Consider the following 72,089-nt stretch of genomic DNA (forward strand, 5'->3'; position numbering starts at 1 on the left):
CAATGGATTTTAGTACTATGAAAGAGAAGATCAAGAACAACGAGTACCAGTCCATAGAAGAATTAAAGGTAACTCTTTAAATTTTATTTTGACTACAAAGAGGTATTATCAGTTTCAGTGTATGGATTTATTCAAACTTTTTTTTTTCAGTGTTGTTGAACACTGGTATTTTATGAGAATATGAAGTTGCCAAAAGAATCAGCGTTTCTGCCTGAAAGAATATTTCTTGTTGACTTTTTTTGTGAGCAAGTAAGTTCTGGACGTGAAAGAAAAAACACATTTCCAGTTTCTAAATGTGCATCTCTAAAAGATGTGGATGGATTTTTTTTTTTTTTTTTAATAAATAACTTAGGGCACACATGACTAAGTGAAATGCTGAGACTGAGTACTTCTGTGTGATGGTGGCTAATCACAATACACGAATTTGTTTCATCAGTCCCATGGCAATACTCTTATTTTAAAGCTATAACACAACAGACTTTACTACTGTACACAATTGGATTAATGTTTACAATCCCTCTAGATTACACATCCAAATATAAGCCATACCTTTAAAAGTTGTGAGATATGCAAGCTAATCAAAGTTCCAGAAGGGAACATTTCAGTTTGCCTTCTCTTACCTCTTTGCTGGCTACTCAGGTTTCTTGGCACCAGGCTCTGCGTGCGTGCGTGTGTGTGTGTGTGTGTGTGTGTGTGTGTGTGTGCATGCATGCGTGACCTCTAGTGGATTAGAGGTCTCATTTTGAAGGATCCTAGAGCTCTTAAAAGGTGTGACGTGGGGGGTTGGTTGGTTGGGGTTTTTTTTTAGTTTTTTGGTTTCCTTTCTTCTTCAACAGAAATGTTCTCTAGTTTTGTGCTTGGCTAAATGAGGACTTGAGAAGTGTAGTATGTGTGTAATTAGCAATTGAACTTAGATAATAGTTACCAGTTTTGGCTGTATTCTATTGCATGTTCTTATTGAGAGCTCTGAAACTTAAGAAAATATTCCCTGTTGTTTCAACTGTTTCTGGTTAGTCTGGCAGACAGATCTAGAGAATGTCTTTCTCCCTGCTTTCTGGCTTCTCAACTTTTTCACAAACATCAGCATGTATTTGTACTGGAAGATGTTTGTGCTAAAAGCTGATTTTCATTTTAATTTTATGTCTTTGTAAATACCTGAGACTGTGATAAAGCAGATTTATAGAGGGTCTGCAATAAGTTTTGCAATTACGTTAGTTATTTAAGAAATGAGCTTCAAATAGGCATACTTTTTTTTTCTTAATTGTAACTGCAACTTTGGCAAATTATCAGTAATGACTTTGAATTACAACTTTTCAGTATTTAAATTTAGTGTCATTAATTTCTTTTTTAAGTACTAGTTTCATATAGTGAAGTGAGTAAAGGTGCCTAAATCAAAGAATCACAGAATGGTTGAGGTTGGAAGGAGCCCCTCCTTGCTCAAACGTATGCTGTCTTGTACTTACTGGAGGTACAAAAAACAATATAGGCAAGGAAAACTGGCTTATTGCTAAACCTTATGGTTTCATCTGGTTTTTATCTTGGCAAAATTTAGTCAATATTTAAACACAAGACTTCTTTCTGAGTGACTAGAAAGAGCAATGGGGAAAACTTGAGTTGCCTTACTTTGGTTTCTTGTAATAACTGCTGATTTGTGGGGAAGGAGGTAATTTTAGCTAAAAAAAAATTTGCGTCAACACTAGGAATAGCACTGAACATTTAGAACATTTTCAGGATGTTTATTGGAGTGATAGTTTTGAGACTTCAGAGTCTAATCTACATGCTTATTTCAGAAGATTTCAATCACAATTCTGTTTAAATACATTTCTTAAGTTCATTAAGCAGAAATGTTCTTTGAAGTTATTTTTAACTAATGCTCAAGATACTGCTTATATTGCAACTAGGACTTTAATATAATATATTATAAAAACCTTCACTTTCATTCTGAAATCAGTATTTCTTTACAGGATAACTTCAAATTGATGTGTACTAATGCAATGATTTACAACAAACCAGACACTATTTACTACAAAGCTGCAAAGAAACTACTGCACTCAGGGATGAAGATACTTAGCCAGGTAATAGAAAATTACAAAACAAAGCGTTAAGAAGTATGCTTCTTGCTCTTTGGTGCCTTTTCATTTTACTTTTTGTATATGGATCTCACCAAAACTGTTAAGATTGGTTTAACACTTCCCAAGTGTTTACATATTAGATTTAAATGGTGCGTTGTTTTAAGGATCATGCTTTTAGCACAGCTACCAAGTTACTTATAACTATTTGTACTTAATATTACATTTTCTAAATTGCCTTTATATTTGCTAATATTAGGAAAAAACCACTGAAATAAAATCATCCTGTATGGGTAAGTTAGGAAAAAATTAATTGACATACAAAATAAAAGCATTCCTTTTTTTTTTTTCCCCCTTTAGGAAAGAATTCAGAGCCTGAAACAAAGTATAGAATTCATGGCTGACCTGCAGAAGACCAGGAAGCAGAAAGACAAGATGGAACAGCAGCCAAATGGGGAAGATGAAAATGGTCTTGGGAAAGACAAAGGAGAACCTGTGGATGGTGACACCAAAGTATTCAAAACACCTAACAAAGAACTCAAAAAGTGAAGTATAATCTCAGTAACGATTACACCTTTATACTACTGAAGCAAAATGACCTTTAGGGACCGTTGGAGATGAGTTTATATCTTTCTGGTACTCCATATGCACTAAGACTTGTTCATTTCAAGGGACAACATTTGTATAAAGCATCTTGTCTATCAGAATTAAATATATTTAGAATCACTTTATAGGATACCAGCATTTTCATGGGGGTAACCCTGTACTGCATATCAACTCTATTCCTTCAACTGTTTTCTATTTCAGTGCAGATTTGAAAATACTGCTACTAAAATTCAGAGTAGCTACTATTACATTTTACCAAAAACATCATTGTTAGTTTTGTGGGAGTGAGGATGTAAAATCTTGCAGTATGCCAAGCTAGGACAGCAGCATAGCTAAAGCAGGCTGTATACAAGGAATTCTCTAGTTATTAACATAAACTCACCATTTGTGGACAGGTCTCTTTCACATGTTTTCCCCTGCTATATTAAATATAATCATACTAAATGTTTTTTTAAATTTTTCAGTTGTTTCGTCCACAAAAAACATTTGCATAGTTTGAAATAAAAATATCTCCCACATACCATCCTCTCATACCTAGGCCATTCAGTATCTGTTAAAAGTAAATGCTAGTAACTGAGAGATGTGGATTTTTATACAGAAAGGACAAAGATCTACTTGAAGACAAATTAAGAAACAACAGCTTGGAAAGGGAACAAGAGCAGATTGATCGTATTGTTAGAGAATCCGGAGGAAAGTTAACAAGACGACTTGCAAACAGCCAGGTGAATCTTTGGGTATTTGGAAACTCAATTCATTCTTTCACGAACGAGGCTTACTTAGCATCTTATTTCAGTTGAAACTCAAGGTACATGTTTAGTACAGTTTACACCATTTTACTCAACTGATAATTTGTATAATATCTTAAGCTGAAAAAAAGAAGCATTTCAGTTGAATGCATGCTGAATTTCGTCAGCAAAACAAGTTCTCTTTAAGTTTTTGCTGATCTTAGATAAATTCATAGGAAAAGATGAGTAATGGGAAACTCAAGAATATATCTTAAATCTGACCTGCAGAAAACTCACTAGTTCTGAATCTTAAATCTGACCTGCAGAAAACTCACTAGTTCTGAAACACCCACATGTTTGTTCAAAGAAATACAGTTTGATAAAACTTAGGCCCATTTCATTTTTTATGAAGAATGAATTAAATATTCTATCTCTTAGTCTCTGTAGAAATGTTATTTATCTTAATTCCTTGTGCCTACACCAATAGTGAAGGTATCTGGTAAAAATAAAGAATTTAGAGCAGCAGTCACAAGTTAAAGCAGCAGTCATATTTGAATATGACTTATCTTTACAGATCCCTTTCTGTTTACTACTTAAGTAATTTTATATGGTATTTTTAATAGTTTAAGAACAGTGATTTTTAACTAGTATGTACATTAAAATAGTCTAATCCTCTTTCAGTGTGAATTTGAAAGAAGAAAACCAGATGGTACTACAACTCTAGGCCTTCTTAATCCAGTTGACCTTAATGCAGGTGGTAAGTTGGCATGGTCCAGGTCACAAGCCACTTTCACTTACCTGGTGTTCTGCTTTTTTGCTGGGGCAGATCAGCAAATGCTGTCCAACAACCAAATACTTCTTTGTAATGTGATTAAAAAACAGGGTTTAAAAAGGTGCAGCTGAGGGAGCAGGAACAGAACAATAGTGGGAGCCCTCTATGGTTGTTACTTCTCTTTTTTGTGTCAGCTGTTTGTGAGAGGTGCAGGAGAAAGGAGAAAGCTGTTGCTATATGTTTTGGCTCATTTAATTCCTGGTCTCCCCTTAAGTCTCGTTCACATACAGAATATAGCCTTTGTTGACCCAAAGGGTCACAACCTTCCAGAAGTGGCCACTGGAAACTGTCCAGGTCTCAGTTTACTTTGTCATGTCGATACTGTCTAATACATTGCCACTAGCTAAAAGAAAGCATTGGCTTGAGTGTTTAACTGCCACAGACTATGCCTAGGATAGACAGAAACCAAACTGAAAATTTGATTTATCCCTTCCCCTTATTTATGCAGCAGAAAAATTCAGCAGGAATAAAGTTCTGTCTTTCATAGTAAGTTAGATCCTCTTTGATTACACAGCCTTTGTTAGGGGAGGGCAGGAGGGAGAAAAAGCAACAATCTTCTATACTTAATTAGCATCATTTAAACAAATTCAGATTTAAGACTACATGCAATTTCTAGTACACATTAGGAGATGATAATGCATTTTGAGAGTTGCATCCTCTTTATTCTGAAGTTTCTGGCTAGGAGTGATTGTAATTAATGAGTTTGGACATCTCTCAGGTCATTCAACTATGGCTTCATTGTTTTGTGTTTTATTGTAGAACCAGGTTACTGCCCTGTAAAGCTGGGTATGACAGCAGGAAGACTTCAGTCAGGAGTCAATACATTACAAGGGTTCAAAGAAGATAAAAGAAATAAGGTTACTCCAGGCAAGTGCTGATATTTTCTTTTTTTTTTTTTTTTTTTTTTTTTTTTTTTTTACTGTAAATCCTCTTCCTTACAACACATTCTGTTTATGATCTCATTACCAGCATACAGACAGCTTAGAACCTAGTTTAATAATAAAACATTGTCTGTTACATGTATTTATCGCAAAACTAAACAGCACATCATAAAATTTAGCTTAATTTGTACATACAAAAATGGAAATGTTCTTACTGAAGTGTTCATATATAATGGGAAGTATAGGAACTATATCAGATAAATAAAGTTTTTCTAGCTTAGAGCATAGTGAGCAGTTTGAAAACCTATTAGCAACACTGAACTGAATTTTCATATTGTGTTAAAGCATAAAGTACTGTTAATATAACATTTGTAAATAAAAACACATTTCAAATAGGTTTTAGTAATTTGTTTTAAGCTTGAATATGCTCCTAAAAGTTCCCTTGTTGGGGGACTATTTTACAATGCATTCTTGTTTCCATGTAACGTACATTGGAGATAGTAATTAGCAATGTTGTTACTCGTCAGTGATGTACTTGAATTATGGACCTTATAGTTCCTATGCTCCAACATATGATTCTACATTTGCCAACATCAGCAAAGATGATTCAGACCTAATCTATTCAACATATGGGGAAGACTCTAATCAAGGATCTTTCAGGTAAGTAGGCAACTAGGATGTACGTAACAGCTTTCATGTACAGGAGCTGTTATGTTCAAATCATAGTATTTGCTGCTGAATGATGCCAGGCTTAGTTTGCGTGTGTGTTTTTTTTTTTTTTGTTTTTTTTTTTTTTGTTAAGATGAAGTCCTTAATAAGAAAATGTGCCTGTAATGTGAAGTTAGCCGGGACTGAAGGATTTGCTGCTACTGATTATGTAAAGAATTTAGATTCTAACACTTAGAGTATTTATGACTTGCATTGAAAGGCTGATGTTCAAAACCAGGAAAGCATTGATTGGTCCAAATGTTTATACAAATTGCTTTTCTTCTAATGTTAATGAACCTTTTTACTACCTCGAACAAGAGGCATATTTGTTAATGTCATATTAAGCAAGCCACTGACACTGGCCAAGCCACTATGGTTATAGGAAGAGATGCAAGTCCAGAGATAACAATTACCAATTTATTCTCAAATTGTATAGTGCTAGCAGTGCTGATATTATTCATCACAGCAGAATGATTGGTTTTCATTATTATCCTTGATTATAACACAAACTCAAAGTTAATGAAGTCCTTATGTTTTAAAAGAATCTCAAAAATAGAATACATTATGGTACAAATTCATCTGAAATTTCAATACTTAAGTACAGTGTAAGTAAGTGTTAAAATGCTTGTGAAAGTTTGTTCTGTTTGATTCTGCTGCCTGAGGCAGTATACTTTTAATTGTATTTCAGTCTTTGTTAGGAATCTGAATGGTTTCCTAGACTACAAAGTCATGTATAGCTAAACAAAAGCAAGCCATTTCTATACTTTTTATACGTCAGCATTTTCTAGCTTTACATATTGGTTTGACTTTGCATAACAAAAAATCTTCCCACTGAATGTTTGATTTGAAAGTGGTTACCTTAATTATCTTTTGATCTTCTAGTATTCATGATTTTTTGATGAAATCACAAGATTATCCTTTTGTAATGGCTGATAGTTTGCTTGATGTTCTAACAAAAGGAGGACATTCTAGATCTCTCAGAGAACTAGAAACGGTAAGAGTGAATTCATAAGTTTTCTGATGTTTATTCTTAGTGCAAAACTATAAAGCTGGAGAAAGATGATATGTTGGTTCTTACATGTGGGTCCCTTTTAATTAGCAAAATTTGGCAGTGAAGACTGACTTGTAAATTAGTGAGAAATGAAAATTAACATTACTGTAGCTTGGCAAAATTTTACATCCTTCCTCTCTATCTACTTTCCGATGCACGTTAGTACTGGGTCCTGTTTCATTTCGTAAGAAAACACAGCAATACGCTTGCTCTTTAGAAAATAGGTGATCATGGAAGTTTTGGCTTCCATGAAAAGCTAAGCGTGCATCTACTAGCCACTCTGTCAGAAGAATAAGTAACTATCTTTTTTTTCCTCTGGTAAGTAAGTGCATTGCTTTTGCACTCAAATATGTGCTATGTAAGAATACTAAAGAACTACTTGTTAAATCTTTATGAAATTTTAATATTTAGTGAAAAGGATGGAACAAAATTCACAATCTTAGAATTAGCAGAGAATCTCCACAAGATAATTACAGTTAACTAAAGCTCTAGATTTGAATGTCACATGCATGTGAACTATTGAAAGAAACTGTACAGAGCTTTTTAGTTCATATAGTTCATATATTAGTTAGTTAATACTGGAAATAGTTCCTGGATTAAAGGTTAGCCTTTGGCCTTTGCTTAGCAGTATTAGTTTGTTTATTTTTTTTTCCAGCATCTAATCATCATCTTTCTTCCTTTTCTCACTCCCTACCCCCACAGTAAATAATCTGTGGTGAAATCACTTCAGAAAAACATGGAAACATTTGCAAAGAGAATAAAAGAATGTATGCAATCAAAATGTCTTTCAGTAATCATAGTATCCCTTCTCTGATATCTGTATAATGCTATCTAAAAAATAGCAACATTGTAACTGGGTTTACAGAGCAAGCTTGCTGTGACACTGTGCAACTTACCTCAATTTAAAAAATACAGTATTGAAAGGCTTTGCTTTGAACTTAAGGATAAGATTAATTTTAATGCCTTATTTAAAAATCTTTTCTCAATTCAGCCACTGGAGGAAGCTGAAGGCCCACATGAAAGAAGTGATGGAACAAGAGATGTGAAGGTAAGACTTTATCAGTTAACTACTCTACACAATATGTTTAACTTCTTAACTATGAAACTGTCTACACCTGTAAAGCCTATGAAGCTACATTAAAACTTTGACAAGCTGTGTGTGTATATATATATATATATATATATATATATATATATATATGTATGTATACTTTATGTAAATCGTGACAACTTCTTGCTATTCTGTAGGTATTTTGAGAACCCGAATTTCCAAAAGATGTCTTAAATGAGAGACTGTTTCAAAAGAACAAGAAAATGTTCAAGTATTTTTGTTTGTGACTGTTCAGTTTTTTATTTTATTTTATTTATTTATTTATTTATTTATTTATTTGCTTCTATTATGTGCTACATGTTCTGCTTGGTAGTTGTGGCAGTTTTACTTATTTGAAAATAATGCTTTCTTTTATCATGAACTTGTCAGTATAACATACCACACAATACATGGTGGGTACACAATATCTTTGGGGATTTTTTTTTCAAATAGTTTGTGTCCCTGTAAAAATACTGTATATATCACTGAAGTCATTCCACCCAACGAACTTTCCTCAGTTGGAAAGAGAGGAGTATCATTCTAGTGAAAGGACTGTTCTCTTGAAACCTTCATCTGCTGACAGTGCCCTGGTTGGTTTTGTCTCTTAGCCTCATACATTGTGGAAAAAATCTGGTTTGAGTGAGCTAAAGAAAACATTTAATTAGGACACTTTGGCCAAATGCCCCTATTATTTGAGTATAGAATAGGATAGCAAGCTGAGTAACTGTAGGATAGTAAAAGTTTCACAGAGTGTCTTTCAGCTTTCCAGCTATATGCTAATTTTCTTTCTGTAGAGCAGATTAATTTTAATTAACTTGGTATTTTAATTTACCTAAAGCAATTTTGTTTCAGGACTGGGCTAAGTATTACGTAAATTAGTTGTTGGGTTTGTTTTGTTTTAGATCATGGAAACTGATATGGCTAGCAGATTGGACTCTGCTAACAATGACAGACTTACAGCGCTAAAAGCAGTTACAAACTTTGGCCTGCCCATAGAAGAGTTTGAGTCTGAGGGTGAGTTTTCTTCATACTTGCACTTCTAGTATGGCTGTAGTTGTTTTAATGAAAGATACTTAAAGGTCTTATTCCCTTGACATACTATAATGTAAGTAAATACATTTTTATTAGTTAGGACTCTCTTTTTTTTCCCCCCTCTTTATTAAACAGAGGCTGAAATCTTCCAGAGGAAACTTGATGAAACAACAAAGCTTCTGAGAGCGCTCCAGGATGCTCAAAATGAACGACTAAGTACAAAACCTCCCCCTAATATGATCTGTCTTCTTGGTCCATCTTACAGAGAGATGCACTTAGGTAAACATTACTTTTTCTGATCACTTCTGCAGAATTGATCAAATGTGAATTTTTATTAAAAGGTTACAGTCCCTAAGACAGACAAAGGTTTAACATTTACACTATGCAGTGTTTGGAATCTGCACAGGAGACTAACATTAAATTCAGGTTTTGTATGTAAAGTCAGATGAAGGTTTTAGGCACTGATTGGAAGTATTTCCTCCTTATTAATAGTTTCTCTAGAACTGTTAGAGAGCTTTCTCAATGCCACAAGACATACAGTAGCTGAGTGCCTCTTAATGATTTTTCCACTGTCTTTAAGCAACTCCTCTTCAATATTCCCAAGTTCTTATTGTGAGGCTAGCTTTATTCCAAATTTGATCTAGTTAACAGCCTATTTTATTATGCCACTTAATTGTTGTATCCAGCATACATTAATTATTTGAGGAAAGTGCCTGGTCTCACAGCTCAGTTACGCAGTCTACTTAATGGCAGCTCTCTGCAAAACAGCATCCTCCTCACACAGTCCTGTGTCAACCAGAATTAACTTGTGTAGCATCAACTATAGCATCTGTGGTCTAAAGTAATTAATCAGCTCAATGTGATGGGATGCAATCCCCATTATTGCATAAATGTTACCAAGTCATTACAAATCTAAACTTTTTATTTAACATAAGATTTGATCCAGATTAAGTACTTTTAGCTTCCCACTTGAAGGAAAACTATGACATTTGTAGCAACAGGAATAGCCATCCCAGTTTATATGCAAAACTAAGAATGTGTGCCTGAATCCCCAAAACCAGGTATTACTGAGCTGGCTGCTACATGAGTGCCACCAGATCTCTCCCAGCATTCTTTCTTATTTCTTCTATTCTTACGGCGCCTCTCTTACTGTTCCTAGTGTCTCTTGCACAATCACACACAACAACAGAGAACTTGTGTCACAGCAACATTATTTAGCATTGATGCATTTGTAGTTAAACAATTAAAACTCCATTTACAGGGTCAAGTGCTCATTTGAATGACTCTGTGTGCATATTTGCATATAAACACATCCACTTTTATCTTTTTAGCTGAGAGAGTAACCAATAATCTGAAAGAACTTGCACAACAAGTGACTCCAGGTGATATTGTTAGTACATATGGAATCCGGAAAGCAATGGGAATTTCAGTTCCTGTACCTGATACAGAAGACAGCTGGGTAGATTTAACAGATGGTGAGTATAACAAAATGTATTACAGCATCTGTTCAGCTAAAACTGAACCACATCTGCAAATCATTAAAATGGTTCATGGTAGAAATTGTAGTACTTTAGTTCTAACTTCCAGTTACTCTTCCTTTTCTAAAATTCTGCTTTTGTTGAAAGTTGCTGTGCTTGGTCTCAGTCCAAAATTAATCTTTTGGATGTATGGAACTATGGTTCAGCTACTTTTAAAGTAGTTATTTTACCATTTGATTTAAGTGCAAGATGACATTTTTGCCTTTCCACAGTTCTAAAGGTTGAAGATAAAAGATGAATAAACTAGTAATAGATATAAAGCTAAACAAATTTCTGCAGGTAAAATTATGAAGTAGCATGAATTTATTAATATTGCACAAACTTAATTCAGTACTTGTGTATGTAAAATACCTCATGGTGGAAAAAAAGGTCATACTTAAACATGCTTACCTGTTGTGACCTTGCCCCAAAGCTCAACTTCGTTTTCTAGCATTGCCAAATTTCCAAGCTTGGCAATCCATTAAATTCTAGCTTTTCCATTTAGAGTGAATTCATTTATAAGAGTGATCCTATTCCTCACTGTTGCTAAAAGGACACATCTTTCTCCCCAAAGCTATTGTCTGTGCACTATTCTTCCTTACTTGGGCCAGCTGTAGTATTCTGTAAAGTGACTGCATCAATTCATTTATCTGGCAAAAAAGTAACTGTCCTTCCTAGGTGAAGGAGTCACTTCGATACATGCCAGAACAAAATCTCCCCCTTGTGACAGTGGCTTATTAGACCACCTTAACTATCACAGCGTACACAGATTGTGTTACTTACTTTCTAAAGAGGATACAAGTTTAGCTTCAAGAAAGCTAATTCCCATAACAAATTTACATGCTCTGTGGTTCATAAGTAGTTTCATTTAAGTTGGTGTTTAATTCAAAGAGCAGGATTACTCCAGGAATTTACTTACCTTTTCAAGCAAATATCTCAAGAAATTTTAACCTGAAAATTTCTGTTTTGTAACAGTGTGCAAGAGGTTATTTAATAGAAATAAACCAGATTTTTTTTTCTTGAACTATTGTGTAAAATGCATTTAACAGGACTATGTGTACAAATAGCATGGAACTTTAGGAGAAGTATTATACTGTATGTGCAATTCTTTTGTTGAGGACTATTAGATATGCTAATTGACCTAGCATCTGTTGTAATCTTTCAGACTTCCAGGAACCTAAAAAGACTGTCACCATCACTGAAAATGAATGTGGTCCAGTTATAGTCTGAAGCTTCAGTTAAGTTTACAGGTGTTTGATTGATTGTATTTAAGAACCAGATAAACGTTCAAGTGTACTCACTGAGCATGTGTATATTGTGTGTTAAAGAAACTACTTTTGTTTGTTAAATTTTGAAACCGATGGCAGATAAAATTAAACTTTTTGTATTAGAGTTACTCCTGCTATATAAATCTGCTAAATTATTCTTTCCATATGACTGATTATTTTAAAGCAATTCTGCCGCATTAAGGTTTCCTTGCACTGTCTGGAAAAGTCAAAGCATAAGCGAAAACATGGCTATATAAGAAGGTACAGGGACTCAATGAAAAGTTCCAAAAGTAATGAATGTCGTGTATCCACATCTGTGTAGGAGCAGGGAAATCATTATACCTGAACATGCAAGTTTCCCTTTTTAAAATAGCTGTGTAGTTTTTATGATCATTATGGGGAGAGAAAAAACTTCTTGAGTAAAATTGATGTAACCTGACAAATTAACAGATCAGCTTTGTGAGACTTTGAGTGTAGATGTTTCTTCTATATGAAAAATAGTTACATCTGCTCATAGCATTCTTAAATTTAAGAGGGCAAACTTAAAAATGCATTATGAGAAGAAGGTAAGACTTGACCTAAACCCCTCTTTGCTGCTGGTAGGTTAAAAAAATCCACATTAATGTGCAATATTAAATTGGGTTGAGACACTCACCTAGAAAGCTCTTCTGATTGTTTGGAGGTATTATTAAACACTATCTGAATAATAATTTAATGTTTGCTTATTAGAAAGGATAGCATACTTAGAAAACTCCAATATTAACAGTCAATTCAGGCAAAGCAGGCTAACAATATAGCATTCAGGCATACCGAAGAATTCAAGCAGCATTGCAGTATGTATATGAAGCTAGAGAACCTTGTAGAAACAGGCTTTTCTTTATGCTGCAGTCAATAACTTTCTCACAATCATAATTTTTAGCCTCATTCTGCTATAAGACACAGTGCTATACATAGGTTCTGCTACAGACTTTTTTTTTTTTAAAAAAAAAAAAGTTTACTGATTTCAAGGTTCCAGTATTATGTTGCTCTCTATCTGGAATGATGTGTTACTGGTTCATCTCCATCTGATCAGTAATTTATAATGTGCTTAAGTGACAAACCTGAAATGAAGAGGTAGTTTAAAAGTAGAGCTTAGTAGTGTGTTCCACCCTCTACCCCTATCTTTTAGCCAACATCTTCCTCATGTGTCTCTCCCTTCTTGCCTCTTAAAAGGGCTGTGTAAAAGGGTTTATTTAATTCTGTTTATAAACTTTGGTAATTTTTATTAAAAAAAAATTCATTCTGAAAAGACTGAATGCTCAGCCTGAACTTTTCCCCAATAGTTTCAATTGTCCTAGATTTTTTTTTTTTAATAAAATAGTTATTAGAAATTTTCCAAGAAGTCTTGCTAAGGGCAGCTTATTACTTTGAAATTCACCAGGGAAAGAATTCTGCCATAAATATTTAAGTCATTTTCATAGTACCTGAGAAGACAAGATACAAAGCACTGCCAGCCAAATTATTACTAGCTCAGTCTGTGGCATTTCATTTCCAATCACTTACCTTTGGAATAGCACAGTAGAAGGCCAAAGTAAAAGATGACTCAATTATATTACGGAAAACCAATTGCTGAAACTATTTTTTTTTTTTAGCTTTTGAACATAAGTGTATCATTTTACATATTTTCCATTAAGTGAATTCTCAAAATAATAAAGTTTACTTTGCAAATAAAACAATCTTACTAACTCTAAAAAGGAATTCATGGGAATCTCTCAAACACTTCAATAACTGCAAAACAAACAAATTGCATAAAGTTTTTTATTTAATGGTAAAACAAGTTTGTTCTTTAAAATAGATTGCTAATTCAAGATGTTACTAGCTCTTCAAATTAAATACAGTGCCACTTTTTAGTTCAGGAAAACAGTGATGCTATGAAGAGGATTTTCTAAACAAGATTATTTCTTCAATCTTAATTTTCACAGTTCTCTTGAGAAAGGACTGCTAAAAATTATTTAAATAGTTACCTCTTACACTAAACTGCTATGGTTGAATATAGCTCTCCTATTATGCAATTCCAGTTCTGACAGGAAATTAAAAAGTCATCCTCGGCTATTACCCATTTTCCCTTGGTCTTCCTGACTTTACAAAGATTTTCTAGCCTTTCTCTGAGTATGCCTTACACAATACAATAAAACTTAGTGAGCAGCATAAGTGGATAATGTCCTTTTAAAATTGCAATGAAAAACTACATCATCCAGTTCAAAAGCTTACAGCTCTTTATACCACTTCTATAAATGAGGTTAAATTATGCCCAAGCAAGTTACTAGCCTGACAGGCAATATAATGTAAACAAAAGCATTTCAAAATGCTGTTATGTACACTTAATTTTCTTTCACAGATAACTTACATCTACATTCTACTAGTACTGTGAACAGAAACACTTCAGAGCCAGCTCTATCCATATGCATAATGCACTTTTCAGAATATATTAATGAGGCCCATAGTCACTTTACCTAACAAACAATGTCAAAGACTGCTGAACGGACCATGCATGGTCCTTACAAAACAATAAATAAATATCTCAGAACAAATGCCTGATGAGCACCTGTTACTACAAACATCTAATATACAAGAGTAGCAGAAGCTGTTGGAAAGTTTACTTAACTACAACACTGACCTGATACTGACAAGACACCAAATACGAAACTTCCTTCTTCAACAGAACCTGTGCATGAACCAGACAACTTCAAACTAAGGTTTTCTACCATGATACCTGCTGTTGAAGGCTGTTGCAAACACAGTTTTGACCTACCAAATTGGCAAAGGCTATAATCCTTTGTCACAGTTAGACAATATTTAGATTTGTTCCTGTGTTGAAACATAGTCACTTTTGTCTTCTAAAGAAATTACACAGTAATTAGAAAGCTGCAGTGATGCATACAACTGTTAAACACTTTTCCAGCATGGTTTAGTACTAAACCCCAAAATATTAGTAAATGCTGCTTTGTAGAAAAGTAAGGCTTAGCAAAACAGACGCAGAACTCGTATTACAGCTCACGGTGCTGTTTAGTCATATTCCACGTTGTATGTAAGGGGGAAAAAAAATCATTCCTTAATAGGTATATTTGGGCACAAGATGTTACCCTTACAGGACACTATCACCTTCACCAGCAGAAAGTAGATCAAGTGCAGTAAGTAGAAAATTGCTTATTTAGAAATCAGCAAAAGCCCAGTTACACTAAAAAAAAAAACAAACAAAAAAAAAAAAACACTCCCTACCCTTTACACATTATCTTTACAGTAAGTCAATTTCTGTGATCTCTTACTAATGCTTTGAAGCATCCTTTCAGTATTGAGGCACTGCTAAAACATTCCCATTATGCATGTTTGTCCACACATCCTTTTGTAATCTTCAAAACTGTTTTTTCATAAACTGTATTGCCTTTAAAAGGTATACAGCCAGTGGCTAGTCAAATTGAAGAAACAAAAACAGGAAAAAAAGCCACCTCTTAGGCATTTCTGTATATACAGTATCTGCAACTATTTCTAATACTATCTTACTAGTTCTGCAGTTTCAGAACAATTCAGAACAGATTTTCTTCTTCCATAAATGCCTTTAAGAACGCAGTCAGTTTGCAGAATTCCCATTGGGACGTCAGTGATACAAGCTGTTATCAGAGCCTGTCTAGCCAAGCAGCCAGAGTAAACTGCAAGTGCCCAGTGCACCTCAAGATTAGATACATGTTTTGACAATTAAAGCCAGAACTTTAAAGACCACTTTCCTATGCAACTGTACAAAATCTGCATGCGGCTGCTAAATACAGAAGTACAAAGGAGAATATGTATTACTGTGTAAATACTTTGAACTAGATGAAAGTTATTTCTGAACAACTGCTAGTCAGGAATACATTTGTGGAATACCAGGTACTGCTATGAAGGAGGCTAAACTAATGAAAAAGTGATCCAATACTGTGCAATTATTTTTGCCAGCGAAACTTAGCACAATTATCATACAGTATATTTGAATTCACTTGCATTTCTCTTTCCATTATTGAGCAATCTTCTGCCATGAAATCTGTTCAGCATTAAGAAACAAGAAGTGCAGCGCCCAGAGTATCCTCTCTCATGTCTGCGACAAATACAATACTGTTAGCAGATGTGACAAAGAATGAAGTAGTGGAATGTTTTAACATGGTTATTAATTCTGCAGCACATCCACATAGATTGTTACTGGAGCTGCTGGACTCCCACAGTGCAGGTAAGGAAAGGAACCTAACTGAAAATGCTTCAAGACAATTCCAGGTAAATCCTCAAATTCTTTCAGGAAAAGGCAGTCCTTTTCAGAAAGTGGTTGTGTGCCTTCTAGGAAATTTTCAGAACTTCTTTCAGAAAAAATCTTTCTCCTATTTTGAGCTGTAGATGAAGTATGAATAGCGTATCTATGCGTTTAGAATAATCTCCTTCACATAAGGAGGAAAATTCTAAGTCTTCACAGAAGGGAGGCAGTTCTAAGTCTACTTTGAATAACTTTGTCGTAGCCTCAGTTCAGTCCGATGCCTTGGAATTTGGCTGTCTCAGTGCACACAAAGTAAGTCCTGAGTTCTCCTTTGCCTTTGACATCAATGAGTCCCCTGCATTCACATGAATATCCCAATTCCTGTAGTATTTTACTTGTTTCTTCTGTGACCTTTGGGTGAAAAGAATTTGAAACTCTTGTGAGATTCTATTATTCAATTAAAAAAAAAATCTGTAGCCAATTAGAAAAAAAATCGTAGACATTCCAAGGCTCTTACGTTTACCTGGATTTTCCCAAGCTCCCCTGTACTCTCCATTCTGCTAGCAACATTTACAGTGTTGCCCCAAATATCATATTGAGGTTTCCGAGCACCAATCACACCAGCAATCACTGGGCCATGATTTATTCCTGTATAAATAAAAGCAGGTATCATTACTAAAGTACAAAGTTATATGATATCTAGCTTCATTATTAGCCATAAATCATGAGCTTCAGGAAAAAAAAAAAAAAACCTGCAACACTCTTCTAGCAGTCAGTACTACCATCATTCTATAAATAATAGTACTGAGGCACAGGAGATGACACAACTCATTCATTGTAGAATAGGAAGTCCAAGACCTAGGGCAGAATCTATGACAATGCAAAATTCTTCCTTTTCTACTTTTAATATATAGAAATATACGTTTGTATAGTTACAATACTGTCTTCAGCCAACAGTTAATAGCAAGGTTCCTCCCTCTTCATCCATAACTGTAGTTTTCTCCAAATTCATCCAGCTGGAGTGTTGCTTTTCCTTTTTCCAGTGATTTCTAATCACTAATACTGAAGCCCATTCCTCAAAAAGCCTGGCATTCTTAAAAAGCTTGACTACACAATACTACCTTGAGCTATTCAGCAATTCATAATGATCCAAATACAGTGTTCAGTGTTAGGAAGGGCTCCATAGTGCTCAGCAATTTAGTTAATCTACTTAAACCATCCAACTCATTTTGAATTTTTAGAGAACTGTAGAGTTCACATTCTTCACAAACCGAACTTACCAATACGTAAGCGGAAATTGTTAAAGGAATGTCGGTTGATGCCATCCAGTTTACTCATCAAGGCAATTCCATATTCCACCATAATCCCAATGTGAGCATGCTGTCTCTCCTTATCCTAAGCATATCGTAACACATATTAACGATTGAACACCACCACAGAAGGTTGTGTCAAGCTACTATTGCATAGTGTTTTCCAGACTAATACTACTAATGACTATGTATAGTCATTATATAGTCTAAGTGTATGTTTAAGGATGAGGTCACACAACAGAATTGCACTGTTCAATGAACACTACCATGGATTTACAAAAATACTAAATTCAGTGGAAATGACTAGAAGGCAAGCATGGTATTTAACCTTTATAATCATAAATCTGTGCCTCTCCTTTTGGACTCGATTTATATGCTTTGTATATACAAAACCTGCACGTATCCTAATGCTGACAACAATCCTGCTACAGTGAAAGTAAGCCTGAGCAGAGAAACTGATTTTAATTCTTCTGGGTTATAAAATATTTCAAGTTTAGAGCTAACATGTGGCGCTTTAGAATTCTCTTTTTGTGCCAGTTGTCAGGTATCACAAACAGCTTACTGTCAAATTCTGAGACAGCCTTTTCTTTGGCAGACATTCTTTGCCTGCCTTAGTATTAGAGCTATTCTGTTTTGCATCTAGAAATGTTAGGCTACTGGAATCAAAGATTAAGGATGTAAAAAGTATGCTGAGGTTACAGGTTTAATGTCTGCTGAGAAAAAAAAAAAAGATAATGCATTCAGTAGGAGACACTACACTCTTTACCATCTTTTTCCACATTTCAGAAAGTCGCTCTTGGTAACTCACAGTCTCTTTTCTATGACATTACATTCAGTTACTGTGAAATGCCCATACACACAGGTAGAATACTGGTGGTAGACTTCAGAGAAGACATACCTGGTTACTCTCTTGGCCTGGTGTAACACTGAGACCAGCTGCTGCCATATAAGTGCTTCCAATGGTTTTGATTTTTTCAACACCACTAAATTTAGGTTTTAATAGCAGCTGTTTAAAGGGAAAGAAAGAAGTTGACAAGTTAGTACCACATTTCAGTTTTTAACTAGAAATCTTGTCTACAATGAGCACTAAGCATCTCTAGGAATACTATCATTAATCACATCAAGGTTAGATAAGTAATGAGTATTTGCTCTATCAGCTTAAAGGAGAAATGAAACACATTCTGAAATTCAAGACTTTTTCAAACTATACTACTAATGCATTAGATAATGAAATTATAAACAACTCATCAGTTGGGAATATATTTTACTTCCAGGGCTGAGCTCAGAGTATTAGTTCAGCCTGACACCTTTTCTCCCCACCCCCTCAATGCTCACAGATCTAGCAAAACCTTTTATTTTGTAGTAAATACATAATCCAGTCCATTTTTGCCAAAAAACCAATTACCTCATCAAAATCAGCAATGATTTCATTTAAGAGCCGCAAGCATTCCAGGCCTTCTTTATTGACATCACATTCAGTATAAAATACCTTAAAATCTGGTACTGATGCAAACATGACACAGACACAATCGTAAGATTGATGATACCAGTCCTACAGGAAAATGATGTATTGACAGATCGTCAGCAGTTACCCTCCACCATAGCCACTGAAAACTATCATTTGCTATAACTAATTAAATTATACTTTTTTTTATGAAGTTATCCTATACCTCACTGTAAAGTAATAAAGTTTTATATATATATATATATATATATATATATATATATATATATATTAATCAGAAGTATTAACAAAGGCGATTTGCCTACAGAAAGGCCAAGTTATCTATGTATATCAAAATTCTCATCTATTCTGGACAGAAATTAGCAATACTCATTCTGCTACAGTGCTGGCAGAGTAAGATGGATGTCTTAAAAAGAATCACTATTGATTAACTTTTCCCATGGGGGTTGTAACCAAGAAGATATTATCTGGTCCTTTAACTAACTTCTTTTTAAAAGAAAGCCTATCCGCTCTGGTATAATATGGTCTTTCGAAAGCAGTAAATCCTTCCTAAATAGTTGCAAATTCAAACTCTGTCCCAAAGCTGAACACCTAATTCTTAGAACGGGTTTCAGAGACTGACGATAAAAGCTGACATTTCTTTGGAGGCCATGTGAGTACCAGACTCTTGGATTTGCAAAGTCTTACTATACAAACAAGATGCAGCACGTGTACAGAATATTACAGTCTTCTCTGTGCCTGGTAGCATGATGTCCTGTGTTACAGAAGTCCAATTTACTGTCCTTCATGTAGTAGAGGTGAAACGTACCTCATTTCGTTTTTCACCAATGAAATAGGCAGCGACATGTGCTGGAAGTACATTTTCCAACAGAAGCCTGTTAACATTCTCCATCGTTTCAAACTGTTCGTGTTCTTTTTTAAACTTATTCTTCCACAGACAATCTAGTCGGCAGTAATAGTCAATCTGCAAAAAATCCAAATATGATAAATTAAATCCATACATCATCTCACTGAAAAATATATTACTCAAATTATTCAAAATTGGAATAATAGGAATAAAGATTTTTCAAGACATTTTGAAACTGAATAGTTACAAAAAAAGTGCTTCAAGAATGAAGGTCAGAACAACGCAAAGCGGTCAGCAGGAATGAATGCCATTCAGGTCATTTCAGGTGTTTTTACAACTACGACATTTTAATAATACGGTGATTATTTGGTATTTGGATATGGTGATCTTGAGTTATTGCCTGGATAGAGGATGAAAAATAGCGTATAAATACAGGTGGATCCTGCATACAAGTTCTGCTCCCTGTTTCTGGAGTTCCATTAGAAAGTTACCGCATTCTGACTTTTGGAATGCAAACACTACTGAAAAATATGAGAAAGTTCTTGCCATTTCACAGTAAACATTTCTGCATTGTCTACAACTAAGTACAAAAATAAGATAAAAATACACAATTGAAATTAGCAATACTTCTACATTTTGTTTAAATCCACTTGCAAGCAAGTAAAAATGAGCTAACCTATTGCTTTTTAAATACGTACCTGTTTTGCAAGTAGAATTAGGGTTATGTAAAACAGAACCAGATATAAATTAGTCATTATTCTCGGCTCTTTCATAAAAAACCTGGAAACAAAAAAGCAATACCAAATTACTTGAATCCTTCAAAAAAACCCCACATCACGAAGGGGCAGAGCAGGGAGGGGGTGCCTTCGTTCGGGAATACCACCGCTGGCACTGTCTATTTGTGCCAGGGCTGCCTGCTGAAGGGTCCTGTCCTGGCCATGAGAAGGGATTATCACTCAGCTCAATACATGAACTGCATTTAACATACGGACAAAACGCACCCTGAAACCTTGTTAAGTAGCTATTGTAGTGAGGTGTTCGAGCAAACGTGGAGCCACCTTAGTTGCCGTTGCACTAAGGTGCAACTTTCTGCCCCACACTACCTCCACGGGAACAGAGCCAACAAAACTTTGAACTAGAAAAAATTTTAATTGTAAAAGGGTAGAAGATTAAGAAAAATCTTAATTGATAAAACCAGTCATTAAATCACACCTGCATATAAAATCATACACCTTCATATTAAAAAAGAAAACTGAGAGGCTATTCATATTTCATATCAGCCTCTCTTACTACATCTCTTCATTTTCACTAAATAGAAACTAAATTGCTCATGACGTGAATAGCCTGGGATTAAGAGGCCAAATTAAGAGCTAATCTGATTTTTTTTAAATTCATACTTAGCTCACAGTTAGCCTCTGCAAAATAAGTTTATCGAAATCTTCATCCATAAGAATATGCTGAAAATTTGAAAAACAGACTTGCAAGTGAACAGTATAGTTCTTCCACATAGGATTTATAAAAAAGTTTTTTACAGTTATTGAACTTCAATTAGATCAGAGAACTTACTGTTACTTTTCAAAGTACGTGTAGTTAGTGAAGTAAGTAAATGAGTTAAACAGAATATTGACTAGCAATGTCTGGCAAGCACAGCTTCAGCAGACCTATAACAAGCAGACCTTTACTCCATAGTTTAAGGGAAGATCAATGCTATTAAAAGATTGACATTTTTTCCCCTCTCCTTTTTACAGTCTTCAATGTAAGCTAAGCTTCCAGGTATCTCAGAAGCCATTATCTCATTTCATGGCAACTTTTTTTTTTTTTTTAATTAACTTTTTTTTTCTAAAAATATTTTCTTAACATGATATGGTCTAGTAAGATTTCTGTGTCATTATTTTTATAAAAAGCTTTGTAATGCTTTCTGACTTCTGTGATTTTTCCCATTTCAAAAATCCCAAAATGTACAAAAATCCTACACTTCCTTTAGTGGAACATTATTGTCTATTATAAGAAACTTTGCACTGTACCTGGTATCATTCACAGAGATGCTCATGTGTCTATGCTGAAGGGTATTAAAAATGATGAGGTAAACAGTCACAGCAATGGACAGGAGAAGAACTTTGAGTTCGAAGCTTATTTGGAGGAATACGGAGCAAGCAATGAATGCTAATATGCAGCAGTAAGTATAATACTGTAAAAGAACATTTTAAAGAGCAGTTGCATAATTCAGGCTTTACATACAAGACACTTTCAAACAGTAGCAAATGCTTTTGCTTCATGGCATCATCAAACATAAGAAATTAAAATCATTTACTTATGCAATTAAACCTTTATTAATTGTACTAAGAAGGATTTAATGGCTTCTTTTAGTTTACTGGGTTTTTTTAATTGTTAAAGAGAAGAAAAAGGGAGGATTTAAACAAAAAAAAAAAGCAGGTGCAAACACAAGCAATGCCAGGTAAAAATGAGAGAATGCTGAGAAGGGGACTTATCTTCTGAAGATTGATAATTTAAACAGCTATTTATTTAAAGTTAAAGACTAACTTAAAGCAGCTTCATAGCCCAGTGACTAGGCTGTGAGCCAGGAACTCCAGAATTCCAGTCCCGTATTCGACAGTGCTGCCTGTACAACCTTAGGCAGACAGGACATTCCCATCCACCCCACCAATAGCATGGAAGGGGCAAAAGGACAGAGTTTGCTCTCCCACCTGAGGCACACCTTCCTTACACTGTTAAGAACTTTGATGCTATTAAGCATTATCAAGCAGGGTCATTATCTAATGAAATTAATAAAGTTTCCTAGACAAATCACATTTCAGGCCTGGTGGTTAAGGTCAGCATTCAGCTGACAGCATCAAAACGCAGTTGCTAGAGTGCACTGTGCAGGCAGGACTGCTCTGCTCTCTACAGCCGCAGCAACACGGATAAGGGGCAAAGGTAGCGCATTTGAGTCCACGATTTCCTCAGCTTCTGCCCCTCAAGTGCATAGTTCTCTTCACGCTTCAAACTATCATACTTTTTGGCCCATAACAGTATGGACAGGCATACTACAGAGCTCTGGAAGATTCTTAGATACTGCTAAAATCTCTGCTAAAATCAATGAAACTAGAGAAATTTATAGGGTAACTGGGAATCAGAGCATATAATATAATGAATTGTACCCACTCTGTCATCTACTCAAAGGGTAGGAAACACTCTCCTTTTCAATTAAATCCCTGAAATAGAACAGTTACATGGAGAACACTGGAACAAGTCCACGTGCCATTTAAGCCCTTTCACTCTATCAGGGTACTTCACCAGGACGCCTGTGAGTATCAACAGAACAGTTCTCATCTCTCAAACATGACTATATCATCATCCTGTTCTACTGATCTTTCTCTAAGTTCTAGATCAACTTTTATGTCTGAAATTTCCAAAAGAGTGAGGTGCAAAGCCGTACTTTATTTATCACAGCAACAGCAATTGGAACACTTCAATATCATGAAGAATTTCTATGCTGTCAAATACTTAAAAGCAGATAAAGAATCTGCCAGGCATCAATACTATGCACAGTATTCCAAGACCTGGGTTTTAACTTTGGAGGTGTATGTATTTACTACTTACAGTTTCCTCGACGCAGTGTTCAGTTATATTTCCAAAAGGCTGATTTACAGACATGCAAGAACAGAAAATCACCAGGTGAGTAAAACACACGTTATGTACGTGCAACTTATCATTTGTCATATGGCCTTGAATGACAAGGTCCTCGCATAACCTACTGCACGTTGTTCAAAAACATATCCATAACTGACAGCTGGGCACCAGGGGACACAGGAGCAGCCCAAACATTTGGATGGTCTCAAAACGGAACACCACTTTGAAATTAAAGAGTTAAAAACTAAACTCAGAAATAATCCTTTTGTATGTCAACAGTGAGTGATAAATCTACGTTTAAATAGATGCTAAACATTATTTAGAGGATAATTCCTTTTTTCTCTTTTTCCCCCCTTTTTTATTTTTTAATATATAGGTCTGTTTTTTCCTTATGATACCCAGAGAAAAAACACAGGAGTATGACAAAAATTAAGCTCTTACATACTAACATTGTAAGAAAGGATCAGTATTAGAACTGAAGCTGAATTGTTTTGTATTAGAATAATCTCCTCAGAACACTGGATTTTAAAAGATGCTGAGTAACCAAATCAAGTCAAGGCTTCAGCTGCATCCACAAGTAGTCCAAACTTTTGAAAATCCCTAGAAGATACAGAGTAAAACCATGGCTAATGATAGCAAATATTAGCAAAAGTGCCAAAACTTCCTTGTGGCAGGAGTAAATTTTTGCGTTCAATGATTTAAAAATTCTGTCTTTATAAAAAGATAGATATAAAGGGTGTAAAGACATCAAAATGCTGCCATCACTCAGTATTACACACACCATCCAAGATGAAATCATTCTTGGAAATGAAGACACTACTCTACTCACAGAGGTGGTGGCATACAGGTCATTCGATCCCGTAGAGTTTGCAGGCTTGTTTCCTTCAGTAGTCTATTTTGTTAGCAAGAAAAAAAAAATAGAAACATATAAGCTGGTTAGCATGTAGTAATTTACTTTAAGTTTGTTCTCCATATATCGTACAATGAGTCCTGATCTGGTCACCCTTTCAGTGCTACTGCAATACAGATGTTAAAACATAATTAAGTCCCATATAGCTTTATTATACATACACGCACATGCAACATACAAGAAAAAGTGAAAAATCACTGTGTTCTTTCTTATTTTTTAATTCAGAGGTGAAGTTAACACTATGGCCAAGCTAATCTAACAGCTATTTGGCACAAACGTGTGGTTCTACTATCTCTCCTCAGCTCACAGCTGCTGCTCCCATTCTTCCTCTTGGACTGGCTCTGGCAGTGTACACATGATACCACTGTGAGTCAGTTCAAAGAGCCAAGAAAGCAGAAAAACAGCCCTACAAAAGAATCAATAGTTGTCTGCAGCATAGCTTTCGGAATAAACTTCCCCTGGAATCAGTAGAGCCAGCATGTGGGATAAGATGAGCGTCTCTTTTAGCAGCAGGTAGCCATCAGACAGGTTTAACTGATGGCATGAAATCTCACATAAACTTATTTTAAAAAATTAAAGCAAAAAGAGTTGCCTTGAGCATGCGGAGAGCTCTCCAGAGAGTTCTCTTTTTCAAATGTAGGGACCTACATGCAACACAATACGCAGACTGAAGTTCAATATTAGACTGAGTTTGTGTCTTAGTGAGAAATGGGTCACAATGCCAAGCCTGCAGGATCAAGAGTTGAGTTAACCCTACGCAGTCTAGCAATAATTATACCACAACGGTTTCATTTTCAAATAGGGATACAAGCTTTTCTCCTTCCTCCCCTACTATTATTAGCTAGTGCAGCAAGTAGCACAGTATATTTGATAAAACTTATATCCACTGGAACCAATCATTCAATCCTATAGAAAAAAACTGGAAGACCATCTTAGTGCTAATAGTTATAACCAACAGTAATTAAAAATGCCATCTTGAAATGAAGAGTAGGTGATGTAAAATAGAACTGAAACCTATCATATGAATTTTTATTTTATAAACTGTGAATTTTTCCTTAGAATTCTTGTGTGTGATGTGCATTATCCTCGTGTAAATCAGGTCAGGTGGGAATCAGATATTAAAAAAGCAGCAAAAAGCAGAGTGCTTGATAAAAAGAATACAGTAAGTTGCTCCAACTATGGATGTTACAAGTGCACAGAATGAAGATAATACGATTACTTACCAAATTAAAAATAGCTATAATCAGCAAGGCACCTATGGTGATGATTGCTAAAGGGAGCCTAAGCAAAGGCATTGTTTCCACCTTTTCTGAGATAGCACCAAGATGGTGCAAGAAAGGCCATTGTTCTGAGCAGCACTTCTGTGAAAAAATTTATGAAAGTCTGTGTTATCCTTGCTATTGAAATATGTAGGAAGAAATATTCGTACATATAAAAATATTTTGTCCACTGTACAAGAGAGAGTCAAGACACTTTGTGCCGTGAAGATTCAGAGTGCAACGAATACAAGTGGGGTATTTTTTGTCTCTACATGGCTTGAACCTGGCTCTGCAAGAGAAAGACCTTTCAGTAGCAGTTTTCCTGGGAGACCATCTCTGCTGTGCAATAAGGTGATGGTAGAACCTTCTCAACAGAATTTCAGAATTCACTCTCACCCATGTTCTATCATAACATAGATCTGATGAGCCTTAGGACGTCTCCTTTCCCCCTCCCCTCCCCTGCTCTCAGCTGTTTCTTGGACTGAAGACTTTTTTTATTTTACACAGTTAAACTCTTCTTCACTGTAGACTGTCTATTTATTTATATTTAAACACCAATTGCATACATTTAATAATGCAAAGGAAAAGAAATCCAAATGCAAAATGTCCTAATTGATGTAATGGTGCATTTGGAATTCTAACAGCTATGGAATTGCTGCCAATAAATAATTCACATATTTGTAATTTCCATAGGGCTTTATGAATGATTATAAAAACTAATGCTGCAATCATACTTCTTTTGATTATAATATTGGCTCCATTATACAAAATCACAGGATTTACAACTAAAATTGTTTTTAAGGACAAACATTTAAAAATTCTGAGAAATTTGGCTAAAAAAATGTATATCCACAAAAGCACATGCTAATACCTTCTTCTCCCTTCCTACCCTCTATTCTGGAACGCAAGTAATTCTTACTGTAATTCTTATGTTACTTGTAACATCTTACTTAAGTATTTTCAAACACGTCTATCTGAAATTCAGCATCTAAATCTCTATTTTGGGCAATGAAATGTTCTGGTAACCTGAGGCTCTAAGCTCCTCTACCTCCCCTTAATCTTAATAGCTTTATTTATCATTCTGAAAATATACACTTAGTTGCCAAACTGCACCCATTCACTTTTGAGAACAGGAAATTTTTTTTAAAAAAAAAAAAAAAAAAACAAAACTTACCATCCATTTCTCAGCAAAACACACAAACAAAATAAGTGTAATTACGACTGCGACAACACCAAAGGAAATCCCCAGTTTTGCAGTTCTAAACAGAACAGAGCAGCATTAAACAAAACAGTGTTAAATGAAAATGCATCTCAGACCACACTTCATTAACCTAATACTTGCTGAGAGCATTTCTCCAAAATTAAACAGAATTGTTCTTATAGCATTGTACAAGCACAACATTACAGACACTATTTTTGTTCTGTTGCACAAACACAACTCTAAGAATATTCCATCCCCGTGGTGACTGCCTGCACTATTACCCCATGGGTGAACCATGTGGAAATTGCACTCCAGCAGATAGGAAAAACAAATATGCCATAAACTTCAGGAAGATCAAACAGCTGCTTTCTCAGAGGTATGAGAAGCTGCTGCAAGTTCCTTCAGTGCATCTCTGCAGAATGAGATGATACCGCGATGACTGAGGACATTCTAACCACCTAATCCCACTCTCCTGTTCCTCATTCTCATTCAGTGTGCTTACGCCAATTATTCTTATAAAACAGTATTTCTCACTTAACTGATCCTCCCTGTGGGTGCACCAAGCAGTCACACATGATACTGAGGAAATATTTCTATTTTATTTTCATACTGGTATCTGGGCTCTTAAACCAATAACATGAATACACTATTTCATTTAAGGGTAGACTATAATTAAGAAACATATACTACTTAAGCATAAGTGCTCAAAAACTCCAAAAGACTTAAGAAAAGGTTTCATGCATGAGAGTTAAATCTTATTCACAGCTTAAGTTATAATATAAAATACTAAAACACTGACACTTACTTTGGCATTATAAACATCTGTATCAGAAATATGCAGAGGAACACAAAACTGGCACACGCAAAGTAACTCTTCAGTTTTAGAATAGGAATGGTGCGATACTGAAAAACAGATTAAAATCATTTTAGGATAATTCTGGGGGGGAGTTAATTCTATTTTTTGTGATTACATACATATGCTAATTTACATTGTACCATTAAACCCACATACACAAACTAACAGAGAACAAAAGCAAACAACTATCAAACAAAAATCACGTGAACATTGACTGCCAACAAGAACAGCCCAGTCCAAAGGCTCTATTTCAAGCCCAGAGGGAAATTCGCCACAGAGTAATACGTAAATTAGGACTTAATCAAAATCCTTATAAAAAGAACATATACACAAGTAAATTTGAGATATATGAACCAGTAATTAATTTACTGTGCTGTGACATACTGGACGTAAAGAACAGTGTTATTCAAACAGGAAACGTCCTCTCCCTAACAAATGATGGTGTTACACTTGCAATGAAACAACCACAGAAAGCAAAGGCATTTCATTATGGAGATAGAGATACATTATTTTAAAATGTCTCATTTCTTCTGAAAGAAGTTGTTCATAGTAAGGCTGGCCAAACTCCTACCAACTCCCCTACCGCAAGAATTTAACCGCAGATTAGAGGCGGTCTCCTCCAATCCACAGAGCTGGCGTTATCAAGGGGGACTAACTTAAATGAATCACGAGCTGTTTGCCACCAGCTATCGGAGACCTCTTGGGGTCTGCAGTCATCTCGGGAATCCAGGGCCACAATGGAAATAGAGAGTATTCTTATGCTGCCCTGAAGTGCCGGTCAAAGTCTACTGAAAAGGATTACTTTGCTCTTACCAACCTCTTTTTCAAGTCCGGGTTCTGCAAAAATCAAGGAGAATCCACAGAAGTCATCAGACTTGCCACACCAAGGGCTGCATTCAAAGAGACAGGCAGTTCACAAGATGCACACAACAGACCAACGGAGGACCGAGCGCGAAGCGCTGCCCCGGCGCGCTCCCAGGGCTGCCGCCGCCGCTTTGCACGCTGCCGGCACCTCCGGAAGCGCCTCGTCTCTCACAGCCCAGCAGCTCCTAGCGTGTCCCCTGCTATGTTTCTACTGGAGCTGACGGACAGATCTCAGCTTCCAGAGATGGTAGCATTTGCCGATCACATACAGAACATAACCCAAAGCCTTCTGAGTTTAGTTACATATAACAAAGTATGAAAACAAATGTTAGAGATGGCTACAGCCTCCAAGCCATGCCCCTGAGTAACAGCGGGCACCCATCAGGAATAGCTGCAGCATGGTGCTACCAGCCTTGCTACAGTTTAGATGAAAGAAAGAAAAGTTTTAATCCCAAATTCAGTGTTATATACCTCATGAGGATTTAAACACTGTATTTTAAAATAAAGGAAAGGAGATACACTGCCAACATTAATCTTTTAAATACAAGCACAGTGCCAAGTGCACTGCCTGCAACTAACTGGCCATTTACACTCAGTGAGCCACGCACAAAAGCGATTTCCCCATTACCCTCAGAGAGGGCTGTGGCTTTGCGCCTGGGTCTGCACCCCGCCTCCTGCCAGTCCGGCTAGGGACCTACGGGCCACGCGTGCGAGCTTCCTATCCCTCCTGCACCGTCCACGGCTCCGTATTTTGGGCCGTTGTAACAAAGTGACACCAATCGTCTTGCTGTTTCATACTAACATATCCCACCAAACAGCTATACGAGCCAGCAACTCCTCATTGTGACGATGCAGTAATAATCTCATTATATTCAAATAAAACAGAGAACGAACTACAGTAAGTAAAAAAACGAAAAAAAAAGGACAAAACTAAATCCTGGTAACATTTTATCTTTAAGTAATAAATTTTGCATCTAGACTTAGAAGTGAGACTGTAGATTATTCTTGAAGAAAAGCAAAATCAGAAAGAAGATTAAAACAGTGCATACTTGGTTGAACTGAGGCCCTCAATGGTTGACATCATTTCATCATAAATGTCTTCCTCTATCCTGCCCTTCTGAGATGAGTTCCTAAGAGCAATACAAAGTCCATGTCATAAAGGATATTCAGAAACAAGGAATGGCTCACAGATACGATTCCTGTTTATACGAATCTCTTATATATGTAGCAAATTTTAAGTACAGTGAAATTATTAAACATAATGTTCATCACATTTAAACACAGGTTTTTTGATCAAAGCAGGCATCCTAAAATACATTAAAATCATGACAGGCTATTTCCAAAATCAGAAAAACATTTTAAAATGCTCCTCTTATCAACTGAAGTCAAAAGAATGCCACTACAAACATACATTAAGTATAGCAAAACTCTGACAGAGAAATCAAACAAGCAGTTATGAAGTATAAAGTACACTTTCTAGTGCTGATAATGAAAACATGAAAAAACAAAGATGAAACTATTAATTCCTCAATTTTTCCATCCTGTTTCATAGCTATTTCACTAACTGATGAAAAGACAGGCTTAAGTACTCATAATTCTAGAAAGGTGACAAACTCAGGAATAAAAAGGGAATGGTATTTAAGCCATTTTGGCAACAAATGAGCACAACCAGCTACAAGTAAAGTTAGGCTCAAAATTAGAGTAAGAGATTCTGGATAACCTGTGAAGGGGAGGTATGGGGGTTACTAAGAGTTAAACAATATAATAAAGAGTACAGGCTGGTTAAGTAGCAGAAAACCCGACAGGCTAATGCTGATTTTTCTAAGGCATCACTCCAGGGACGGGGGGGAAATGTCCAGGATGACAGAACAACAGAAATGCCTTCTGCTGCAGGAAGCCTGAGAAAGACTTACAGAGCTAAATATCTACGAGTCCCATATTTTTAGGCTGTTTCCTAAACCAAAGCAGCTGCCAAGCTCCATCAGAGTGTATCTAGGGGAAGATTAGCAATTCCTTTGGCTTCACTGTCTGAATCGCTTCAGGCGGGGAGCGGAGAGAGCAGATGCTGCAGCGGAGCCCGCGCGGCCCCGGCTCTTACCCTGACGCGCTGCGGACGGTGAGGCGTTACCATCCAAGGAGGTCCCTTTCGTTTCATGTCCCTTGTTTAAGGGATCACAGGTGAGGAGGCACATAAGCTGCTCCTCTAAATCCATCTTTACTAGGAGGCAGATGCATTTCATGCAATATTTCTGGCAGATTGGCAGCAAACAGGTCAACCATTCAGAACAAAACCCTTTTGAAGAAAGCCTTTCTTCATGATGAGTTGTCTTTGATATTTATTTTATTTACTAAAGAAATTGTAAAGATCAAACTCTACTATACCAGAATTTATAACATGACATATTTATGATGAAGTTAGAGATGGGAAGATTATCTAATATGGGTCAAGAATACAAAACTAGTGTTTTTGTGAAGCATTTCCTGCTAAATTCTGCCTTAAAAGATAGTATCTTGTAAGAGATTTTAGGCATGCCTAAGAGTCATTTTAAGAATAAATATAACCTTAAAATGCAAGATTTTACAATTTGTTCTGTTTAGACTGAATTGAAAGCCTGCATAATAGAAAAATGTGCTGAAAATATGTTGCGATTTCCAACAGTCAAGTAACCTTGCAATTCTGGCACAAGCTAGACAGCTGTACCTTATCTTCAGTAAAACTGTCAGAAAACAACAAGAACTTGCTACGATAATAGAAATTAAGGTGCAGAGAAAATAAACGTTGATGATAAACAGTTTTACAATTACATTGTTAGAACTGTTAAAGATAACCATACTTTCCCTCCATCCTGCTAGAGACCATCAAGCAAAACACAACCTAAATGAGTGAGGGGCTAGGAAGACGAAGGGGGCAGGAGAAGCTCCTTTCAGAAACTGCTAACTGTAACAAATGTGAACTGAGAAGCCTTTTAAAAGCCTAAAGATTTAGCCTAGCCTAACCTTTCCACTGTGAGAGTACCAGAGTCATTAATCAACCAAAAGGTCATGTGCTTACAGTACACTGAACTGCAAAAGGAGCACAAGACGACAGGCCAAAAAAATGAAAGTACTGGACAAACCTATCTGAAGTCCTCTGGCGTCCAGTGGAACACAAAGGTATTTCCTAAACCAAACAAGGAATTAAGAATAAGTCAAATACTTAACTCAAATGAAGACTACAATTGAAAATAAAGTACAAGAAGCAGCCAAAACCATTTTTACACCCGGAAGTTCAGTTCACTTTCTCTTGTATACAAAATGGTCATCAGAATCCGTTCCCCCACCCCCAGCAACCTCTTCTGCTTTGACAAGTTGGCATTTTCTGACAAAAAAATTGTTAGTACATAATTGAACAGATTTGACATCCCTCGTTTTCCTCCATGTAGTAAAATAACTAAGATCAGCAGAGACAAATAAACTGGAAACCATTTATAAAAACGCGAATGGAGGGATACTTCATTTTAAAATTTACTACTGTTGTCTGGTCACAGAGGTAAGCACAGCCTTGCTGGGCCTTAGGAGCACACCTGAAAGGAAACATGTCTCCTCCCAGCATTCAGATAGAGCAAACTGAAGGAAAAATGAGTTTAACCATTTACCAACAAAATCCTGGTATAGATGGTGCATCTGGAGGGACTGTTTATTTTCTAAACATTTTAAGTAAGTGCACCTAGAGTGAATGTATCCAGAGGCTCTGATAAATTATTTTTTAGCCAAAAACCCATGTAGTAGGTAGGACATCAGGATGGAAAAATGTTGGGGGGGGGGAGGGAAGGGATAGTTTCAAAGTTTCACTTTGACAGTTTACTAGCAACACGGCACGCTGGATATTAGCAGAGTGTGAATGCTGTAGCTTAAGTTTTGACAGACATAACCATTGCACCAATGCCTTCTTAGTTTTCTACTCTTAACACATACACTATTTATTCATACTTAAATAAAGGCAGAAATTCAACCACAAAAACCATCTCAGGTACCAAGTTTCATACCACAGACCCAAGGAATAGCTTGCAACTGCAAGATGACAACCATTACTCCAAACCTCACCTTTCTTCGCCTTCCCTGTGAAGTTGAGGAGTCACTGCTCACACTTTCTCTGTGGTTCAGGTGGGCAAAGGGCCTGGCTGCTCCCCAGGACTCTAAATACCGCGTCATCCGGACAGATGCTCGCATCTTCAGCCCATCGTTAACTCTTGTTTTAGGGAGATGATTATTTGACACACACTGTTTGGACTAACAAAAAAGAACATTCATTTACAAATAGGAAAATTATACAAACTACATACAAATGAAGCTCTATTAACTGTTTACAGGAATAGTTTTAGGGCTAAACTATCTAACTATTTAGTAGGACTCTAAACACGTATCAGCAATGCATCAACCATCCCTGCTTCCTCTTCCTTTTTATTTTAATTAATCTGAGCTAAAGCAAATCATGACTTAATGAATTTGCTTGAACTGCCTTTACAAGTCTTCGCGTGTAAAGCTGTGCAACTTTCAAGCTTCCTGCTTGATTTATGACAACACAAGAAATCCCAGGCTCTTTTAACACAGTTTCCTTAAAGCCAGCACAACAGCAGGGGCATACAGTTCCTAAATCCTGAGCAAGGGGGTATCAAAACAGTCATTAGCAGAAGGTCTTGCAAATCATGGACTCAATGTTAGATTATATCTGTGTCAGAAGTGAACAGTCAGGCAATACTCATGCAGCAATACCATTGAGAGTCTAAAGGAAGCTAAAACCACCCAAATAAATTCATACATCAATGGGTAGTTATTTTCTAACATTTTACAGGCATCTTTCAGGTGAGCAAAGACCATTTAACAGAGACAGATCATCATTCTAAGAACATATGCAGTTTACATGTAGGGGATTTTGCTGCGTTGAGTACCTTAAGCATGAAAACAGGTAAGATTTTGAAGTTTTGCTGTACAAAAATGGCTCTACATTGTTCCTTCCTATAAAGATCCAGTTTTTCTTCTCTTCTGAAATATCTTACTTGTCAACCAGAAGCCAATACAAAATAGCAATGCTCCAGGTGTCTGCAGTTCTCTAAAGGGGCAACCAACAATTAACAATTTTATATCTTGAAAAGAAGGTGAACCTCACATCTAAAATAGTGAGGAAGGAATTGTCAGATTCTATTTTACACAGAACAGTTTCTCTGAAAGTGGCACACAGTCCAGATGTTCTTTTACGATTTCATCCTTCCACAAGCACACCTTCCACAAGATAAACCACTTAGCAGCATGTACTTGAGCCTTAGTGGTAGCTATCACCAGACTTGTGTCTGTACATTTATACCTACACTACAGATACTGGATTTGCCATTCTGATCCACTTGGTTTGTCAAATTGCAGTAGTTAGTTCCCAACTATTCTACAACCAGAGACTGCATTAATCCCAATGGGATGGCTGTACAACATGGACTAAGAGCTAAAAAAGAAAGTGAATTGTATGTCCTTAGATCCACACATCCCCATGTCTTCTGCTCTAGAAGCTCACTTTTGACCTGTTTTGTATGAGTTGCCCAGTTCAAGTAAATGCATAGGCAAATGTAAATTTGTCTTTGTGTGGACCACATAAGAGGTTTCAGTTTAACATTTGTTGTCTTCAAGCTAATAGACAAACTGAACAGCGGCATGTGCTCTCAGATTCAGACGGCCCAAATTTATGCTAACCAGACAACTCACCTCACGTTTTAATTAAGATTCTGAACTGAAAATAAATGCGTGAGCCACAGATACGTATGTACTTATGTAGGAATGTGTGTGTGTGTGTGTGTGTGTGTGTGTGTGTGTGTGTGTATGTGTGTGTGTGTATATAATACAAAATAAAATACACACATCCACACATACTTTTGAAAACCATTTACATACCCTTGGATCAATCACCAAGTAGGTTTTGATGTTCATGGATTCAAGGTAAGGATCCCTCAGGTGTCCATTCCCTTCTTCTACTTCATAAGCTTTGCCTAGGTGATTTAATGTTGCTTCAGTGATGTGTACACGACTGAGAAGGGAAAAAAGAACAGAAGATCCAAACATGTACAGAAAGGTCAGATTAAGCATTTCATTTACATTTCAATGGCTACTGCTGACATTCTTGTGCTTTTCAGCCATCTTGTGCTTTGGCAGCCAACTCTAAAATCTTGCCAGTATTTAAAATCATATTAGCAACCCATTACTGCAGTTTTTTTGTTATTCATCTTTCATACTAAGTATGCCAAAACCGATTCCTAGAATAACACTAGTATAAAATTAAAGCAAAATATAGCCAAGGAATTAAAATAGGAAAAAATAAAAAAATATGATCAAAGGAGATTTGATGATGGACAAAGAGAAAGATTCACAGGCAGGATGTTTCAGATGAAAAGAGCTGCAGGAAAGCTCACGTACAAAACAGAAACGAGAATATCTAAAGAGAATAATCCAGTGCTAGAAATGCATGAGGAGTGGAGAACAAGGGTGACAGAAAATTCAAAAAAAACAGTTGGAAAGGGATAATTCTGAAAGCCTGTCTTTTCTGACTGAAACAATCAGAGAACAGCGTAACACAGCAACAGCAGCACAACACTTTGAACAGAAGCAGTTGATTTTTTTTGTATCTATGCACACTTTCCCTTGAACATTATCATTTTAGTTAACTAATCTGAATCACATATTTCCATTATGTTTTGAGTAACATATTTCCATACAGTTTCTCAGTAAGATTTGAAATAATTATTCTTTGTTCTTATATTTTACTTTCCAGTTGATTTTCCCCACAGCTTTTCTCATTTTTCATTGGGGAATGGTTTTGGCACAGCCGTGCAAACATTTGGCACCGAGCTGGGGACAGACCATTTCTAGAAGGGAAGCTGTCAGGGTGCAGCATTCCTGCCTAAAGACGGAAAGAAAGGGGATCACTGTCCCTTCTCTATTTCTTTAACCTTCAAAAAGGTTCACATGAAGATAAGCTAGCCAAGATCCAGGGATCACTGGCTGTGGCTTCCTACAAGGCAGAAAAAAAAAAAAATTTTTTTTGCAAGCAAGAAGGTAAGAGAGTTTTGAACTGAGAAGATGCATGTTTATATTTGTCTACTGGCAACTGTCTCAAAAGAGTATTTTTTTGTAATTGTTACCTTGATCAAGCAGTTTTGCAAGCCCAGACAAACCTTCTAGCCCCATTTTGTAACTTGCTCTAAAGCATCCTTTCTGCCCCACAGGGGTTGAGGTATTCTGGGTGCTATATGCATTAACTGAGCCTTAAAACATCATCACCTACCGCAGCAAGTTTTCTGCGTTTCTGCACCAAAAGGCAGGACTTCAGTTTGGCGTCCGCCTTATGGAGCTTCCTCTCCCCACAGCCCCAAATCACACACTACCGCAGTTTAAAGACCTTACTGCAAACTACCACTTTCCATGTGCATTGCTGTGCTGATGACCTGTCAACAGTAACTAACGCTCGCTGGATTCCAGCATCAGCACATAACAGCGGCTGCTACAGCTGCTGCTCATAAAGGCAAGCTTTAACACGCAGGAACACGCTTCGCTAGTGCGGAACAGCTAACGTGCTGCACTGACTCCTGTATTCCAACAGGCCTGAGTAACACGTGCCAGCCTTTCAGGCATATACGTACTGGAGAGAAACGGCCACAAAGGTGCTTTTTTTTTTTTATTTTTGGGGGGGGGGGGAGGGAAGGAAGAGTGTTTAAGTGTTAAGCTTTCCACTCTACCACTGCACTACATTGTTATTAATGCAAATTTTAAGTTGGAAAGAGGAATAGAAAGAATAAGAACATTCAGTCAATGGAAATAAAATATTTAAAAACCCACAGGTTTTCCTGCATCCTTCTGACAGTCTTTGGACTGCCGTCATTCACAGAAGTCCAAACCAGATATACTTCATATTTTAATGGCCAACTCAGCATTTGGAAAACCTCAGGCTATCATCTGGCCAACTCAGCATTTTGGAAAACCTCAGGCTGTTCCCAATGATGGAAACCTTCCCCTAACTTCTGCAGGATCAGGGCTACTGAACACTGAGAACTGGGGGCACCCAAACAGACCCTTCTTCTAGGGGTGACACATATCAGATAGAAGTCTTTCCCCTCTATGAGGCTCCATATTCCAGGAACAGAAGGTTTCCTCTTGCTATAATAAATGTATAGATATAATAAACATTACAGTATAAGGTTTCAGAATCAGCAAACCCATCTAAAATAGCTTTAACCTTTAACAGATAATCAAACGTAAGCACCAAGAACGTAATGGAATAATCAAAGTTTTTAAGATGAAGCAATGATCCTAAAAGTGACTAAGAAAAATGTATTTTCTTGCCACATTCAGTCACAGTGTTTACTTTACCAACAAATGAAACTTTACAACTCCTTGTTCTCGTTTAACCCATGCAGAGTCAACACTACTAAAACACTCAGCATGGACAGTACTGAAACTGTGAAGCATACTCCGATTATTCAAGTATGTTTCAGTCAATGCGAGCAAACAGTTTCATATTCATACCCCCTTACTACTTTGCAGAAATTCATTTTAAAATTAAAGGAACTTACCTAAAAGCTGGCTGAGGCACACAAATAACAAGGAAGCCTAAAATGTCACTATTTTGAATCAGTTTGCAAGATAAACCAGGACTTTAATGCTTAATGCTTTTAAATAGCAAATATACACCCAGATAAATACTATAAAGGTTAGAATTTGCATAAATTACCAAAGCCCTACAAATTATAGTATCATTTGGGAATGGAAAAGGAGAAGTTTTATAAGTATCTTTTTTGGTGTAGACTAAGGAAAAGTTGTGTGTCTTTTTTGGCGTAGACTACCAAAAAAAAAAAGTTTTCTTAGCTGAATTCTGAGTTCTGTTCTGAAAACAGAGAAAAACAGTATGCACTGCTAAACACTGAAAGTACAAAATGCTAGTATTTTTTTTAAAGATGTTGACATTTTGTGTCCTTTTCAACAGGAATCTTCAGAAAGAGCAGGAACATCGGTCCCAAGCCCGTCCCTCCCCCGGCCCGCTGAGCGCCATATGGCGCGTTACGTCACTGCTTTGCTTCCGCTCCTGCGCGTCCTTGCCTCCCTTCCTGCGCACTGACGACAAACGCGACGCAGAGCGAACCCACAGCCACCAGCACCTCAGAGCTCCTGTTGCTTGGACACCCCTCATCAGGCTGCATCTTTTGAATATACAGCTAATATAAAGGAAGCATGACCGATGCAAATATGTAGCCGTGCGGTGGCTACATAAATAGCATTATCTACTCTTTATCTAAACTCACAAATAAAGTATTATCCCTATGCACAACATGAACCAAACAAGTCAACACAATAACGCACTGCTGAACGCATGTAATTTTCTCAAACGAAGGGAGAGTCAAGCAGTCACTCGTCCAAGATTAGAATTTTACAGTTAACCGAGAAAGAAAACGCTGACGTTTTACAGCCGTAGTACGCATTTTTTCCTACGTTCATCATCCCATTTTACGATCTGCGTAATGGCACTGTTACAAATTCCAGTCTCCTGAGCCACGACCAGAAAGCTACGAAGACAGAGTGAATCAGCAGTGACGGCGAGAGCCTTACCCAGGCACTCCTGCAGACTCCATGCGATTAGCCAAGGAAACGTCATGAGACCAGACGTCGTACTGCCACTTCCGGAGGCCGATCACGCCACAGAGCACGTTGCCAGAATGGATGCCAACCCGCATGTTGATGTCCACTCCCGTGGCCTCTCTCACCTGCCTGGGCAAGAGCAAGGGCATCACAGCGTAAGCCAGCTGCCTTACACGAATCACCACCATTCTGTTTTACTCTTACGTTCTCAGTTTTACTGCTTTTGTACTAATCTTCCAAGCGGATTAAAATTTTCATTCTGAAAATAAATCATTTTGAGGGAAACTTTCAAAAACTCTAAGTGCATGTCAAATACTGCTCTCAGTGAAACCAAGCTAAGGTCAGTCAACAGTTCTGAAAATCTCAGAAGTGTGCCATATTTTCCATTTTAAGCTAAAAAATTCAAAAGTGGAGAACTACAACAAAATCCTAAATGTATTTCACATATAAATCAAGTTGCTTCTTGATATTTACATATTAAGCTGTTCCCACAAATAACTTTGTTAAACATTGTTAAATACATGCTCTTTCTACTTGTGTAAAAGATAACTAAGTTTGAAGGCAAAAATCCCATGACAATATTATAAAGACCTAGCTAACATTATTGTTCTTAATATCAACATAACAGTATTGTCTTATTGCATATCAAAGAGTTGGCATTTGCCAATAAAACTCTGTTTTGCTGGAAAGTTTCAGACCAGCTGTAACAAAAATAAATAAATAAATGTCATTGGCATATACTGGTCCGGAATAAGTGATTTAGCTTTCTGCCAAATAATTACTCTAGATTTATGCAGAAAAAAAGATACAGCCTATAACTATTATTTTAAATACTACTATATATAATTTGAGGATTAATACAATATTTAGCTTTATGTACTTACACTAAACTATATATCAGTGAATATAAACATGCCTATCAACTTACACATTTGTTTTTCTCTTCTGTAAGGTCTAGAGGCTTATTATGAATTAATATATACGAATTATACTTAGTGCAAAGACAAGAGACTAAAACTATTATGACCCAATCCATACATAAACTACAGCTAATAAATATATTTTAAACATCCTCTAAGATTGACTTCATTCAATATCCTCATAGCCTCTATACTTTTTAAAGCCTTTTGCTGCTGTACTTACTTTATTGCTTCACACATATCAAGTCCCATTTTAACACAGTTCCTGGCGTGAACAGGTAAGGATACAGGTAGGCCTGAGACACAGTAGTAACAGTCTCCCAGAATTTTTATTCTCATGCATTCATTCTCCTGTGAAATAATGGTAAACATATTCAACAGGAAAAAATGAACTGAAAATAAGCTGATGACCCAAAAACTAGGAGTTCTCTATGTCAGTTTGAGGAAGTTGGGCCTCGTGTAACATGTCTGAAGCAAAACCTACTTCTCTTTTCCGACATCAAAATGCATGGACACTGCTGACTAGAAGGCAGTAGAAATGATCGCTATAAGCATTTCTGAGAAAATCGGTTTACAGACTTCTGACTTTATTATTGGAACTGTTTGCAATTGAGAAATCTTAAATAAAATTATAGTAGTGAAGAACTGCCACAGAATTTGAGCATGCACTCTACTTATCTATCTTTTCATCTTGCTCTTTAGTTTATTAACAATCTAATAAAGCAAAATTGAGTAAAAGGAAAACATTTTGTTTATTTAGTCTCACAAATAGCATTGTCAGAAAAACCTGCAAAGAATTTAGGGAAAAATTAGGAACTGAGATAGCCAAACTGGTAGCTTTTACAGAGGGAAATGTTTTTTAAATGACTGAAGAGGAAGCCAGCCCACAGGACAGTTTTGTTACTGCCAGCGGCTAAATCACAGAAGCAGCAACACTGCTTGGTAGCAGCAAACTTTCTCCTAACCTTGCAACAGAGGACCCTGATGCCCATCCCTGGCTGGGGAGAGAAAAGGGGCAGAACAAAGACCTCGTCATGCTGTCTTTTGTGAAGACATTATGTAAGAATTTTCACTACAAATGTTGCAAGATGGCCAAGGCTAATTCTGCCTGTGAAGCTGCCTAGTGCCTGGCTGATGAGTAGATGGCTTCATTTGGGACAGCTGACCTCTCCTGCCGCCCAGCCAGCCCCACCGCTGGAACAGCTCTGCTCATCTTCCTTCCATTAATCCCCAAACACCCGAATTTGCAGACAGCTCAAATCAGCGACAATTCAAACTAAGCTGTTCTCACTCATCAGCCAGAGCCACATCCATCACTCTCCAACACTGGATGCCGTCCAGCATGCTGCGAGCACGGCAGCGAGCAAGGCAAACGCCCGGCGCCCTCCCCGCTTCAGCGTCGGAGAGGAGCTTTGCCTCGGCGCCCACAGACACTGGCTCGACACCCAGGTCGGCCCGCGACTCGTCAGGCGTTTCACAGCCGCCAGCACTCCCATGCTACAGAAAAGACGACTGAGATTACTCAATAAAAATAGCACAGAAAGTAGGAATCTCTTCTCACGGCTCAACCATAGAGTTGCAAAAGACCTTGAGTCACTAAACACAAACATTTTTAAAATAGTGTAATTTGTGGACAGGAGTGAGAAATCAAGAACAGAAAAAAGTCAAAATTTGAAGCTTATTATATTTCTATACCCAAGGAATAGCTGCAAACAATGCCCAAATTTCTCCTTTCACGTGACTTCTATTTTAATCTCAACTTCCACTGTAGCATAAAAAGCTGGTGGTAACTGGAGTAATAATCATGTCATCCTATGCATTCTTAATAGCTGCTCTACAGCAATACAGTTGCAATATGGTTAGTACAACCCTTTTATTTTCTGGTACTTGCAGAGTTTTAGTAACAACTCAGTTCACAGTAATACTGTATAAAGATTAGCAATGTCACTTACTAGTCAAAAAGGTAAACTAAGATTTTAGCCAGGATTTTAACAAGTAATGTAATAATATTTAAGATTTGGCCACATCCACAAAGGAGAAAGCAGGCAAAACTGCTTTCTCAATACCTCTACTACATGAATAATTTTATAGTTTTCCCCATTTATTTATGAAGACTTTTTAGAGTTTCACAAAAAAACATGATTTTCCAAGTCCATTAAATTTTCTATCTAGGCATCAATTATTTGCAAACAGCATAACCAATATCAAATTATCAAATCCAATCAAGGTCTTCAAAGCACAAGGAATTTTGGAAGGTAGCTATCAGTCTCTCCTTGTGCTCACCAATGATAAATATCTAAAACCAGAATTTAGGGGTTTTTTTAATGTCTTATAGGATGCAACACAATGCAGCTCTACACTCCTAAAGCTAAACTTGCCTCATAGTATTGATGTTAGAAAAAAAATCAATGGATATGACAGAACACACAGTCAGACTATTGTCATTTTTAGAGAAAAACGGGAAACATTGTAGAGTGAATCATGCAAAACTTTACTATATAATACAATCCCTGAAATCTCAGAATTCAAAAACTGAGTGTGTGATAACAACTCCAAAACTGCAAAAATTAACCTCAGGCAGCATCTGGATGTAAGAACAACTGACAACCTGAAGGGTCAGTAGTGAAGCTATATCATAATAAGGACCATTTTATCCGCGTCCTGTTCTTACACCTTCCTGTAAGTATCCAGGAGTTGTCATTACTCGTGAGCTAAAAAACACTTTGCTCTGATGCAATATGACAGAGTTCATATATTTAAATACATGCTTGAGAGTTTGTAGAGCAAACAGCAAATGTTAGCTGAATGCAGCAGAGCTCCTATCCAGCACCAATTACAGTCCCATCATTTATTTCCATCAGATTCCCTGCAAAACAAAGAGAGACACCTCCAGACTCAGAGTTATAGTGACAATTTGCAAAATTCCTTTTTTTTCTAATTTTGTTTTATAAGATTTTGCTAGCAACTTCAAAGCCAAAGCAGTCCTTCCTCCTTGTCCTCACCAGCACTAACCCCAACTGCCCTCTGTCTTGCAGAAAAGGCTGGCTGTTTCTCAATGGTGGTGTTTATCCCTGCTTGGGCAACGAACTTCAACACCTACCTTAGCAATCTGATCAAACTTCCCAAAAAGTTCATTCAGCATCACTACCAATTCCTTAGGAGAGCAGTCACTGGCAAGGCGCGTAAATCCTACAATGTCTGCATAGAGAATGCTAGACAGGAACAAAAGGCAAAAAACAGCATAACTGATATAGGAAAATACCTCTACTCCACAGTCAGCTTAAATACTAAAGCGTATTTAATAGGAAGCATCCTTCTCTTTTGAAAATAACTCCAGAAAAAAGGGCTTTTATATTCCAACTAGTTTTAGTATCCTGAACTCATGAGCTGCTTTCTACCATCAAACAACAGGGAAAAAAGTTTCACTACAGCCTGTAAATCTACCTCCAAATTTCAACTTCTCCACAATATACACTGTTAGAAATTATCAACTTGCAGTAATACAATGAGATCTAAAGCTTCTGCACTTACCTAACATTTTGGTGCCTTTTTACATATAGGCTGTGGAAATTGTTGTCATGCGTTTGTCTATTATCATTGGTTTCCTTTAGTCGCTCTATGATTGCTAGTTTCATTTCCATGGATATATGAGCTGGCAGTATGGACAAAAGCAAATTTTCCTAAAAGGAAGGGGAAAAATTGTAAATTCTTAATTTAAAATGGCAGGATTTTAGCAACTGTAAGAAGGAATTAAAAAAATAAAACCTCTTTATTCAAACAACTTTTAAGTTACACGTTGAGTTTTCCAAAACAGGCTTTTTCTGTTTCTGTTCTCAAAATCAAAAACACTGATTTTTCAACTAAGTATGGATGTCAGACATTTTCATTCTCTTTTTGTTCCTTATGACACAAATGCCACAATTCTCTATTACCATGGGGGGGGGGGGAGGGGAGGGGTTGAAAAACAGTATTACCACAATTTTGTATGAATGAAAATTTACTTTTTCACCCATCTGTCTTCCTCAGTATTATGCTAATATTTTCTGACAAAAACTTATATTCTGTAACTAATGATCTGTGCAGTATTAAAACCACTTGAATTCTCAAATGCTGGAATAAATAGCTAAGAATTTCTAATACTGAAAAACAGCAACAGCTACAAAATTGCTGACAACATGCCGCTACTGCTTAAATGAATCAGGACAACTAATGCCACTGAAATAAAGTCGTTTGAATGGAGTGAGAATAAAGACTCTTGGAAAACCACTCACACTGTTTGGCTGTTCAGTAGACTACGCGCTACACTGGCTTCGCCTGCAAAGCCAGTTCTTCAGGTAAGACCCTACCAAGTTGCCGGGCAGAAGACGAAGGGGCAGGGGAGAAGGTTACTTTAACCCACGAAGAGCTCTGCCGCCCCAGAGACACAGCACAGCACAGCAGAGGAAACATGGCATGGGAGAGCTGCAAGCAGGCACTTCTTCAGACAGCACAGGCACCAAAACCTGAACAGACTCTGCAACCAAGTAGAACCCGATTGCTTCTCAGTCCCATTTTTCCCCTTTTGCAGCAGCCCACAGGCATGACCAGGCACCTTAACTAGGGCTCAGCTAGTTAGTGCCTGCCACCAAAATGAAATCTCTTGAGATCGCGGTGGGAAGGGGCAGCTCCTGGGTGTCAAGTATTGACTGCACTAGAACACACAGCAGTTTGGTTTGAGACTGCTGCTGAAATAAAGACATCACCTCCCCCTTCTAGCATTTTTGCATTAGGAGATTGAATACTGGAGAATTTCAAACAAAACAGGACCAAGGGAAGCATGTCTCAAAATACTTCTCAGGGCATTATGGACACTTTCTTTTAAGTTACATTAGCTTAATCCTAGTAATTTTTTTATATTAGGCAAAAATATAACTTAAATAACTGCCAATCATATTCCTGTTGCAAATACTTTTTTTTTTTGTATAGACAAGCCCTGCACAGAATAGCTTCCTCCCTTTAACTTCCTTCTTTTGTTGCAAATGGCACAACTTTTTTTTTTCTTTTTTTCTTTTTTCTTCTTTTTGGATACCAGCGTAACAGAGATTGGGCTAAGCCCTTCAACATGCATTAATCACAAACTTTATAAAATTACATAGACTTTATAAACAGAAACAAGCAACTCATAAAATGAATTATTTCACTCACTTGTTGTCTCTTTTCGATCTTCAGCTTCATTCGGACCTGAATGCACTTTAACGTGTATCTATACAAATCCCATGAAGCAACCTGCATTTGGCGTTTGTGAAATGCACCCATCAAGTTACCACAAAGGAAAATGACAGCATTGGCAAGTAACTGCACAAGAAGAAAAAAATTTATGTACTGCAAAACAGCCACAGATATTTCACTGATATATTGACTAGTCCCTTAAAACAGTCCCAGTACCTCTTACAATTTTTCCCTTACCCTCTCTCTCTCACACATACAAATCACAGTGCTCCACTAGCCAGGAATTAGCACGTGAGGAATATAAGCTAACTTACACTGACATGGGCATTCCCACAAGGACACACAGTAGCACATTAAAAGGCAGAAAACCCTGCAATATCACTTAACATTTTTATTTGTGGACAGGTGTGCTGGATTCAGGTAGAATCCAGTCTACAAACCGACGCATCAGCACATTGTGCGGGCTTCTGCCGAACGCCTGCACGAGATGTTGAAACGGGGAGCTGGGGCGTTCCTCTGGACGCTGCTGTTCAGCAGGAGCCCTGAAAGGAGGCAGCAGGGCTCCCAGGGCATTGCTGGCGCTTTTGATCCACCCTGCACCTGAGGGAAGTAGACAGTGCCAGGTGGAGCGAGATAGGATCCACCTGAAACAGCGCAGCCTGGGAAGTAAGACTGCAACAAAATTTGTCCTGTATCTCATTACCTAGTTAACAAAACCATTCTGCTTCTTCTGCTTAAGTCAGAAGACTAGAACATATTACAGAGGAAAATGATTGTGTCTTCAGTAAAAGTATGCAAATCAGTTGTGGGCCCACACTCTAAATCCCTAAATGGTGTAGAAGTTTGGAAACCAGCAGAACACGACGCTTTGCCAGTATCAAATGGCAATACGACCGGAGTATTACTTAACCAAGTAGTAACTGCTTACCTGAAAGAGTACAGATTCCTTTTCTTTCTGAGAATTCTTGGGTACGACAATACTTAGAATAATAATATGGGAGACAGCAGAAAGACAGCTAATTATGACAGCATCTCTCATCCCAAAGGGAAGCATGGTATAAACTGTGAAGATTAGGAATAGAAAGAATGGCACCTTTGGAAAGAAAGAAAAAAAAGAAAGAAAAGAAAGAGGAAAAAAAGAAAAAGACACATATTACTAGATGCCTACCAAAAATTACTACAGAACAAGAAGGAGAGTAGCAGCATTCTCATTCATTTTCAGACCAAACATTAATACTGACATTTCAAAACATTAAAAATATCAGGATAGTAGTAGTCCTAAAAGCTCTGATAGGATTAGCAGTTATAGATGTGTAAATAAGACATTTGCTTAACATGACACATCACCTGTAATTTGTTCAGTTGTCCTTGCCCTTCACCTTTAATTTGTGCATTGCAGCAGAAAGTGCACTTTGTACATTATGTATCAGGAATAGTGCAGTGCAAGACAGCAATATTGACTGGCATCAAGTGATGCACATTTTCCAAAATACTATGCTAATATTATCACCACCAGATCACTCCAGATATGATAGAACCAAAAATGCAAACAATACATCCCAGCACCTACAGAAGAGAATAATGGTTATTGCAACTAACTACCTATTAAGCTGCACAGACTTTACAAAAAGCCTAACAGCCCACTAAATTGCTAGGGATCAGGTGGGAGCTATTAAAGTCAATCACTTAACTACTTATTTATAGATTTCTGTTACAGTGTTTAGTTTGTACTTATGGAAATCGACAATCCTGATCAAAGGCAAATATTGCAACAAATGTACTGCAATGCTCCTGCATCACCTCTGTCTTCTCATTGCAACTCAACGCCTGCTGTTCCATATATCCACTCTTTCCAATGAAGTCTCAGACTTGGACTACGCTTAAATGTTTTGCCAGTATAACTAGTTTGGTTGTGATAATATATATATATATACATACATACATATACACACATATACACACATAAATAAAATTTTCATCCAACAAAAATAATCTCATCTTCATCTTTACTGATTAATTGTATTTTAAAAAGTTTTCTAAAATACATACAGCCACTGTCACAAAATGTTTTGAACACTATATAATAGTTGTATAAATACGGACAGCCTACGGTCATATCTGCATTTAAATAGCAGCTTTAAAGTCATAACTTGAGATAGAAGTCTGAAATTCACCTATACACTTCTGCTCTCCTACCTATGGTCTTGTTAAGTTTTTGGCTTCAAAGCAACGTTAGTAAATTATTACCCAATGACAACAATGGAAGATCTTAGCTTGCAGTACTGCAAGCCACAAAACCAAATCTTGCTTTGTTACTTTTTTCATTTATAGTTAAAAACATTGAATTTGGAGGGTTTTTTTCCTTTTTTTAAGGTGAGATTTTCTTAACTTAAAAGTACTGAACAGCAGCTGCAAATATATGTTGCTGGATCAAAATCATAACACAATCAGACTTTGGTTGCTTAACAGATAATTTACTATTTTCTTTATTTGAAATAAAGAGGGGAAAGGGAGGAGCCATTACAAGATAAAAAGTCGTTTTTCATTTCATTAAAAAAAAAAAACTCTTCTGTTTACATTATCAGAGCCTAGGAGGAGTTTCCTACAGATTATGATATTTTTGGCATCATGAAATCGCTGTCTTCTGATCAGAGATACTAAGTAATGAACTTTAGCCGCACCCAGCTATGCCAGGATGTGTCATTAGTTCTTATTGTTCACTTCACCTCTCCCATTGATTTGAAAATATGCTCCCCAGGGCACGCCCAGCTAGAGAGTCCTTTATAAATTTCTGGAACAGTATACTGACCCACATAACAAACGAACAAAGCAAGTATTATTAATAAAAATTCTCTTGAAGACGAATTCATAATAAACAAGACTTAGTTTGCTTAAATAAAAATGCAATTCGATTTTAAACTGAAGATGCAATTCCTGCACAGATTTCCTGCAGTTATTCAGTCTTCTCACTGTATTTTCACTGAAGTAAAGAACATGAACTAAAGCTGACCACAGTATAAACCAATAAAAACAATTTGGAAAAACAAACCTAAATCTGAAGAAACATATAATTTATGCAGTTAAAAAATGTTCAGAAAAAATAAGAACACACATACACATATATGTGTATACACCATATACATATACCGTGTACACCAGCTACCAGTTCCATGCAAGTAGATGAATAAACAAGAAATACCTACCTGTTCCCATGGCGGAAAATCATTTTCTTTTTCAAAAATGGATACATATCCTATGGTTACGAAGATAATCCAAATCGTAACTCCAAATAACGTCAGCCATCTCCGAAATAAGGATCCAATACATAAAAGCAAGTACATGACTGCAAATACGACAAGAGCAGTACATACTGTAATAATGAAGGCAAGATGATTGCGTGCTTCCTGCAAAAGCAAAACAAAAGTGTTACATTTATTCTAACTTTCTCCTTCAGATAAAACGGAAAATGCATCCACAGTGTGGTGGAAACTGCTGAGATTGGAACTCAGGTTAGCACATATTGAAGCTAAGTAGTCTAGCTGTGGCAGCATTAATATTTAACAAAATTCACACATATAGAGAAAATATATAGAGATATTATAGATATCTACTCTACATCAGTTCCACCGTTATCATTTCCTAGTCATCTTTTATTTTTTTTTTTTGGGGGGGGGGAGCGGGGGGAGGGTCATTTCAGCTCTGCAGTGCAAACTTATCTAAGAAATGCATTTCAGGATATGCATTCTGCCAAGCTTGGCAGAAAGGAGAGTGATAACTTTCCCTGAGTTTTACAGAAAATGATTTGTAATACACATGTATAAACAGTGTACTTAAACACACTGTTTAAAAATAAAAGCTAAATGGGATACAAGTACAATTTACAAGATTAAGAGTGTGTTCTCTCTTTACCAACAAATCTAAAGACTTTGACATGAAACACTGTTTGGAAAGCAGGGTTAAAAGACAAGGGAATATACCAGTCTCCATATTACATATTTATAATGTTAACATCTTTAAAAACTACTCCTTCCTCTAGTTGTCTACTGGGCTTGCTTCTGAACAGAAAAACATATTGTGCTATACAACAGTGAACTTAGAGCTAAGTTGCATCTTCCTGATGCCGGTAGGATTCTGCACTTCCCTGTCTGAGTTCTCCTTCAATGTATCTTCCATTATACTACAGGATTGCTGGTGTGTTTTAATACCAAAAAAAGATATCTACAAATCCTATTAAGAAAAATCTCAGGAATCCATAACCAAGAAGTCAACATACTATTTCACATATCTTACATGAATCTAAAACATTTTAACTTAAGTTCTTCTTCTGTCCCTGACCCCTTTAATAAAGATGTTTATTTACCAGTACAGCTACAATTCAGCATAGAGCACATGGGAGGGGAGCAACATCCCTTCCAGGAAGGGTGCATGCCTCTGGCAAGACCGTCTGCTCTCCTCCCCATCCCTTCCAAAACACACACGATGTTACATACAGTTACTTGATTTCTTTCAACAATAGAACTATTACACCAAATAGCTCAAAAAGAAGTATTTATGCAGAAATGTTTTGTGTGCTGTTATACACATTCCTCATCCTTTTTTACAGCATAGAGTACAAACCAAAAGATATACTTACATTTGTGACAAAAAAGATAATAATTAGTGTAGTCCAGAAGGCAATTGCAATGAAGAGCAACAACAGCAGAAGTGGGTGCTGCTGGCTGGTGTAGCGGTACTTCTCATAGAGCGGGTCTGTTATCTTGCAGTCGTCATTCTCGTTAAAGAAGTATTTACCCTTTGCTGGCATTTTATCCCCGTCTGGCTATTATTTTCTCACTCAATTCCCAGTGAACACAGTAGGATGCAGATCAAGCTGCTTCTTCAGAGTAAACGTCTGTCTTTCCTCTGCTGGTCCTGCAGTCTTCAGCCACGTCAAATGACTCGCATGCTGTTCTTACTTCTCATGAGCATTAACTTCAGATTTCCAATCCAGCCAATACAATATCCTCCCCAAAACCATGGGCTATTCATCACCAGCTTCATACATGAATTTCTGCATTAGCTTACGTTTGTGCAGCTAGGAGGTTCTGAGGTTTGGGGTGTATATATATGTATATGTATTTGTTTTTTTTATTTATTTTGCCAATCTCTAACTCCTTGCCATAAGCTTCAATTTCACTTCCCAGGATGAATTCTGTAGAGACACAGGATCATTACATTAAGTGCATTTAGTTAAGTGTACACAGTTTTGCCCAGAAAAAGAAATAAAAGTGCATTCCTTCAAACTCACTATCTGTGCTCAGAACCTCCCTGTGGCTCGCGGCGCAGCAGCCCAGCGCTCCCTCCGCTACGTAACGCTGCCGAAAGCCACGCCGGGGCAGGGGCCAGGACCGCTCGCCGGCGCTCTGCCCCGCGACGGCCGGCCGTCGCCCGCCGCCTCACCTCCTCCTGCCGGCGGGAACCTCTCCCTTGCAAGGAGGGCACCAAACACGTCGTGCTTCAATATGCTTTTCTTTAAAAAAATTTTTTTTCCTTTTCACGCTTTAATTAAAAGGGCACAAAAAAAGGAGAAAATACAGCTGTCCAAGCCAAAACTCACTCAGCTAGATCTTTAAAAAACAAAAGACACTTAACATCTAGCTCTACGCATTTCATTCAACTCTCATTAATACTGTTTCCATAGCAATAGGCGCGTTCTGTTAACAACGAAAATTAAGGGATGAACTGTAACGTTAATTCCTAATAACCAATGTTTTTTCAACAGATTCACAAATACAGTTCACTCAGTGCCAAGAGACAAAAAATAAGGATGGGGAGATGGAGGGAAGCATGAAAAATGAGGTTTCAGGAGAAGTTTTATTAGAAGTTGATAACCGGACTACAGCTTCTTTACTGCTAGACTGCCGTCACCATGGTGCCCAACGTTATTGCTTTGGGGAGAAAGAAGCCACTAAAAGACTTACAGAAAAGCCAGACTCCAGTTAGTTACTCTCAAAAGATAAAATATTTAACCATGCACATGTGTGCACACTCACCCTGCAGCTGAAGTGGTGGGAAGGAAAAACACTTCCAGAAGCCGTACAGAACGATTTAGCCTGTGCAAATGTGGCCAAACACCAGCTATCCACTGAGGAGCGACCAAGCAGGCAAAAGCACATGCACCAATACGGAGACAGGAGCAAAATACTGATTTTTTGCAGCAAAACAAGTAACTATAGCTTCTTGCCCACAATATTTCACAAATTTGGATTAATCACAGAACAAAAAGAATATATTGCACTGCATTTATTCAATAATGCCCAGAATTAACTCACATACATACTGAAAGTTGAAGTAAAACTAAAGACATCTTCCAAAAGTTTTACGTATATGTTTGTCTAGATAACGATTATTTTTTGTCCTGTCAGAATTCACTTCTGAACTTAATGGTACACCTAATTTCACCTGTAATCAGACCAATTCCTATTACCGAGTTTTTCTCCAAAACAAAAAGGCCACCCTTATCTCACCTGAAGGTTTTCTTCTTTCACTGATACTGTCTGCGTACGCATACTAAGGCTCCTGCAAAGTTGCACACACTTTTTCAAAACTGTCCTGACATTCAAACAGTAGAAGTAGAGAAGAAATTAAAAAATTAAAATTGTGTCATAATTCATTTTTCAAATCACACATTCGACTGCAGAATTACTTCATTTAGATGCATGTCCGTCTTCACCATGCTTGCCAAAATTAGGTAGTCATAGGGTGATTTCCATGTTGACAGATATTTTGAGAGGCAAATTTTATTTTTCTAGTTTGCAGAACCAAAACCATTTTCTAAAAATAACTATTAATTGCTAAGCAGTGATATGTTCATCATTAGGAGGGAAAAGTAATCCCGTCTTCAGCTACTTAATCTCAAAATCCAAGAAAAATGACTCTACATTTTTTTCCTTGTAATTTTATTCTGCTATATCAATAAATAAATAATACCAAGGACAATCTCACTTCTACAGAACTACAATGTGGCTTTAGTTCAGTTATCTAATATTCAAAAGATATAACTGTTCTTAACTGTATCAGCTTTGAGTGAACTCTGAGTACTATTGAAGAGTTTTACAGGGCACAAAGTCAACGAGACATGTTTCTTAAATGATTTAATGCCTTTTAATAAAATAGGGAGTGTGAGTTTACAGATTTATATATTCCTTCACTGATCTTCATTGATACACACTACAAGTAATTATCAATGACTCCTGGGTCACAGTTTTTTCTTAACAAAAACTCCAGGGTATTCCAGCTTCAAAACCGCTACAAGCACTTAAATAGCCTTTAATCAAATTTTGTTACTTTACTGGCATTCACTCTTTCCATTAACAGATTTACAAGTCAATCATTTCTTTTAAAGAAACTTTAATAGATTTGGCAACAAGCTTCCACTTTTGTGCCCTTCCTCCCTCTCCAAAATTTTTCCAACAGCCTTCTTCGAGCGCAGACAGAGAGATCAAAATATTCTGTCACACAGACATCATGACCCACTTGTAAAATCATCCAATTTAACACTCTCCTGTTATGCGTGCGCGGATCGCACAAGCACTTTTTTGCCACAGCACCACTTTCAGGTGTTCTACTCCTTGTTGCTTGGAGATTTGGCATTCTGGCACTAAGAGATGTGCACCTTCAAAACAGCCACAGACAGCAGAAGCCAGCAGCATGCCACAAAGCAGCAGTGCCGAGCACACCAAGCCAGAAGCTTTCTCTGATCATAGAATGGTAAGGATGGAAGGGACCTCTGGAGATCATTTAGTCCAACCCTCAGCATAGCCCCGTGCAGGGATTGAACACACAACCTTGGCATTAGCAGCACCATGCTCTAACCAACTGAGCTAAACCTGCCCCCATGCGAGGTTCAACCCGAACCACTGCCATAAAACCAACGAGTTCTGATAACAGTTTTTCAAGAAAAAAAGTCTCTTTTCTTGAGGAGCCTCCACCACGTCCAGAAGAGTTAGGAAGGAGAAGGAATGATTTGCCAATAAGGTTGCTTTAGTACGTAGAAGAATCAACCCTAGGAGCATGAATTAGAAACGGTGCCGAGAGCCTACAAGGACATCTACCAAGCAAACAGTTTTGTCCGAACCAGGTAAGCTCCACAGTCTGCTGTATATCAGTTAATATGAAAAAACTTTCATCAAATAAAGAAATTCGCCCAATGAATATATAATAAAGAACACTGAACACGCGACAGGCAAAAGAGGGACGGCCCCTGAAGGACAGTAAGACGCCTTTCAGAACACGAATGAAAATAGCTTTGTTTCAAGCCACTGGGAACAAGGCTGTGTTTGGGAATCAGGAATAGAAACTTATACAGGTAAGTACTGGACAAACATGCCCAGCCCACCCTTCAGTTGCATGCAAAAAATACAACTTAACTTCCACAAATCTGGACGTTTCTGACTGCTCTAAGATTCCCTTCCCATTAAATAAGAATTGTCAAGCACTGTTAAGTTCCCAAGTCTCCTACTGAAAAGCCATACGGTTTTGTTATGAAAAAAATATAAAAGCAAACATTTGATTGGGCTATTAGGCTGGGACTGGAGCTCTTTTGTTCTCCTGGACTAGTTAAAACTGTCTGCAGTGCTTTGTGTCAATACACAACATTTTCTTAAGAGTTGGCCTGGACTCAACAGTTGCAGAATAGACTTGACCGTACTACAGAGCCTGCAGAGATCGAGTGTTCCACTGAAACACGACACCCCAGGCTACACTACCAAGTCACGTTACGAAAGTCAGAGGAGCCTCTTTCTTTTGCAGTTTGTTCAAGATGAGTAAGTACAGAAAAAGCAAGTTCGTTCAAAGGGAAAACTGCTCTGGGAACTTGCATCACATAGACCTCCTCCTTCACTAGCGCAAGGCAGAAAGTTTGGTGCAGACGAGAAGTCAGCCGACGGCACGGGAACGCAGTTCATGTGCCTCCGAAGCTGCAAGGCCGCTCCTCAGCTTCTGCTCCAGCCACACGACAAACAGTGCGCAACTGCGCACTGCAATACGCACTCCTGTCGCGCTGCAGGCAGCTACCGCTCTTCATACAGCTAGTTACTGAACACAGCCTATTCCTCGCATTTGCTAAAAAATGGGAGATTCTCCAGAACAAGCTATTGCTACTTTCCAAGGTGCATCAGCACTGTATTTTCCATTCTAATAGCTGGCAACCGCACAACTAGTTTTGTTTGTACCTCAAATTTCATTCTCCGACCAGGTGACCATCTGTAAATAATGCAAACGTTTGAGACGTGGAAGCGATTTTTGCTGCCCTGTGATTTATTCAGCCCTACACATGTATAATCCAATCAGAAAAGATGATCAGTGCAAGCACTGAACAGCAAGTAAAAATCTGTTCATTAATTTTTCTATTAACTTGAAATAAAATTATATTAAACGTCTGAATTTCATAAGCCACTTGAAGCTCTGTAACATTTTCTAGCCTCGAACTCTTTATCTCTCTCAAACAATACTAAACGGGCGAATGTGGCAAAGCTCCAGGCTTCTCAAGATGCCTCTCAAACCATGCTGAGATTTTTTTCCTGCAGAAAGGCCCTGCTGCCCCCAGCCTGCCCTACCTCAGCCCCTGCAGAAAGCCCTTGGTCTGCATTGCTCTTCGGGGACACTTCAGTACCTCCTTCCTCAGCAACTGCTTAAAAGGAACAATGCAACTGGAAAGGGAGGGAAAACAGGGATATTATTTAAAGCCTCCATGGAGCACACTCCTATATTACTTATCTCGGGGACTTTTCTCTTGAACAACGGCATCAAGTCACATTCTTCCCTCCCGACAACGCAAGGTGGAGCAACAGAAGAAGGACTGTCTATCCGCAAGGAAAAATCAGACTGATAACAAGAAAACAGCTTTCAGGACATGGCCCATCTTTATTCTCTGTATTTACAAAGCACAAACAATTTGGTTGCCAGCTCAGCCTGAGACCGTGGAGTGGACCAGGTAAGCCGTGCACCTTCCGTTCAGCCTGCCATTCTCCAACACGGAACGTGCCGTTCCCAGACTGCCCATAATCATGGCCCTCTTCTCCTCCCCTTAGCTCCCGGCTAACCTAATGCCCTCCAGAATGGGATTTGAGTACGCTGCGCCTCTGCTCTTCCTTTGGAAACCACTGACCTATTCACGAACACTGCCTGGATAACTCCAGAAGTATGCATCTTTCCAAATAGCCGCTTATTTGCCAAGCACTTAGCCTTACTCACCTAAAGCTGTCTGTTTACTAAAAATCAGTTTCAGTGATGAAATATTAAAACAACCCAAAACAAAACCCAAGCTGAATAAGATATATTGCCTTATTCCTCTCAACAGCCACAACACAAAAGCAAGCAGAACCAGTTCTTCTATCTTTAAATACAGCAGTAGCAATGAGCAGGGTGCAGTTCTGATTTCCATTCCATCATGTTTCACACAGATGACAACACTGCTTCCAAAATTACTTCAGCAATTTCCATGACAAGACTTACCACTAACCATAATTATCCATTAGCAGGTACTGAGAGAAGCAGCAATCTATAAACATCAAACAGAACAACTGAACAAGCAGTATTAGTACATGAATTATGAAACTTGGGCAAAAAATAATCTCTAGTGCACATAGTGGACTCCACAGTTAATTTTGTCTAGGAAATGAATGATACCAATCTAAGATGTATTTCGTAGCAGTCACCACAGGAAATACCATTCATGTTAAAGACAACACTTCTTCCTTTTATAATTAGTTTTAAATGTTAGCCTGCAGTCATCTTAGCTTTTTCTACTCCTATAAAAATATTAAATACAGAACAGATGTGTTTTTAATGATGTATCCAGTATTAGCAATAAATGTTAGTTGTGCAGGTAAGTTTCTTCACAAAACTTTCATCACTAAAATTTCTTTATATTTTGAAGTTTTTCATGTGGCATTTCACCTTCCTGAATTATGTCTAATTTGTGAAGAGCTCCTTCTAGAATACAGAAAAAATTTTCTGTTTTTTGAGGGAAGAAAAAAAAAGTGAGCAAACTCACTTCACTGCATCATCTCTCAAAATTGTATTTATTTACAAAAGCCAAATCAATACCAAAAAAGTAATCTGTCATTTGAAAAACATTCAGGAAGCAGAAAATAGGCACTGACAGAACAATCATTATTAATGAAATAAGGCATGGGGTTAAATATGACATAACCTAGATTATGTACTTAAACTTTGTGAAACACAAAAGTGATGGTGCTAAATACTCTGCAAAGCAAGCACTTGCACTTAATTGTTTCTATTCACATTTTATTTCAATAGATTGTTTCTTCTGATGATACTTGTTCCAAAAGATCATCTAAAAGAGGAATAATTCAAGTTGTGTAGTGGCTAATTTGAGAATAGCTTCTTCAGTCACTAATAGCAATGGAAAATGTGAAATGGAAGACGTGGTTTCACATGGGCCAGAGGCAGCAGACCAGCTGGGACCACGCAAGCAGGTAGGCAGGCTTGCCCACTCCGACCCAGCTGCACAGCCCTGCTGCCCCAACACCCAGCCCTGGCACCCACTGGACTCTCTTCCGAGCCTACTAATTCATGAAAATAAGAGCATGCTTTTTTGGTGGGTCACTTTCCACGGAGCAGCAGAACAAGTCAGCTCATGGAGGTACAGGATTAGCTCCAGAGCTGGCCCAACACACGGGAAGGAAGTGTCCACTGCAAGGAGGGGAGCAGTGAGCTGCTAAATTGACTCATCACTTCTCATCAGTCCAAAGCCTAAGAAACAGTATCATTCATATCACTTCTAGGGTTGGATTTTCTTGTTTGTTTTAAATACCAGCATTATTATGAGATGTGCTGTGAGGATACCACAGATGGGACACAGTAATCGTTACAAAAATGGCTCAGCAAACCATGATGAAGATTTGTAACTTAAGACCAGCTAAGTTGGTGAAGGAGAAAAGAGAAGCCGTATAACTAAATCGTCGCAGCTGAATGAGACAGAAGAGTTTATCACAACTCTAAAGTAGTTTATTGTACAAACACTTCACTGTTCAACCAACAAATCTACTAAGCCTTATAACTAACTTCCCTTCTATCTCAGCAGGAAAAAAAAACTGTCCTTTTTAATACTGATTTTCATAAGCAGCAAACTCCAGGGTGTAAAAAGACACAGGACACCAGTAGGGAATTCAGCTATGCTCTGTAACTTTCCAGGCCCAAGATGTGTGCTTATTACATGATTCCCAGACGCCCTGTTGCATCTTATAGATAGATTTTCTGCCTTTAGTTGGTTTAGAATTGAACTTACCACTACAAAAATCAATATTCCACTTATTAAGTTTTCAGTGACCTATTTGAAATTCACCTCTCTGAACACAGTGTCCTCAGAAATCAGGATAGCTTTTCAATTGTGTAACTTCAGCTTAGTTATATAAAAAACAGAACACTTCCAGTTATTTCTAATAAAGAAAACAAATGACGAAAAAAAAGAAACATAATATATTTAACTTTAAAAATTTAGAGAGAAAATATAGTGTTTCCAACTGAGATAGGAATAGAGATAAAGAGAGAGAGGGAAAGAAAGCTTAAACAATTTCTATTAAAATATTCCTCTGATTTTTTTTAGAAAAAGTAAACTCCCTGATATTTTCAGAAAATGGATTTATTTACAGGAAAATAATGTATTATACTACCTAATATTAAGTCTACATTGGAATTAGTAATAAGAAAGGAATATTTCTTTAAGGAAGTCTTAACTACTTCAAGAAATACTCAAACTCAAAGGCTTTTTCATATATTATTCAGGATACAGAATTATAAGCATCTGGCAAACAAAGAAGTGCTAAGTTGACAACAAACTTCTCAAGTACAATATGATCACCTAATTACATCTAGAATTAAATCTCCCTGCTCGTTTGCACAGCAGTATTTTAATGCATCTCAACTTTCCTCTCGCTACAGCAATCAGGAAGCACAGTCTGCTGATGTGACGGAGCCAGAGTTCAAGGAAGTAACTTGACTCTCCCAACTACAGCTAGATATGCCAAAAGATGTTAAAATTGTTATGAACAGCAGTGCAATGGGCATCACTTATTGCTCTCTTACCTCCCATTACTCTTTAGTTATTTAGGGGGAGGGTTGCAGTTTCACATGGAAATGTGTGTTTCCCTCCTCCAGGGTAAACAGAGTATTTGCACAGAACAGGTGCAATCATACTATGACAAGGGATAAGGGGCCTGCTATGGGCGGGAAGAAGATAAAACTTGCCCTGAGAGAGATTAGGAATCAATTGCTATTTAGGTTCAGTTCAACTAAAAACAGTAAACAGATATCAGACTCAAAGATAAAAACCTCTCTCTCCTACCTACTCGCTTCAACAGTAGAGAAATATTGTAGAAAGACATCTGAACAGGTGAAAACACCAAAGCACTGACCCTGACAACAGCATCGGCTGCTTAGGGCTTTTTAGTCTCTAATTTTTCAGATGAACCAACAACATAGACACAAACACTGAAAATCCTTCACTGAGTAGCTGGCAACTGACCCATAAAGGCTGCTCAAAGCATAAATCAGCACCATACCCCTGCCATGCTCCAACATCAATTGCTATTAAGGAATCAACCATTTTTTAAAGTTATCTTACCAAATATCATAACCAAATGTAAACCATAATGCAATAACAATGTTTCTTGTGTCTGCTGCCAAGGCAAAAACTGTTCTTTCCATCTGAATTTTCGCATATTCAACAGTATCGGAACATCTGCACCACTCTTTGGTTTCCTATTCCTCCTGAAGCAGTCAGACTCACAGGCAATTTCATTTTGGAAATAAAGCCCAAGGCCAACAGATGGGCAATGGAAACATAACTGTGCATTAGTACCTGCAGCAATGGGAATCTGGGGTGCTACTACAGTACAAACAGTTCTGTGAAGGTACAAAATGCCCGCTAAGTTTCAGAGAGCAAAGTCGTCTTACCGTTTATGAAACGAGCAGAAAGGATACATAGAGACCAAATCCAATCACCAATGATTTATTTTACTCTTGAAGCACTAGTCTTCCTATCAAGTACTTGTTTTTAAAATCTTACTGCTACATACTATTTAAAGAGGAATTTCAGTGTTTCCCAATTTTCAAAGTGAAAACGACGCAATATTTGTTACACCACCACATCCGCACTTCACAACCAAAAACAAAACTAAAACTACACACTCTTAAGGAGGAGGATGTCCTCCCTTGGGGGTTAAGCATTAAAACACCACTAAAGAGATGTACCTATGCTTCTAATGGGAAGCACTGTTTCTGCGATTAGACCCTATTTTAGGATACCACAGCAATCAAACAAGCATGTTATTTTAAAAAAGATTTTCTAAAATATAACGGTGGGATTAAGAAAGATCCCATACATACTCACTCAAAAATAAAATTAGTAGCAATAAGAGACAAACATTTGTAATTTTGTATTTTCAGTCATATTTAGCAGTAATATAGTCTTCAAAATGGTTGGGAATTGTATACATCATTTTTCACCAATCTAGACCACCTGCCTCATGAGCAGGCATCCACACCTGCCTGGGTATGCTCTCTTGGATCACTGGAAGAGCAGATCTGGACAGCAGCACAGCACGCTGCTCCACGGATAACATGTGTATCGCATGGGAATTTATTCCACTACAAATTGCAGTTATCTACCAAGATAATGAAACCGCTGAACGCAAATTCCTAATTACTATCATTTTCTCATATCAGCTTGTGTTCCATCTTACCAATACCATTTTCAAAATTTTGGTTGGCAGCAAATTTTATTGTTCTCAACACCAACAGGCTACGGGGAATCTATACCATGAGAAGCTCTGACTCATCATGGGAAGCATGGGTGTCTCAGGTGGCTACAGCTGAAACAAAGCAGAAGCCTTTAAATTAAGTTCTCCTTGAGCAGCTTTATCCTTTGAATTTGCTGATACTGAGTTCAACTAACCAGCATTAACACACAGAACTAGTTAATACTGAAAACTTGAAATAACTTGGCAGTAACAACAAAACTTCAGGAGACAGTAAAAGTCAGTTTCCTAGAAAATTAAAGTTACTGCCTTGAAGCATGTAAAACACTTTCCAAAATAGCAAGGTGTTCATCCTTGCCACACAGAAGGTTACCATGCTGATCAGGATCAAACCAACCCTGGAACTACATGCAGCTATTGAGAAAATACTTTTCACTTAGATTATAAGGCTGAGCTGTGTGTGGGCTTTATAATCCTATGTTTTTATCAATAGTCTCAAAAAAAAACAAACAAAAAAAAAATCAAAAACATCCACACATGCTTGTTGTTTGCTTACCATTACAGGCCACAGAATTCATCAGCAAAAGCAGTATTTCTCCGCTGTGGTCTGTTTGATCATTTTGGAATTTATGTCGCAGTGAATGCGTAGCCCAGTCAGGAAGAATCCTTGATGGCAAAGCTTTGAGATATCACACACACCAACCTGCAACAAGACAGAGCATCTTTATTCTGAGGACCACTGTAGGCATTAATGGTGCTTCTGTTTCTTCCCCTGGTAGTTCAAGGAAGAAAAACCTACTTACTTGTATCTCTTCATACATTATGAACCTTTTACCCAGACAATCAATAGAATTTAAAAAGCTATTTAACTATATTGTGACAATTTGCAGAATGAATGTAGGTTGATTGAAAGACAGATGGAAATGTCTGAGATGAAGGCTGAAACCTGATGAGAGGTGGCATCTTTGTGCTGATCTCAGTATTTTTCTGGGTCTGTTTGACAGCAAATAATACTCTTGATAAAAAAAAGGGAGAGTAATATTTTTATTAACTTTCACAGCAATCTTGATAATGAAAGGCTATAAGTTTTTCAATAAATTTTATTAGACACCAGATCAAACATCAGCAATGTAAAAAAAAAAAAAAGAAAGAAAAAGAAAAGAAAAAAGAAAAAAACCTTGCATAAACAATGTATGATTCAAAACAGTATAAAATTTAAAATACATTACTTGGGGTTTCAAAACACAAATCAGCAAATGTGACAATATGGCAGGAAAACCAGTTAAAAATAAGTATTCTCTGCACCTTCCAACTTTGTGTAAAGGTCTATTTACTGCAGGTATGGTAATGAAGGGGAGCTACCAGCACCCACTAGGTTTTTTTGATGTCTTGGGGCACAAGGAGGACAGAAAAGCAGATTCCCAGGATGTGGTGAACAGAAAACTGTATCTCCTGGTAGGTAAGTGAGCAGAAGTCACAGACGGATTACTGTCCTTGAATGCAGTGCAGCAGTTCTCTAGTAAAAAAAAAAAAAAAAAAAAAAAAAAAAAAAAAAAATCTATATGGTACACAGCTCCTGGCTTTTGTTTTCCTCACTCCCTATTTTATGATGTTCGTGTGTGTTACATAAACTACTCTTCAGAGGTGACAGGATGCCAAAGTTGTTCAAAACTTCAGCGAAATATGAGGCACTAGTAGAAGCCATGATTGCTCACTATACTCATTGCTGGGATCCAGCATATGCTCAGCACAGCCAGGAACCAAGAGGAGGAGTAAATGGTCACACAGCAGTGTTGAAACACTGACCACAGACAGGAGAGGCCCAGAGCAGGAAATCATGTCACAAGTTAAACAGCTGTGTGAAGATGAGAACTTATCAGCACCTTCTTTGCTGTTCACTCCAAAGCTCATTAAGTAGATACCCACCTAGGAAGCTGAAAGGCAAACAGATTTGCCAAATGATTTGGCAGAGTGGAATTTTATTGCAGAAGAGTTTGTATTGTGACTTTCTGGTAAACTTTTGCTAGGATAAACAAACTACTTCAATCATCACTCATAAAACAGGCACCTCTTTTATTCAATCATCTTGCTAATTTCTTCCAAATGTTTCTTAAAATGGTCAGCTAGAACTGTACGCAGAATTGCAAGGCCTGTAGACTAGCAGTGATACTTCCTATTTCTGGTAGAAATACATACAAGGTCCACATTTCCTTCATTCACAGGTATACCACTTCACAGCAATCTGCTGTTTAACTTAAAACTTTATCTTTTTTTTTTCCTCTATGGTTTTCCACTTCATGACCCTTCCATTATGGAAGACATGAATGGTCAAAAACTGCACAACCTTTAATTTTATGTTACTCAGTTTTACTCCCTTTCAACCATTCCATCCCTACAAGTCACTCAGCCCTGTGTCTCAAAGCCTTGGTTAGAGGGCACACTCCCCGCAGTAACCGCGGTGAAAAGCACAGGTTCATCTTCCTCACTTGTCTCAAAGGAGAGACTATAATGAAGCGTATGTTACTGTAGTTATCTGCTTATATAAAATATCTTTGCCATGAAAACATGTACACACACAAGTGTATACTCTACACACACAGATCCAGCCCCTCTCGGTATCAAGCCTGCGGAGGCAGTTCCGTCGCAATAGGCGACTTCTGTCACCGTAGGGTCCAGTTCACACATAAGCACTGGGACAGTTGTGATCAGAGTGTATTACCTTTTGGACAGGACCCTTTGGACACTTAAGCAAGTCAGTGGGCGTCAATATTTACAAAAGTTAGGTGGAAACTGAAGGCGATTCTCAAGGAAAAAGTCAAGATCCAGACAAAGCCTTATGGCAGACAGAGAGAGATGAGGGGAAAACAGAACTCTCACCCGACAGAGGTGATCTGAATACGTATGTATGTATGTGTATGTTCCAGATGTTCAGTCTGGAACGCCTGAATAAATTATCTCTTAGTTTTACCTTATTATTTATCCAATATTAAGGATGACTCCCTGGTAACTGGCAAACAGAGATGCCTCCTGTTCCTTTGAAATGGGTTAGTGCTGCCCAGAGACCAATCCTGGAAATTTGCTTCCTTGTATTCAGTTGGGAAAGTGAGGAGAATACCTAAACATTTAAGGTGTCCCAGAAAATCCACAACGCATTGTAGAAAAATATACTATAACAGCTTTTTAAAATCACACCAGAAACAACACAGCACTCGAGAGACTTTACAAAGGAGCTACAGGACCTCATGCTGTTGTTTTCAAAGTTTCTGAAGGGAGTTAATTTTGGTAATTCATATTTGGAACACAACAAATTAGCCTTAGAAGGATTACATTGAAGACTATGTCAAATTCTCAAAATTTCATCTTATTTCATTATTATAATTTAATTTTTAAGATATGCTTGAAGACAATTTTTTTTACAAGGGTCTTTAAAAAACATTTATATGCAAGATTGCTGGCAGATCAGTAAAGCTGCTCATCCAAAAGCGCTCACAGGATCTGACACTAAGGACAGTATACTTTATAGCACATACACAGTAAAAACCAAGATAGCCAGTACTGCATGTCATCAAAATGACAAGAGAAAAAATAAAATGAAATAAGATTTCCTATATATTTGTAACTAAATTTTTTAAGAGAAACTGAGACCAGCCTCTTGTATCTCCTGATAAGCAGTAAGTTTCAGGAAATAAAGTGATATGCAGACAAAGTACTTCAGGTCAATTTTTGATCTGCAAGACAGACAAATCTCTCTGCATTCAACACTAACCACAGGCGCCTATTTCCCTAGCAACAGTTTTGCAGGCCATTTTCATTTTGACTGAACAATATTTAACCAGTTACATTATGAGCACTATACCTTGCTGCTCTAACACCAGATGCTTTTCACACTTACCAAGTTGTTATTCATGTAATATTGAGCTAGAGGATCAATGCTGCACCTGCAGCACTGATCTATTTTATTTTTTGTTTTTGTTTTTGTTTTTTAAAGTATCCAATTTTTATCAAGCTAAAAGGTACAACTGGGGGGAGGGGGGAAGCAACCAAGTTGTAATATAAAAATTGGTCATTGGTCTTTTCTTTGCTCTTCAGTAATACCTTAGCCTATTGCCTTATTTTTTCAAGATTCTCCCTTGCTTCAGGCTTGGAGATAGAGGAAAAAAAATAGACAAGACAGAATATCTCAGTTAATTTTGCAGATACTTCCTTAGCTTCAAAAATAATAAATTTGACCTAAAAGAGAAACTCCAAACTGAAGGACATACTACTTTTGTTACGAAATTCCAGATCTATCATAATTCAACACATGTAATACTTGTTTAAGGCAAAATAGATTCCAAAATTATCTGTTTCTTCAGTTTTAATCAAGAGATCTAGTTCCTGATCATTCACTAGCATGTTACCTAAACTGGAAATTCAGATTTCATTGTGTTTATTCAAATTACACAGAAGTTAACAATACATCAGTTTTGTTGGACTTATTTTTCTCTTTCAAAAAACAGCTTTTTTTCTTTTCACCATTTATGAGGTATATTGTGTATTAAGATCAATAGGTTAATTTTAAGTGTCAGTAGAATTCATTAATGATAATAGTTATGATTTTTTTTTTTAAGTGCTCACAAACATAAGGCATTCTGACTAATTCAGTGGATAGCTCCACAAACCTGTATGAAGAAACATTTCAGTGTGCCACAGGTTTCTGGTTATCTACCTAGTTTATTTATTAACTTGAAAGTACAAAGTTGCCACAAGTCTCAAGAGCTTGCCCTGGTAGTAGGCATCATAACAGCAACACCAATACTATTGGAGCCCTAATTTGAATGCTCATCCTGTACCTACGTAATTGTAGGCATACCTTAATTTTGTTCAAATTAGTCACATTTACACTGAGAAGGAGAAAATTTTAGAGCAAATCTCTTGTACCATTTTTGAACTATTCCACTAACAAACATTCTGAACTGAAATCCTGACACTCATTTCATGACCTTTTGGGCAAAACAGTGGCATAATGCTCATCAGAAACAGGTTTGGAAGTATTTTATTGTAACCTTAAAGAAATGCATTTTATTACAATAATATTAATTTAATAAAAAAAATTTTGCTCAGTTAAGATTTTGGATTATTAAAATAATATGTTATATTTCAACTATATCTTAAAAAGCATGTCTTGAAATACTATTTTATAACACTGATAGTTATTTTTCCCCATCAAAGTACATATAGCCCATATTTGGCACTTTCAATATTTTCAAAATATACTTAAAATATATTTCCTATTATCAATTTTTCCAGTGAACAATCATTCATAAATCCAAACTAAACTATTATTAAGAATAAGATGCTTCTCTCTACGCTATTGTCTGGCCAACATAAATTTACAAATCCCCTAAATCACTTCCATGTCATCCTAAATGATAGTATGAACAAATAAACTGAACTGATGCTTAGCTTAAAACTTATTTTATTCAGAAATACCTAACACAGTTTATTGGAGCAAAAATATAAACTCTCAGGAACAAGAAAGTAAGACAGAACAAATAAATTCCCTCTCCTATTTCATCTTCAAAACCACACCGAAAAATCACAGGAGTCAAAAGTCTATCGAGTTCTCCCATAAAAGGAATTTTTAAATTCCTAAACTATAGCATGAAAGAGCAACCTGACTGTACTCACTACAACTCACTGAGCAGCCTTCAGTTCCTTGCTTCATTTTACCTTCTGTTGCATTTTCAATCCTTGAGCAACCAGTGTCTACTTATAAAGTCACACGACACAAAATCCTCCTCTATATACACCTTGAAAGCTGGACTTTTAAACAGAGACTGATTTCTGGCCTCTCAGGCGTAATATTTAATTAATCTACTTCCTGAATGTAGGAAGTTTGAAATAAAACATGCACACATCCAGAGTCAATCTCCAAAGCACTGCTAAGCAGTTCTGCAAGATTTTCTTGTGCTGACAGGTTTATGTAGCCCTGTTGGAATGGTTTTAAGTTTCAGGGAGTAGTATCTTTCTATCTGATACAAGAATTTAATTAAAAACTTAGCAAACAGTTTATATTTAGAACTATTTCACACCTAAAATTGGGCACTTTTTAAAATAAGTAAATACAACAACAGAAACATCCTCATTACAGGCTGTATCAAAGAATACACGTGTTTTGCCCTTGCAGCTGCTGCTCTCCTAATTCAAAAGAACCTAGTTGGCTAAGCTTAACGTGGGTCTAACTAAAGCTCTTTTTCTCTCCACATACTCATACTAGTGTTTGTTTTACAGTTGTATCTTGACAGAGTTGGTAGCGACAGGGGTTCACTTGTCTGGATACTCTACAGATGTACACCAAAAACACCTTGATGAAAAGCACTATGCAGCTGAAAGCACACAGGATCAACCAAAGGAAATAGAGAATATACCAGCATGATGCACAGCACACTTGAACTATTCACTTAGATCAAATGGCATGATGAGATTTAAAAAGTGACAAAAATTCAGAAATTATGGCCTAGGAAATAGTCAAGTCAAAACTGAAAAAGGCAACACCTTTGCATGAAAAGGTAATTAAGCCATAGAACTAATTTCCATAAAACCCATGAGTTTATCTTCTTCTGTCAGGACTGGGGGGACAGGGAAGATAAGTTCTTATGAACACTATATATTAACAAAACTCTGACTGATAAAGGAGACAAGCAGCAGCCTTAGGGTATGACCAACTGATGGTTTCCTAAAAGATAAACCATGACTCAAAGACTCCACATTCTAAGCAGATCACACAGAGAAAAAGCAAGCAGTTATACGCAGGAAAGGAGCTCCGCCACCCCCCCAAGCCGGTCTGGGACAGGATGAGGCTTTGTGCCCTGCTGGCCAAGTCCCACCTGGCAGGTCAGAGAGCTCCTGTGGACCTGTCAGCCACCTCCCCAGTCAGTGCTGCAGGGACTTCCCTGGTCCTCAAAACTCTCAATACTTACAGCTTTCACTGAAGTGTCTCAGCACAATTTAAGAACAGGCCTGAAACCCAAGACAAAATTTTAACCACCACATCCTGTGGTTAAAACATCATAAATTCCAGAGGCTTTTCTCCCCCATACTCCAGTCTTTCCAATCTCTGCACATAAGAGTTCTCAAAAGTTTGCAAAGCTCGTAGCTTATGTAAGAGAAGGAAGATTACTGTGGCTAAAGCAAAGAAATCAGAATGTGTTGTTCTAACTTTCAGCTCTCCCACTGGTTTCCTGGCTGGCTTTGAGTGTGTGGTATTCCTTTTTCTCTCCCAAAGGAACTGAACTAATACCACTATCCACCCACAGACAGCACTAACAAAACATTCACTAGGCATTTTCAGAAACCTAAGTCCAAAGCCATCACTATTATGCACAAATAATTTTGGACTACAACAATACATTAGAGCAAACATCTCTGTTGACACTTAAATTTTTGTTAGACTTTAATACTTCTAGAAATTGAAATAATCCTTGGAGGAGAATGCCTGTTCAGCTGTGGCAGGAAACATAATGCCAGGCTTTCAATATCAAATAAAGCTTAAATTATTGTATATGTTCAAAATTAAACATATAATTAAATAAAAATGCACATTATGGATAGCAGAATGTCAATCATTCACCTCCCACTGACAAATACGGTGGTTGCAAAGAAGAACATAGGGAACCAACACTGTAAGTTCAGTTACCAGTTATTGGGGGGGTCTTTCCTTTAGGTTTCTGACACTTTGAAAAAATGAAGCTCGACTTTGCAGTAGCAAATCAGTATATCTCAACAATGAATAAATGGCAAAACACAGCAGTAGATGAAATCATGAAGTTCCTTTTGCACTTTTGTAACATGCCACTACTTCTTCAGGCATGCTTTAAGCTGACACCTGAATCATTATCATTACTTCCTTATTTCTGAAATACTACTTTCTGCTCAAGCAAATGAATCCTAGCATAATGGGAAAATGACCTGCTAGTGAAGTGAGGGGTATCGCCACTTGGCGATTTCTTTTCAAATAGAAACGTCTACTACCGAAAATGCAAATTTGTTCATATATCAAAAAATAAAACCTGCAGTTTAAACTACTTTAGTGAACTGACTTGTACAGAGGAAGCTTGTGCTGCTCATCTTAACAGCTGTGCCCGCAGGCCTCGGCCGCAGCTCTGCAGCAGGGGGCTGCTTCGGTAATAGCTATTCAGAGTTTCTTTCTCCTCTCCCTTCTCTTCCTCCCTGCGACTGTTCCTACCTTGTCACCATGCTGCACCGTCTGTCTGTACGTATCTGCTTCTAGGGCCGCAAAAAGCCAGATCAGTTTAAAAATAACCTCTCCGTGTTTCTTGGTTTTTGTTTTTCCTTCCCAAGGCAGACTCAGGTTCAGCGATCTTGTTTGCAGTGCAGCCAGCAGCCCCACAGAGTTGGGAGCCTGCCGGAGAGATCCCCTCGCCGCAGCCCTCGAAGCAGGGAGCCCCCACAGCACCCCAAAGCTGGAGGCAACTCGCAAAAGTGCTGTACCCCAGCCAGTAGCAGCAAGGAGCAGCTGCTGGAGGGCAGTGGGGGAGGGAAAGTCTCAACACGTCATCTTTGCCAAGCAAGTAGTCAGGACCATCTGCAAATCTCATTCTTAACACCTGACAGAAGTCTTTAACAGTTGAGTTATACCCAGTCCATAACCTCAGGGAAACACTCAAGAATTTAAAAAGCAGTGACGAATAAATACATGCAAGAAGAGAAGGCTCATCCCAGCCCGACGACTTACCTCACCTCCATGGATAACTGGAACTGCGAATAAGGAGGTCCAAGATGCGTTCCCAGAGTAGGAAGGAGAATCATAATTGCATTATTTTTCTAGATTAGCAGTGTCAATGGTTTTGGCAGGAGCTCCCTTCCCCTGAGTCAGTACCGAGCCAATGGATGCCCTGCCCTGCTCCCCAAGGCTCCAGGCTATTAGAAGTGATGACTTTCACACAGATTGTACAGCAAGATCCAAGCTGACTTACGCTTATTAAGAAGAACTGCTACTTTATTTTTTCAGAAAGAGCAAGACCATATTGCTACTACTTTGGACAAATTCCAGCAGCCAAATTACTGTTAATGTCCAGAACACTTCCCACTTCTGTCTAGGGGCCCTCCAAGATAAGTAAATAAAGCCTCAAACACTTTTTGCTATCAGCATTCTGCAAAAAGGGGAAAACAAAAAAGAAGAACAGAAAAAAAGATCTGCCTTGCTAGTCACACTACAAACATTATTCACATCATTCAACTGCCAGATTTAAGCTTCCACCACTAAATGACACTTCCCCAAGTTTGCTGCCTAACAACATAGTAACTATGGGGGGAGGGAGGGAGGGGAAGGAGGGGGGAGGAACTTCACTTCCAACCATTCTTTGCTTCTAAAAACTATTGCATGGCAAGATGTATGCCAAAAGCATCTGTATTCAAGTGCAGGTATAGATGTGGAGTGGGGGTTGCTTTTCTAATTGAAGAAACTTCAAGACAAAGGAACCATTTAAATGGTATAGGTCATGCTTTTAGTCAAAAAAGAGTTTTTGCATACATCCAGACTGAAAAAATATCAATCATTTTGCACCAATGGGAAGTTTATAGCACATACTTTATCTCTTATACACCTTCCCTAAGCAAATCTCAAATCCAAATATTTTTGCATTTGATTTCCAGTTTAAAAGGACATACAGGCTCCCAATGAGGGAAAGAAAAACCCAAGCATCCTCAAACATTTATTAAATTCCTAAAACAACACACACTTCAGACATTTTCAAATCCAAAAGCCACTTTTACACTAACAACTTCCCCCAAATGTTTGTCAGTTTTAAATCAAGTCATTTAACTATCTTCATAAAACCTTCACTGTAAAATGCAGTGATACTTGAAACAAGAAACACTGTCTCAAAGGCAAAAATTTAAACAAAGGAAGCAGGAACTACCGAACACCACAACATGATACACGATATGACAAATCCTGTATTCATGTGTGTATCACTGAGTCAGCTCACTTCATCCAGGAACCAGCAGCCAGTGGTTCTGGGCAAGAAAAAGCACAAACCATGTGCAACCCTTCAGTGACCTAAACCATGCACAGAACTGGCATGTCTACATTTTTAGATACTTTACGTGTTACATACAGACATAAAAATGCTGTAACATTTATTTAAACCATGAAACACTGCTCTGCTCCCAGACATTTACTACTTTGTCACTATCTTAAGTCTATGCATACAACAAATCAGAAATGAAGGAGGAAAAGGACAAAACGTAAATTAAATGTCTGATATATATTTTTGTTAAAATTCTAACCAACTCCATAAAACTACTAAGCAGTTACCATTCAATGACACATTCATTGAGGCATAAAAATATATACTTGACTATACCAATAATTTCATCCATGTTAGATATTCTTATAAGCATATTCAAGCACAAGAAACAGATGATAACAGCTGAAACTAAACACAAGCAAACTATCAAAATGAAAATTTCAAAACACTAGTTCTCCACAGTGTTTTTGCAGGAAAAACAACGGCTTCAGTACGTTCAGCAACAAATACAGAAAATGGCTGTCTTTCAGCCGAAATTGTCAGCTTTAGCTGGTGCTTAATAAATAAAGATATAAACAGATCTAAAGGAAAAACACGAACAGCAGAAGTGATGCTTTTAAAATAAGGGTAAACTAAAAAACATCCCATTGAGAAACAAGCCATACAGTACCAATAACAGATACTAAGTATCAATGAAGCAAGCTGTTAATTAATTCAAGTTTTTACTTTTAGACAAGTTAGGAACACTGAACATATAAACTGACATTCATTGAGCTCTCCATCCAGAACACTGATTTATGAAATCATGAATTCTTAGACAGGATGACATACAGTATAAGTAAAAAAGTAAAAGCAAAGCTGCAATCAACCACACCAAGTATGAAAGAAATTTTACATGTACTGGGAGTACTGGGTATCTGTCTTATCACCAGCATAGTTAAAATAAAACAAGAATTTAAGATTTATGTTCAGAGTAAAATGACCCAGAATAAATAAAGTTTACAGATATAATATTCACTGTAGCACATTTAATAACTAATACGACAATTCTTTTAAATGTTGTTTGCTTACAATTTTCCCCAGAAGTTTCCTCTCTTGGCTGAGCTGAAGTCTGGAAGCACCAGCACAAAAACAACACATGAACGAATCTAAGCTTTAAATAGAAAGTAATGGATAAAAGGTGATACTATAATTCAGCATTTTGCTCTCCATTAAGCACCACTAAGTGTACTTGTAACTCTGATCTTTCTTCCTGCAATTCACACAGTAAAGGCAGATTGTGGCATCTGGGTGGAGCCTGCTGACTCCAGAAGGACTCTGCTCCAGGCAACATCCCGCACACAACCAGACCAGAGGTCTGACCCTCCCACCCCACGCACAGGCCTCCACACTTTGCTCCATGTCCTTCTACAATCAGTTAAATGACTTTCCCAGTTTGCCCTTCTTTTTATGATCCTACAGAAACTAGCAGCAGGCAGTCAAGCTAAGGAATGGGGAAGACCCAGTGAGTGACGCATCAGGGAGCGCAGACTGTGTGGTAAATCCAGGTCCATAAACTCCACCAAAAAGGAAAGGGACAGTCTCATTCTGGGCAGAAGTCATACACACACACACACACACACACACACACCAAAAAAGAGAGAACCAGAAAGCTCACCAAAAAAAATGGATGTTTGTTTCAGTATCACCACTCTTTGAAGGCCTTATAACTAGTTCCTGTTCAGAAATTAGACACTTGCACAAACAAGTTTTACCACAAGCAACACTGAAGTACAAAAACAAAAAACCAGCATCAGCACAAAAACACTGCACACATTACAGAAGCGGAGCACAATGCTAGCTATGATCTTCACAGATCTTCATAAATCTTCATGATCTTCATTTAATATACTTGAAATCTAAAACTGTATTTCATTATAGGGAAATAGATGTAGAAATATAAATCAAGAGTCCCAAGAAAACTGCTTAACAGTTTGCTGATCAGTCTGTTAAGACTGGAAAGAAGTTACAAAAATAATTTAACCTTGCTAACAATTAGCCTTTTATCAGAATTTTTATGACAGTTGATGTTTTTAATAGGACATTAAATCACAAAACTGTGTTTTAGTCAAAGCTTTTAGCACTTTACTGTGGAGAAAAGCTCAATTAGGGCCAGAAACAGCTCAAAATTCAGAAGCCAAGTGAAAGAAGAGTCTTACAGTTTTGAGATGCCTTAAAAAACACGCCAAAATTTATGTTTGGCAATATTACAAGGAGGGTGTCATCCCCTGCTTCCCCAGGTTACTGCTTGTCAAAAAAAAAGAAAAAGAAAAAACAAAGTTTCTTTCTTTACAGAGAAAGTGCAGTAAGGCAAAATCAGCATGACTTAATTTTCTGTCCCACCAAGCAGAACTAACAGGCTATATTTCAAGACAGAAAAGAGTTAACAGTAATTAATAGTCCATCTTAGCCATACAAGGACAGAGAAACATCCCAAGCAACTTGGAATTACATAAAATTACATTTTGGCATCATTCTGTCCTCAAGGTGTTATTTCAAGTCAAAAGGCACACAGCACACTTTGTGCAGTCTACAAAAGGCCCATCTAAGCTATCCAGATTTTAAAGCGTTTTGTTTTTTCTTTTTGTAAAGGAAATTGCATAGTTATGGGAATAAACTATTAGTAGACAGACTAAAACATGAAGATTAATAGCACGTAAATTACCTCCAGTAACTGCCAAAGCACTAACTCACACCACTGTGTAAAAGGCAGTAGAATAAACCATCTCACATTTACAGCACATGGGACAACAATGCACACGCCTAACTAAGGCACTATAGCTTGTTCCATGTACACTTCCTCATGCAGTCATCCCCTGAGCTGAAAAAGCAGATTCTTGCTCAATCACTGCCCCAAAACCACCTAACCATAATCACCTATAGTTGGGCTACTGACCTATGAAGACATGCATAGGATTAAAAGACACCCGCACAGTGTGACACACACTTCTGGAGCAGGCAAGAAAACAGCGACATAACACAACTCCGCTCTGCTACCACATAAATTTCCTGGGATCACCTGGGGAATCTACATACACATTCTGAATTGCAGCTGGACATTACAAACCCTTTGTACTTAAGGTGTTGCTGTTTGAGACCTGC

At 37.4% G+C, this 72,089-nt stretch overlaps 2 protein-coding genes across 2 annotated transcripts in view; one reads left to right on the plus strand and one right to left on the minus strand.

Moving 5' to 3' along the window:
- BRD7 (bromodomain containing 7) overlaps window positions 1–11,907 on the plus strand; it is a 15,626-nt gene extending 3,719 nt beyond the window's left edge. The window contains exons 5-17 of the mRNA XM_062586559.1: window positions 1–68; window positions 1,965–2,075; window positions 2,430–2,614; window positions 3,274–3,397; window positions 4,082–4,157; window positions 4,992–5,099; window positions 5,641–5,773; window positions 6,704–6,815; window positions 7,864–7,920; window positions 8,865–8,976; window positions 9,130–9,273; window positions 10,326–10,469; window positions 11,677–11,907. The exon at window positions 1–68 is cut by the window's left edge and continues 77 nt beyond it. Coding sequence (XP_062442543.1) covers window positions 1–68; window positions 1,965–2,075; window positions 2,430–2,614; window positions 3,274–3,397; window positions 4,082–4,157; window positions 4,992–5,099; window positions 5,641–5,773; window positions 6,704–6,815; window positions 7,864–7,920; window positions 8,865–8,976; window positions 9,130–9,273; window positions 10,326–10,469; window positions 11,677–11,741 — 1,439 coding nt within the window. The 3' untranslated portion in view covers window positions 11,742–11,907. The remainder of the gene's footprint in view (window positions 69–1,964; window positions 2,076–2,429; window positions 2,615–3,273; window positions 3,398–4,081; window positions 4,158–4,991; window positions 5,100–5,640; window positions 5,774–6,703; window positions 6,816–7,863; window positions 7,921–8,864; window positions 8,977–9,129; window positions 9,274–10,325; window positions 10,470–11,676) is intronic.
- Window positions 11,908–13,562: 1,655 nt separating this feature from the next.
- ADCY7 (adenylate cyclase 7) lies at window positions 13,563–59,544 on the minus strand. The gene is made up of 27 exons (XM_062586542.1): window positions 59,471–59,544; window positions 48,786–49,343; window positions 47,356–47,556; window positions 45,081–45,245; window positions 44,129–44,278; window positions 42,476–42,624; window positions 42,045–42,156; window positions 39,168–39,295; window positions 37,995–38,153; window positions 34,293–34,425; window positions 32,460–32,645; window positions 31,493–31,536; window positions 29,426–29,506; window positions 28,330–28,402; window positions 27,462–27,559; window positions 26,630–26,714; window positions 25,420–25,557; window positions 24,116–24,178; window positions 23,257–23,295; window positions 21,681–21,844; window positions 20,355–20,436; window positions 19,618–19,773; window positions 18,750–18,896; window positions 18,243–18,350; window positions 17,315–17,429; window positions 16,558–16,682; window positions 13,563–16,445 (listed from the first exon to the last, which is right to left on the minus strand). The coding sequence occupies exons 2-27, from the start codon at window positions 48,954–48,956 to the stop codon at window positions 16,299–16,301; spliced, it is 3,219 nt and encodes a 1,072-aa protein (XP_062442526.1). The 5' UTR covers window positions 48,957–49,343; window positions 59,471–59,544; the 3' UTR covers window positions 13,563–16,298.
- Window positions 59,545–72,089: the final 12,545 nt, after the last annotated feature.

This window comes from Rhea pennata, chromosome 13 (genome assembly GCF_028389875.1).
Source record: "Rhea pennata isolate bPtePen1 chromosome 13, bPtePen1.pri, whole genome shotgun sequence".
Classification (NCBI taxonomy): domain Eukaryota; kingdom Metazoa; phylum Chordata; class Aves; order Rheiformes; family Rheidae; genus Rhea; species Rhea pennata.

Coding starts and splice junctions, on each gene's coding strand:
- ADCY7 (XM_062586542.1), bottom strand. CDS start 48,956: ATGCCAGCAAAGGGTAAATACTTCTTTAACGAGAATGACGACTGCAAG. Junction 32,646..34,292: donor ACTTGGTGATTGATCCAAGG/GTATGTAAATGG, acceptor CTTTTTTGTTAG/TCCAAACAGTGTGTGTCAAA. Junction 31,537..32,459: donor CACAGGGAAGGCGAAGAAAG/GTGAGGTTTGGA, acceptor TGTTTGGTTTAG/GAAATACCTTTGTGTTCCAC.